This window comes from Jatropha curcas, chromosome 11 (assembly GCF_041381405.1).
Source record: "Jatropha curcas cultivar XTBG-Jc1 chromosome 11, XTBG_Jcur_1.0, whole genome shotgun sequence".
Classification (NCBI taxonomy): Eukaryota; Viridiplantae; Streptophyta; class Magnoliopsida; order Malpighiales; family Euphorbiaceae; genus Jatropha; species Jatropha curcas.
The window spans coordinates 11237469-11298416 of record NC_143161.1 but is presented as its reverse complement, the minus strand read 5'-3'; the positions used below and the strand labels follow the sequence as shown (position 1 = coordinate 11298416).

General features: G+C 33.6%; 2 protein-coding genes, 2 non-coding genes and 2 pseudogenes across 4 annotated transcripts; 1 reads left to right on the top strand and 5 right to left on the bottom strand.

The window, feature by feature from the left end:
• Nucleotides 1–257: 257 nt before the first annotated feature.
• LOC105636772 (uncharacterized) lies at nt 258–21378 on the bottom strand. Its single transcript, XR_016318699.1, has 4 exons — nt 21190–21378; nt 1813–1974; nt 577–1590; nt 258–530 (listed from the first exon to the last, which is right to left on the bottom strand). It is a non-coding gene; the product is annotated as an uncharacterized LOC105636772 (transcript).
• On the bottom strand, nt 5805–5911 carry LOC149492571 (small nucleolar RNA R71). Its single transcript, XR_016319049.1, has one exon. It is a non-coding gene; the product is annotated as a small nucleolar RNA R71 (small nucleolar RNA).
• A 4490-nt stretch (nt 21379–25868) lies between the features above and the next one.
• On the bottom strand, nt 25869–28470 carry LOC105636357 (hypothetical protein). Its single transcript, XM_012219618.4, has one exon. It carries the CDS (start codon nt 28386–28388, stop codon nt 26094–26096), a length of 2295 nt encoding a protein of 764 aa, XP_012075008.1. The 5' UTR covers nt 28389–28470; the 3' UTR covers nt 25869–26093.
• Nucleotides 28471–41662: 13192 nt separating this feature from the next.
• LOC119371459 (transcription factor MAMYB pseudogene) lies at nt 41663–47943 on the bottom strand (annotated as a pseudogene).
• On the bottom strand, nt 45510–46303 carry LOC149492570 (uncharacterized; annotated as a pseudogene).
• On the top strand, nt 47071–50369 carry LOC105636366 (pentatricopeptide (PPR) repeat-containing protein). Its single transcript, XM_012219625.4, has one exon. The coding sequence runs from the start codon at nt 48011–48013 to the stop codon at nt 50231–50233; it is 2223 nt and encodes a 740-aa protein (XP_012075015.1). The 5' UTR covers nt 47071–48010; the 3' UTR covers nt 50234–50369.
• Nucleotides 50370–60948: the final 10579 nt, after the last annotated feature.

Below are 60948 nucleotides of genomic sequence, written 5' to 3'. Positions count from 1 at the left end.
CAGGGTTCATATGAAGTCCAACATAGCGAGTGATTTAAATATTATAGCGACCGATGTTTCCCTACCTAGCTAGCGACAAATTGCATGATTAATCTCTAAAATAAAAATGCTTGTTGGATAAATCACAAAATTTATGGACATGATTGAAAAGAATTAATAAACTCCATGTTGCTCTAACTATATTTTCTTGTCAATTAATGTACCAAAAAGAAAATCTTTTGGCAAGCTTATCAATATTTAAGCATAAAAGCAAAAACTTACACAAATTCTGATGTTGGAACAATAAGTCCAAAATGATCAAACAATATCCAAACAAAAGTAATAAGCTCTCCACCTTTAGTTAATTGTTGTAAATGGTTAGTTGGCCTACAATGACAAGCAGCATAACACAACATTTCCATCCACACCTTACTTACTAATTCCCATTTCTTGTGCTCCAACTCCGTGAGCTCTTCGGCCAACAGAGTTCCAATTTTTACTATGGACCTCTCTATATCCCTGAAAATCAAGAAGGCATTCACACGCTTTCTTTAATTCATTCCATCTCAACTCTTTGGTTTTACATAATTTTTCAACCTCAGCATAAACTTCTTGAATGCTTATTTCATTAACACCCACCGCGACCGCCATCAAACTAGGTTTCATAGTCAAAAGATAGAATAAATAATCTGATAAGATCTTACTAAATTCCTTATGCCCATCACTTTTTGGATTTGAATTATTCTCATCATCATCCGTATTATACAAGACCTCCGTAGCAATGTGCCATAACAAAATGCTTCGATCAAAAGCAACATCTTTAACATAATACATTAAGCTATGGTCCTCGTCTCCGAGATCATGTCTGATAATCAATTCTCCTCTAGCCGAACGTATCTGTTCAGAAGCTTCTTTCCTTTTCACCTCATTGAAAATGAATTTCCAAAGCTCCTTAGTAAGTGGCTCACTCGAAACATATACTATCTCATCTACGAAATCCTTAAGGCCGACGAAAACTATGACTTTATCAATATATGAAAATTGAAACATTCTTTGGATAAAATTGCCACATAAGCGATGGTTATTGCTGACATGGATTCTCGTTGGACTCCCTTGCAGGCCATATCTTATCAAATTATGACAGGAAACCCTGTTAGACGACCTGCGAAAAATTATTGAACACCACTGCTGCCTCTTGATATTAAGCAATTTGCGGAAAATCCTGAACCTCAGATCATTGAATAAAGCAGTGAGAGATCTCGAGTCATGATATGATGATCTAAGATGAACTGCTCTCCAATCAGAGAAAATAGTCATGAAGATTGCTATTAAATCCAACCCAATAGCACCAAATAGTAAAGCATACGTTAAATCAACATCAAAGCTATTGAAATTATCCTTATTAACATTAAAATGAAATACTGCAAGAGCCGAAACAACTGAAGTAAAGGAAATATAACGGAAATATCCCCATTTAGACTTCATAACAAGTGCCTTCGTAAACAAAACATCATAAAAGAAATTAAGCTCGATCCCAATTACTCTTAAAGCATCTTCTTCAGACATTTCCCTAAAGGAATATCGGGTTATGCGTACTAACTGAACAGCTACCTGCAAATCAAAAATTATTGGCTTCGAATATTCATACAAAAGATAAGCATTTTGCGCCGCTTCTAACTGATTTTCTGAAGAAACCTTTAAAGTTAATCAATTCACTTCGGCATCAGACAAAGAGCTTCGAAATCTATCCATACAGGAAAGATACAAAGAACCAGTGCGTTCCAAATATTTAATAATCCCAGCAATAAACAGTAGAAGTGTTGGAATCATTACCTTATTTTCTGGAAGTGTTTGGACAAAAACGTAATCTGTGGCTAATGCTTGGAAAATGAAAGCAAGCAAATGCCTAAGTCAAAGCTCATTATCTTCTAGAGAGAATGCAGTTATGGTGTCGGGTCCACAGAGATGAAGTAAAAGGAAAGGAGCCCAGAAACCCTATAGATCACTGTTGTTTAAGCTCGTTTGGCTGCTGGAGATTAATCCTATGGTGAAATTGGCGGTTGCGTCAGCCGGTAAATAAGCAAACCATATTGTGATGGTCATGAGCTTCGATGAAGTGCGTTTTCTAAAAGAAGCAAATGGTATGAGAAAGGTTTGCAATAGCAGGCTCAATATAGTACCTGCTATTATATTCCAGTGATTCCACAATTCATCCACTCTTTCTGGAAACGGATTGACCATTTTTTAGCTAATTTTTCTTTTCCTACTTGATTTTGGTTTCAGAATAAAGTCGCTGATGGGTGCAAATGTTCAATATATACAGGGTTTGATACGCTTTTTCTAAGTCTTTCTTTTTCTTTTTCTTTTTTTCTTGACTTTTTCCCATTGTTTTTGGTTCGTAACTAATTTTATAATTAATTAATATTATAATACAATAATTTCAAATGTTCAATTTATAATATGTTTTTTTAATGGGTATATTAAATTAATAGTCTGTTAGATTTTAAAAAATTTTTTAAAATTTCAATGGTATTCTATTTAGATTTTTTTGGAATCTATTAAAATTTTGTGGTATTCAATTTAGAATCTTATAAAATCCATAAAAATTTGATGATAGTAAATTATGACCTTTTAAAAGTCCATACAAATTTGGTGATACTTAAAAAAGTTGCTAATTTGAAAGAATTTTATAAAATTATTGATTTCATTAGATTTTAGAGTGCTAATTTGGAAAGATTTTATAACATTAGTGATTTCATTAGATTTTAGAGTGTTAAGTATGAATAAAAGAGTCATTCACAAATCCATTATCTAATCCAAAAATTTCAAAAACCTTTTAAAATCTAATGGAGTCTTAATCCAATACATCTCTTAAATAAGCATGGAAACAGGTGGATACCGCGAATTTTAAACTACCTGTATAAGTATCCGTTTAAATTTTAATACTCGTATCCGTTAAACCCATTTAAATACTCATTTAAGCACCCATTTAAAATAGGTAGAGTAACCATAAATCTTGACCATCCAAATTCAAATTTATTTAAAATATATTTTTTATTAATAATGGATAAAATACTCGCAGATACCCATTACCGAACTAGTTTAATATAGGGTTAATAGGTAGCGAATATCCAAGTATCTAAACCCGTACCTTATCCGTATCCATTATGGATAGTAATTTTCCTATTTATATCCGATCCAAACATATTTATAACTATATATATTAAGCGAAGCGGTATCCTGAAATATCCATACCACTTCCATCCTTATCCTTAAGGTGTAAAATAATATATTAATTATTTATTAATTTTGAATTAATTCATGTAAAATTTTTAGAAATCATAACAAATTTTTTAATCCCGTCAAACTAAACAATTCTTTTAAAATTTAACTCAATCCTGAAAATACACTCGAAAGCCTTTTTTTCTTTTTTACTTGGACTTTCGCCATTGCTTTTGCTTCGTAACTAATTTTATAATTGATTAGTGTAAATTTTATAGTGTTTCTAATATAGTTTTTATTAGAATTTTAGTAAGTTTTTACTTCTTTAATTTAATTTTAAATCACTTTTAGTATAATTGTGTTTAAAAGCTTCCTTGGTCTTTAATCCACTTGATCTAAGAGAAAATTGCAGAAATTTGGCGCAGAAAAGAACTTTAGAATGCAAGGCACTCAGCTTCTAGCACGCCCAGCCTGTGCTAGAAGCCAAGTAAACCAAAGGAGAGACAGAAGAGAGCACGGCCAGGGTTTGTCAAAAGGCACGGCCGTGCTACAATGGGACCAGGGCGTGTCAAGCATAGCACGCCCATGGCAACTCTAGACAGACTTCCAGAGAAGAGCATGCCCTGCCTGTGCTCTGTAGCACGCCCGTGCCTCAGTACTTCACTAGCCCGTGCTACCTAGCACGCCCCGTGCTTCACTAGCCAGACCTCCAGACTACAGCATGCCCAGCCCGTGCCATGAAGCACGCCCGTGCTGCCCAGGCGGAACCAGCGTGAATTTAACACGCAAATCAAGCCTTTCTCACATGGGCCGACTTCAGGGAGTTTCCTAAACACACTAAACAAGACCTGGACCTATTCTTGAAGAAAAAGGAGTCCTAATCAAGAAGAAATCAAGAGCCTAAACAGTTATGATCTCCTATAAAGGATTTTGTGCTAAATAAGGATTCTATTTTCCAAAAAGGAGTCAGACTTGCCTTCAGGATCTCTATATAAAGGGAGGAACTTCTCATAGTAAGGGAGATCTGGGTTTTTTGTGCAACACTTTACATAATTCTCTTCTTCTCAAAGATTTCAAGCTTCAAATAAATGTGCTAAGATTCAAGGAAGCCATCAACATAGTTGTGATACAGTTTTTATTCTAAACTCTTCATCTTGTTTCTTTCTTTATTATTGTCTTTAAATATAATGAATGATTCAAGTATGATTGAGCTTAATTTAATTACTATGTCTAGCTAAACTTTTATACTAGGGATTTGATGTAATTTAATTCGATTCCAGCTTATAATATTAGATTTATTTTTCTTTGTTCTTGTTATAACTTATTATTGTGCTTAAAGCTTCCAAGCAGAAAAATTCTCCTGGATTGAATTATTTCAATAATCACATTCGGGAGAAGGGTTATTGATATGAACAAGGTAATAATTTACTTGAGAATAATAACTTAATGTGGAAACTATATGGTTTGACTCAAGGGGGCTTTCATAAGTTAATAAAGTATTAAGTTGTGAATTCATAAAACAACCATAAAACCTAATGATCTGATTCATGTTTAATTTCACTATTAAGATAGGTGATTAAATTGGATTAGAATAGCTAACAATAAATCGGGAGAGCTTGTTAGTAACCTTAGGGTTGTTTTCTCCTACTTGAACAATTAAACTTGATTAATGAACTAATAGAATAAACTGGATAGAATTAAATGAAATCAAATTCCCTAGTAGCTTAATCCCCTAATTTCTTTTCACCTAAATTTTGTGTTTGATCTCTTTTCCTTTGAATTTTATTTACTTTACAGCGAATTCCTTTTATCATTGTCTAAATAATAATAGGTTAACATAATTTTGGTAATTGATAATCAATCCCTGTGGATACGATACTTTCTTACACTATATTACTTGTTGCGATTTCGTACACTTGCGAAAACCGCTGTCAAGTTTTTGGCGCCGTTGCCGGGGATTGGCGTATCAATATCAATACAAATTACCCTGTTATTAATTTAGACACTCTTTCGTTTTTATTTAATTTTCTTTTAAGTGCTGTTCCAGGTGTTTCATGCAAAGAAGATCAAGGACGACTGAACCTCTAGTCTTTGACCCAGAAATTGAAAGAACTTTTCGTAGGCACAACGCTGCAAGAAAAGCAAGAGAAATAAAACTTGAACAACAAGCAGACATGGCCAACGAAAACGAAAACAGAAATGAAAACGTAGTTGGACCACCACTTCAACATCCGATCCGTACCTTAAGGGATTATACAACACCTAATCTGAATGGGACAACCTCAAGTATTACAAGACCAAGGGTAGAAGCTAATAACTTTGAGATTAAACCTGCAATTATCCAAATGCTCTCTACCTCGATCCAATATGGAGGTTTGCCTAGTGAAGATCCTAATGCTCACATCACCAATTTTTTGGAAATTTGTGACACATTCAAACAAAATGGTGTTTCTGAAGATGCAATCAAGTTGAGGCTTTTTCCTTTTACTCTTAGGGATAAAGCTAGATCATGGTTACAATCGTGTCCCGCTGGAAGTTTTACAACATGGGATGAATTAGCTCAAAAATTCCTAGCTAAATTCTTCCCATCCTCAAAAACCACCAAGCTGCGTAATGAGATAATGACATTTGCTCATCATGATCAAGAGAGCTTGTACGAAGCTTGGGAAAGATTCAAGGACTTGCTAAGGAAGTGCCCGCATCACAGTTTGCCCAAGTGGCTACAGGTACAAACTTTTTATAATGCATTATCTCCTAATATTAAAATCACTTTAGATGCAGCTGCAGGTGGATCCTTTGAAAAGAAAGGTATTGATGAAGCATATGAGTTGATAGAGGAGATGGCAAGCAACAGCCATTACCAAAACAATACCGAAAGGAGAAGAACCGCAGGAGTCTATGAAATAGACGCCATTACAGCACTCAATGCCAAGGTAGATAACATGGTAAGGAAATTGGACATGTTAACCACTAATCCTGTGAATTCGATTATGCAAGTGTGTGATAGGTGCAATGGACAACATGGAATTGGGGAATGCATCATGGACTCCTTAAATCCGCAGACTTTGGAGCAAGTGAACTATGTGATGAATCAAGGAAGAAAGAATTACCCTTATTCAAATTCATATGATAACAGGTTAAGGAATCATCCTAACCTCTCTTATGGTAATCCTAACAATGCCTTGAATGCACCCCCAGGGTTCCACCCTCTAGAAAAGAAATCTCATGATGACCTCCTCACTGCCCTCTCCAAATCACACATGGAATTCATGAATGAAACCAGGGAGAACCATAAAATCTAGCAAGCTGCAATCAGGAATTTGGAGATTCAGTTAGGGCAGTTCGCAAACATGATGGCATCTCGACCTCAAGGTACGTTACCTAGCAATACTGAAAAGAATCCAAAAGAACAAGTGCAGGCTATCACCTTGAGGAGTGGCAAACAATTAGATGAACCACTGAGGAAAGAAAAGGAGGAAAAAGAACAATCAAAAATGCCTATCATTGATTTAGAGGAAAAAGAAAAGGTAAAACCCTATGTTCCCCCTGTTCCCTTTCCACAAAGATTAAAGAAAGCACAAGATGACAAGAGCTTCCTCAAGTTTCTGGATGTGTTTAAGAAGCTTCAAATTAATATTCCTTTTGCTGAAGCTCTTGCTTAAATGCCTAGCTATGCTAAATTCCTAAAAGATATCTTGAGCAAGAAACGAAAAATTGATGATCAAGAAACAGTGATGTTAACTGAGGAGTGCAGTGCAATTATCCAAAACAAACTGCCTCCAAAGTTAAAAGATCCAGGAAGTTTTTCTATCCCTTGTAACATTGGTAATCTTGACTTTGAAAAGGCTTTGGCAGATTTAGGTGCTAGCATTAATCTTATGTCCTATGAAGTTTTTAAGATGCTAGGTATGGGAGAGCTCAAACCAACAAGGATGTCTTTGCAATTAGCAGATCGTTCAATTAAATATCCTAGAGGGATTGTAGAAGACGTGCTTGTAAAGGTAGGTACATTCATCTTTCCTGTTGATTTTGTTATTCTTGATATTGATGAAGACAGGGAAGGATCTCTAATCCTTGGAAGACCTTTTCTTGCAACTGCAAGAGCATTGATAGATGTCTATGAGGGTAAGTTGACTCTTAGAGTTGGACAGGAAGAGATTGTATTTGATGTACTTAAATCTTGTAAACTCCCTATGGATCATGGAGACTGTTTTAGAATTGACGTAGTCGATGAATGTGTGGAGACCACTTTGCATGTTGAAAATAATGCTAATGAGTCAAGCGTCTTGAATGAAAAAGAAAAGGAACTTCCTAAGCATGAACTGAAACAACTTCCACCTCATTTAAAACATGCATTTCTAGGTGAGAACCATTCTTTTCCTGTTATTATTTCTTTTCACTTAACGCTTGATCAAGAGGAAAGGTTGTTGCAGGTTTTACAAAGGCACAAGAAAGCATTAGGATGGTCTATCTCAGATCTACAAGGAATAAGCCCAAGTGTGTGCATGCATAAAATCTTGATGGAAGAAAACTACAAACCTTCAATCGAGCACCAAAGGCGACTGAATCCTAACATGAAGGAGGTAGTTAAGGCTGAAATTATTAAACTCTTAGATGCCGGCATCATTTATCCAATTTCAGACAGTAATTGGGTAAGTCCTGTCCAAGTTGTTCCAAAGAAGGGAGGTATGACTGTTATTTCTAATGAAAACAATGAATTAATCCCCACAAGAACAGTCACAGGTTGGCGTGTGTGTATAGATTATAGAAAATTAATTAAAGCAACACGCAAAGATCACTTTCCCCTTCCCTTTATTGATCAAATGCTTGAAAGGCTTGCAGGATATCCTTTTTATTGTTTCTTAGATGGCTATTCAGGGTACTTCCAAATACCTATAGCCCCTGAAGACCAAGAGAAAACTACATTCACTTGTCCTTATGGCACTTTTGCCTATAGGAGAATGCCTTTTGGGCTATGCAATGCCCCTGCAACCTTTCAAAGGTGCATGATGTCCATCTTTTCTGATATGGTGGAAAAATTTATTGAAATATTCATGGATGATTTTTCTGTGTTTGGTTCTTCCTTCGATGCATGCCTTCATAATTTATCTTTAGTGATGCAATGATGTGAAGATACTAACCTTGTGTTAAATTGGGAAAAATGTCACTTCATGGTTAGTGAAGGTATTGTCCTAGGGCATAAAATCTCTCAAAAGGGGATTGAAGTAGACAAGGCAAAAATTGAGGTAATTGAAAAACTACCTCCCCCTAACACAGTGAAGGGCATAAGAAGTTTTCTTGGGCATGCAGGGTTTTACAGGAGATTCATAAAGGATTTCTCAAAAATTACTAAACCTCTTTGCAATCTACTAGTTAAAGATGTTCCTTTTGAATTTGACAAAGATTGTTTAGATGCTTTTAACAGGTTAAAGAAGGAGTTGATCTCAGCCCCGATCATCACCACACCAGATTGGACTTTACCCTTTGAAAGCATGTGTGATGCTAGTGATCATGCTGTAGGAGCTGTTCTTGGACAAAGAAAAGACAGGAAGTTGCATGTTATCTATTATGCAAGTCGCACATTGAATGATGCACAATTAAATTATGCAACTACGGAAAAGGAACTGCTAGCTATTGTTTTTGCTTTTGACAAATTCAGGGCATATCTAATTGGAGCTAAAACAATAGTCTACACAGATCACTCCGCCATCAAATACTTGCTGGAAAAGAAAGATGCAAAGCCAAGACTCATTCATTGGGTACTTCTATTGCAAGAGTTTGACCTAGAAATTCGCGACAAAAAGGGGACCGAGAACCTCGTTGCTGACCATCTTTCCAGGCTTGAATTGGGGGAAGAAGACACAAGCGAGCTACAAATCAATGAAAGCTTTCCTCATGAGCAACTTCTTCTAGTGGCAAATGCTCAAACCCCCTGGTACGCTGACATTGTTAATTATCTTGTTTGCAAAATTCCTCCTCCCAATTTTTCTTACCAACAAAGAAAAAAAATTTTTCATGATATCAAATTCTACTATTGGGAGGAGCCATTTTTGTTCAAGTATTGTAGTGATCAGCTCTTCAGGAGATGTATACCGGAAACTGAAATAGAAAGTGTCCTTAAATTCTGCCATTCAATGGAATGTGGAGGCCACTTTGGAGCAAACAAGACAGCTGCGCGTATACTAGAAAGTGGTTTGTATTGGCCTAATCTTTTTAAAGATGCTTATAACTATGTTCATCTTTGTGATCGTTGTCAAAGGTTAGGTAACATTTTGAAGAGACATGAAATGCCCCTGAACAGCATCCTTGAAGTCGAAATCTTCGATGTATGGGGTCTGGACTTTATGGGACCTTTTCCACCATCATATTCAAATCAATACATTCTAGTGGCGGTGGATTATGTGTCAAAGTGGGCAGAAGCTGTTGCTCTTCCAAATAACGATGCCAAAAGTGTGATGAGCTTCATCAAGAAAAACATTTTTACAAGGCATGGAACTCCCAGGGCGATAATCACGGACGGAGGTAAGCATTTTTGTAATAGATATTTAGACTCCCTTCTTGCAAAATATGGTGTCACTCATCGTGTAGGTACCCCATATCATCCTCAAACCAGTGGACAAGTAGAGGTCACTAACAGAGAAATCAAAAAGATCCTCGAAACCACTGTTGGACAATCGAGAAAGGATTGGTCCAAAAAGCTAGACGATGCTCTATGGGCCTACAGAACGGCATTCAAAACGCCTATAGGTATGTCTCCATATCGCATGGTGTATGGTAAGGCTTGTCATCTTCCTGTAGAGTTAGAACATAAGGCGTTTTGGGCCATTCAATTTTTTAACTTTAATGCAAAGGAGGTTGGTCAAAAGCGATTGCTACAGCTAAACATGATGGATGAAATGCGCCTTCACGCTTATGAAAATGCCAAAATATACAAAGATCGCACTAAACAATGGCATGATAAACGCATTATCATGAGGTAACTAAAGGTAGGCCAGCAGGTGTTGCTCTATAACTCTAGACTTCGGTTATTTCCTGGTAAGTTGCGCTCTAGATGGTCTGGACCATTCACAATCAAGGAAATCTTTCCTCATGGCGCGATTGAAATAGTGGATGGTAAGTCGAATCGAAGTTTCAAGGTAAATGCTCAACGTTTGAGAAGCTATTATAATGAAACCTTTGAACCCATCAAGACTACAATTGGTCTTGCTTAGCCTAAATTAAGATAAGTGCGTTGAACTTAAACGACGTTAAACAAAAGTGCTCACGGGAGACACCCATCTATTTTTATTAAATTTTCGTCCAATTATTTATTTTTATTCCCTATTTTATTTGTCAAAATCCCAAATTTTCTCCATAAGTGTTCTTTTGTTTAGTTAAGAGTTTTTGTAGGAAAAAGTGGAAATCCAGAACCAAGCACGCCCTAGCCGTGCTAAGTGGCACGCCCAAGTCGCGCTACGAAGCAAGTCTCAACAAAGAAAAACGCCAAGTCGCGAGCGCGACATTCACAAGCGCGAGCGCGACAATTAGAAAAGAGAGTCAGAAGATTTGCAAGAAAAACTCGCGAGCACACCATTCATATACACGGGAGCGAGCTGCAGTCGCGAGCGCGACATTCATATGCTCGGGCGCGACAAGCAGATCTGAGTGTCAGAAGCAATTGGACCAGAAGACGCGAGAAGACGCGAGCGCGATATTCATATGCGCGGGCGCGAGAAAGCACCTTTGAGAGGCAGAAAGTTTGCCAGCAAAATACGCGAGCGCGACTTTCATATGCGCGAGCGCGAAAAGAACTTGAGAGGCAGAGAAGAGCACGCCCGTGCCAGGTACGCCACTTTTGTTGTTTTGCAGGTCAGAGGGGAGCACGCCCAGGCCGTGCTCATCAGCACGGCCGTGCCACGATCAGACCAACTCATTTATTGGCGCCCCTATTTAAAGAGCACACCTCCAAACCTTCTCTTTTCCATCTCGCACGCCTTAGTCGTCAACTCCTTTCTCTCAAACTTTCTCTTTTCTTCTCCCTTTTCTCTCAAATCAAACACTCTCCACCCAAAATTTTCACATAATCAACTCCAACAATGCCTCCTAGATACAAACGTAGCAGACCCGCATCATTCGTTGCTGCTCGGAAGCGTTCGACTACGCGATCCTCCACGGCTCCTCAACCTCCTTCACCTCCTGAAATTCCATTCGAATTTGCCTCATCCGATCAACAAGAAAGGTACTTCCGGTGTCAGTCCATCGTTCCAAGGCACAGCCAACATGTCGAACGATGAAGTCCTTGCAAGAATGATGTCTCGGATGGACCTCTTTGACACGCGCCTTAAATGTATGGAAACGATGATCGCAGATCGTTTCCAGTCCATCGAGATTATGAACGGCAGTCTTGATTCTCGGATGGACACCATGCAAGGCCAACTCCAGACCATCCTCCAGCTTCTGCAGCCACCTCCACCACCAGAGAATTGACGGATTTCTCACTTTTCTTTGTTTTATTTTTGTTTATTTGTTCTAATACATTGTCTTGGTTGCTTTCACTTTAGTTTATTTGTTATTTGAATTTTTATAACTTTTTAGTAGTTTGTTTTGTTCTTAATGTTTAGTTGCTCTTTTAGCTAAGACTCTTCCCACACCCGTTCTATTGTATTGTTCAATACAATGATTGGTAAGATTTCTTCTTCTCTCTTACTGCTTTCCTTCTAGTAATGCAATAAGTTTGGGGAATTTATGCACATTGGGGACAATGTGATTGATTGAATTGGGGGAAGGGAATTTTGACAAAAATTTTTGTTTTTGTTTAACATTTTTGGAATGATTACAAGTAAGCTTGAAAGTTCTCATGTCTAGTAATGAGTGTTAAATATAGTCGATTCTAAATTCTAGCATATTTAAGTTTTGAATTTGAATTTTTGACTCAATCATGTTCATTGATCTAAACTATTTGTTTCTAGACTTTTAAAACACTGATTTTTATGAAAGTTATAATATAAATGTGTGTTTTACTCTAAAGTATTTTAAACCTTGGCATTCCTAGAACAAAAATTAGAACTTCCTTCGAGGCGAGAAATTTAAATGTTTACATCTTGAAAGAGATGATTTAGGCAATTTTTGTTGACACCTATATAGCCTAAACTACCTAAACAAAAATATATGACCTTTGAAACCCACTTTGAAGCTTTAAACCGTACAATTTTCTTCTTCACCATAAATAAACCAGGCCATTAAAGCCAAATTCAAATCTCTTACCCTAAGTACAAAGGATTGTATGATTAAAAGATTCGACTTTTAATTAGAATATAGCAACAAAGAGGGAGAATTCATCAATCAATACTAGCAAATAAAGAAAAGAGGAAAGAATCAAGAAAGACGCACATGCAAAGCAATCAAAAGAATGCAAGAAGAATGGTAAAGCAAGTAAGAATAGTGCCAAAATATTAAGAAAAGACCTTGCACAAGATGCCTCTAGCTAGTAAGAAAGCTTCAAAACCAACACTCCCTAGAACTAGTAAAAGTTTAATTAAAATAGAATCTTGAATATTATACATCCTTTTGTACTCTTTGACTACCCTTTTATCCTTTCTTTTGATTAAGCAAAATTTGCACCCAGAAAGCCCCATTACAACCCAAAATAAAGACCTTTTGATCTTTTAATTGTATGCATTTAAATCGTGGAGAAAGAATGACTAATTCTGCATATGGGAAAGCCACTGTTGCACTATCAATTGTCTTGTTTTTGAAAGGTTGAAAATTCTTTAAATAATTCATGTCCTATTTATCATAAATTGAATAAATATTAGTGTTGACAATCTCTTTAAACTTGTATTTTACTCAATGAATGTGTTTTATTCAAAAATAAAAGTCAAACTTAAGTATGATTAGCATGGAGAACGATTGAGTTTATTCACTTGTTTACTAATCATGATATCATGAAAGATTATGGAAATCATCTCCAACCATGTTAAACTAGTGTCGTCAAATTATTTTTCCTTTAGTTTTGTTGCTTAAGGACAAGCAATGGTTTAAGTTTGGGGAATTTTGATAAGTGTAAATTTTATAGTGTTTCTAATATAGTTTTTATTAGAATTTTAGTAAGTTTTTACTTCTTTAATTTAATTTTAAATCACTTTTAGTATAATTGTGTTTAAAAGCTTCCTTGGTCTTTAATCCGCTTGATCTAAGAGAAAATTGCAGAAATTTGGCGCAGAAAATAACTTTAGAATGCAAGGCACTCAGCTTCTAGCACGCCCAGCCCGTGCTGGAAGGCACGCCCGTGCTAGAAGCCAAGTAAACCAAAGGAGAGACAGAAGAGAGCACGGCCAGGGTGTGTCAAAAGGCACGGCCGTGCTACAATGGGACCAGGGCGTGTCAAGCATAGCACGCCCATGGCAACTCTAGACAGACTTCCAGAGAAGAGCACGCCCTGCCTGTGCTCTGTAGCACGCCCGTGCCTCAGTACTTCACTAGCCCGTGCTACCTAGCACGCCCCGTGCTTCACTAGCCAGACCTCCAGACTACAGCATGCCCAGCCCGTGCCATGAAGCACGCCCGTGCTGCCCAGGCGGAACCAGCGTGAATTTAACACGCAATCAAGCCTTTCTCACATGGGCCGACTTCAGGGAGTTTCCTAAACACACTAAACAAGACCTGGACCTATTCTTGAAGAAAAAGGAGTCCTAATCAAGAAGAAATCAAGAGCCTAAACAGTTATGATCTCCTATAAAGGATTTTGTGCTAAATAAGGATTCTATTTTCCAAAAAGGAGTCAGACTTGCCTTCAGGATCTCTATATAAAGGGAGGAACTTCTCATAGTAAGGGAGATCTGGGTTTTTTGTGCAACACTTTACATAATTCTCTTCTTCTCAAAGATTTCAAGCTTCAAATAAATGTGCTAAGATTCAAGGAAGCCATCAACATAGTTGTGATACAGTTTTTATTCTAAACTCTTCATCTTGTTTCTTTCTTTATTATTGTCTTTAAAGATAATGAATGATTCAAGTATGATTGAGCTTAATTTAATTACTATGTCTAGCTAAACTTTTATACTAGGGATTTGATGTAATTTAATTCGATTCCAGCTTATAATATTAGATTTATTTTTCTTTGTTCTTGTTATAACTTATTATTGTGCTTAAGGCTTCCAGGCAAAAAAATTCCCCTGGATTGAATTATTTCAATAATCACATTTGGGAGAAGGGTTATTGATATGAACAAGGTAATAATTTACTTGAGAATAATAACTTGATGTGGAAACTATATGGTTTGACTCAAGGGGGGCTTTCATAAGTTAATAAAGTATTAAGTTGTGAATTCATAAAACAACCATAAAACCTAATGATCTGATTCATGTTTAATTTCACTATTAAGATAGGTGATTAAATTGGATTAGAATAGCTAACAATAAATCGGGAGAGCTTGTTAGTAACCGTAGGGTTGTTTTCTCCTACTTGAACAATTAAACTTGATTAATGAACTAATAGAATAAACTGGATAGAATTAAATGAAATCAAATTCCCTAGTAGCTTAATCCCCTGATTTCTTTTCACCTAAATTTTGTGTTTGATCTCTTTTCCTTTGAATTTTATTTACTTTACAGCGAATTCCTTTTATCATCGTCTAAATAATAATAGGTTAACATAATTTTGGTAATTGATAATCAATCCCTGTGGATACGATACTTTCTTACTCTATATTACTTGTTGCGATTTCGTACACTTGCGAAAACCGCTGTCAATAATTAGTTAATGTTATAATATAATAATTATAATATAAGGAAGTTTGACTTTATTATAGTTTAAACTAATTAATTAATATTAACTAATATTACAATATAATAATTTGATTCTTTCCATTACATAACATTAGGGGTGGCCACGGTTCCGGTTCCAAAAAAATTTGAACCGGAACCGAACCCAAAATTTTCGGTTCCAGTTCCGGTTTGGAACCGAACGGTTCCAATTCCGGTTCCGGTACTGTTTCAAAACCGACGGTTCCGATCGGTTTTCCGACCGGTTTTCCGGCAAATCGCAAATTTTAAATTTTGAAGACCGGTTTTCAAAATTTAATAAATTTGTGAAAGTTATTTGTAAAAAAAATACACCTAAAAAATTAAAAAATGTTTCAATTAAATTTATTTTTTTAAAGACTTGAACTTAATTAATTTTTTTAAAAAAAGTCTTCAACTGAATTTATTTTTTGTTTAAAAAAGTTTGAACATAAGTTTAAAAAAAAAAAAAAGGGCTTGAACTTAATTTTTTTTTTAAAAAAAAAAAATTAAGTTGCCTACGTATCCCCTTGAAACTAGCCGTTATGTAGCCGTTTATGGTTGTTGGAAGGAGTAATTAAGAGATTTCACAACAAAATTTAAAAAAAAAAAAACTGACAGTTTCTAACGGCTAGAACCGCCGATTCTAACCGGCCGGAGAACCGGCAGTTCCATCCGGTTCTGACCGATTTCTGGAATCGCCGATTTGCGGTTCCAACAAAACTGAAACTGAAATCGAACCGAAAATCTCCGGTTCCGGTTATGGTTCGGGACCGGTTCGAACCACCGGCTCCAGTTCCTGGAACTGTAATATGGCCACCCCTACATAACATGTCATGATCGTGGAATTTTTTTTTACTTTCTTTGGGCCCACACCTCGATCGTGGATGTTTCCTGTAACAAAATGTGCATCATCCTTACTGTCTCGTTGACTTTTACGCTCTCACACACGCGCGCGGTTTCGTAAGTGAGTTAATTAATTCAAGAGAATAATTCTGGTTCTATACTTCTATTTCTAAAAAATCTATTTCAGAGAGCCGTTTCCTTTTTCTTATTGATATGTAAACCATTGGTATTCAACCGGTCGCTATTACTAAATATCTCCTAATCTCGGCTTGAAGCTTAATCACACTTAAGGTAAATTCTTTGTTTCCTTTTTTCAGATATTAATGCCATACGCTATTACCAAATATCACCTAATTCTAGTTTGAAACTTAATCACAGTTCAGGCAAACTATTCACCCATTTTTTGCAGTGTTAATGCCAGATGCCATTACCAAAGATCACGTAATCCCGGCTCGGAGCTTAATCAAAATAAGGCAAACTCTTCGCTCCCTTCTTGCAGGTGTATTTAGTAGAGATTGAACCGAGAGCTCTTTCCACATGTCCAACATACGTTGCCAACTGAGTCAGAACTCATAAGTAGAGTTGTTTTCTTTTTATTTGTTTTAATTAATACAATGCCAAACCTTTAATTTTTCTCTGAACTTTTTTGAATAGTTACAATTTCACTCTAAATTGACTTTTTACATCCTGTGCATCCTGAACTTATCACCCTAGTTGCAATTGCACCCTAAAAATGAATTACAAAATGCTAAACTTGTCAATTTGTTACAATTGCACCCTAAAAGTAAACTAAGGTTGGAATTTTGATTAAAATAGTGTAAAAGAATGAACTTCATATCCAAGTATTTAAATAATAAATAATAAAATCAAACCCAAGTATTCATATAATAACTAAATAAAATTAAGATTGAATATTTGATTTTAAAATTGAATCAATTTTAAGATGCAAAAATAATGAGTTGGATATTAATTCAAATTAAAGTGTAATTGCAACTAGTTGATAAGTTCAGGGTGTCTACCGTATAAAGGTTGATTTAGAGTGAAATTGTAACTAATCAAAAAGTTCGGAGTGAAATTGAAGGTTAGACCTTAATACAACGCTCTAAGTTTTAAAAAGAATTCAAAACTATCGTATCTTTAAGGCCTAATCTATAAAAATTCCTCAACTATTCGACTTGTTATAGAATTATCTTAAATCGACCTTTGTACTCTAGTATTCCATTTTGAAACTTAAATATATTTGCATCCTAAAACCATATTAGGGTTAGAGATGCGAACAAAAAATTATTATAATGAGAGCCACATTGGAACGTTGGATTAAATTAGCCCAAATAGCTAGAACTCACCGTATTGAAACTAATAAATTAACTCACCCTTCTCTCTCTCTCTCTCTCTCTCTCAACCTTTTTTTTAAAGCAACCCAAAACTGATATAAGCTCAAAATGTATCCCATCAAAATAGTATTAATAATTGAGGTTCATTTTCAAAACAATAAAAAAAGAAAGGGAAAGGGAAAAAAAAAAAAAGATAAAGCAGGTGTGCAATATTGATAGTACCTTGCTTTCATCCTTAGTTTAAGTAGAAGCCTCAAAATAAGTGAGTGAAACAAAAAAAAAAAAAAAAAAAAAATCAGCTGCCAATTTGATCATCACCCACTCTTTTTCATCACCAATCAAATGCCCATTGAAAATTTAACCCAAACAACATATAATCGCAAGCACCACACTAAAGAGATAAAAAATTAAGAAAACCCCAAATTGATTCTTATTGTTTACCATGTTGATTGTTGAAGGATATGAATTTTGTAGATGATTAAAAATGGAGATGAAGAGAAAATGAAGAAGATGATTGATGATTAAGGTAGAAGGTTCGAAAATGGAGATCTCAAATGTTGATGTTCATGTAGGAGAGAAAGTTCAATTTAAATTAGAGAAAATGTTAGTAACCATGGGAATTGAAAACGATTTAGTGTAGATGAGAGAGAGAAAGGGAAAGAGGTTCAGCTATGGGTTAGATTAGCTTCTGTTCTTCATACATTAATTGATAATGGTGGATTCAGAGATAAAGGAGATGTTGATCTAGTGGAGGGAGAAAAGAATGATGATTTTGAGTTTCATTAAAAATGGTGCGCTTAGTGTGTGACTAAGCTCGAGTTAAATTAACTAAGGTCAGATGGTGGGACCACTTTAATATTTTTATTTAAATTTCTAACCCTAATATAATTTTAGAGTGTAAGTACTTCTAACTTTTAAAATGGAGGTGACTAGGTATAGGGGTGTGAGTCTAGCATTCCTACCCATGCTACCATACCATGGTAACCCTATGGACAAAGTAAGGCTATTGGAGATGAGAATAGCATGTTGGATGGTATTTGGACTAAGAATATGAGAGAGGCGACCCGGCATAATGCTCTCCGCCACCCGGGGGCTAGTATGTGAGACCGAGCCCTAGTGAGTTAGGATGCGGGCATCATGTTCTATCAAAAGGGGTTGATGTCTCCATAGAGCTCTCCATGGACACTATAGAGCCAAAAGCCTATAGTGCACATCTCTCTGCAAGTGAAGGTTTAGGTATAGGGAGTTCTATGTTGCCCAGGTTGCCCTAAGGCCTTGAGCTCATATACGGTTGTGCAAGACCCTTATATATATATATATTGCAAGATGAGTCCTATAGTCAGATATTATACAAAGAGCCTCGAAATTTGCATGGCTGGCCTAGATTATGAGCTAAGTCTAGGCGGCACACGGGTGCAAAGGCTACGACGTTTTGGTATCAGAGCAAGATGGCTGGTTGTTGCTAGAGATGGTTGGCTGTTATTAAAGACTTGTGTGCAAGTAATGTTGGCTAAGACGTACATTCCGGATTAATGGTAATAGAGGCGTGTAAGTGATGCGGGTTATGATGGCAGTATCTAATAGTTGGCATCATTTTGTTCTGAGTAGTATGCTCCTTGGGCACAATAGTAAGAGGCGGTGTCAAGTAGCAGGAATGGATACTGAAATGCGAGTTTTCAATAAATCTCAATGTGAATGCATAGCATGCTTAGAGTAAAGGGGCAGTATGCATAGTTGAGGTGAAGATGCGATGACAAGGACTTAGCTTATGCGGATACCACAAATGAAAAAATAGAGAGTAAGTTATGGGTAAACTAATGAAAAAATAGAGAGTAAGTTATGGGTAAACTTTGTATGCAAAATTCAAGTGACTGCACACAAGAAGTTGACATGGCATGGTTAAGACGAGTATTGTCGGCTAAGTGTGGCCTAGGTAGAGTTGATTGATCTTGATAAAAGGCATAATGGTGAGAGGCACAATTCGAGATGAAGCATCATCGATGGATATCTAGTGATTGCATATTTGTGCAGAAAATAAGAGTATAAAGTAAGTTGAATAGAGTATATATAGTGAACATGGAGCAGGGGGGAGGCATGTGCTTGGAACTGACTTAAGCAAGCAACTTAATGCGCATAGAGGCACTCAATAAGAAGCAGTGGGTGCGAGAGTCCGCCCTAGATGCAGAGATGATCACTTCATGTTATAGTTGCCTATATGAGGTGGAAGTATGGAAAATCAGTGGAATATTTTAGGAAGACTTACAAAGCATGTTAGAGATTGCTTGTTGAACATTCGATAAGACTTGTTCCTGCCCTTGGAGATAGAGAGCACAGAACACCGAATGAGTCGGTTGTTGGAAATGTGATTGTTATGGGGAGAGCTTGCCAAGGGAGTTAGAAGCTGCTTACAAATGCTTTACTGAGATGTGTTTATGCTCGACGGAAGGAATACCATACTGCAGTTGGTATTTCAGGCCGTGAACAATGCTGAGAAAGTTAAGCTCAGCGGAAGGAATATCAGGCTGTAGTTGATATTTCAGGCTATGGGCAATGCTAAAATAAAAATTTTTAAAACTCGATGGAAGGGCTTAAATGATGAGTAGAGATATTTATGTTTTGCCTCGAATGAGCTGAGATACTTGTGTTTGGTTGTGTTGTGCTTGCAGGACCATCTGGTCAAGAGTAGCGTGTGAGACAATTCCCCATGGGACTATACGAGCAAAAGTGAGATGATAAAAGAAGTCATATTCTTATCGTGTATGGGAAGCGAAGAGGGCTTGAGGTGTCACTATCAAATAACGTTTTCTTATATTTTCATGGAGTGCTATAGGCCCTAGCAAGTTAAGCTTGTATAATGGGGGTAATAGCCATGAAAAAAAAAATGATTTTATATATAGCTTGTGCACCAATACAGCATGAGGCTACCAAAACATAAGTCGAGATGAAGTTGTGGCGAGCGAGGTGATAAGAGAAAAGAGCAAAATGCAAGCATCAAAATGGAAATCGAGTCGGGTTTGGTGTATCATAAGGGATTTACTTTTATTAATTCTTACTAATTGGATCAATTGCTATACTATTGTTACATTACTACAGTTACACTATATAAATAAAAAAAGAGAAGGAAAGAAATGTGTGTGTCTACATATGCGCTATAGTTCCTTGTTTTGATAGGTACAATGCATAGAAAGACAACCGCAAATCAACAATGACTCTAAAAGAGGAAGTTGCAGTCCATCAAAATTAGATCGAATGCAAATCGACAAGGGGTTCAAATGATGGCACACTCTAGAATAACAAGATGTTCAAATTATCACATAACTCTAGAAGGACAAGCCCAGAATAAAGAGAACCAAGATGGGTACTGTGTTGCGTGCAGATGGGTAAGAAAATTATATGTGTAAACTGTATCACTTCTTACCTTGATGTGTTATTTCATTTGTGCTTATTGCTGCTAATGTAATGAAATATGAATATGCATTAAGAAAATGGCTCACCAATTCTATCTCATATATTTCTATCTTGTGGCTGCTTTGGGTTTTGTTGGTTGTATTTTGCGAGGTACATATAACAATGCCATGAAGTAGCATGAAGCATATAGCCACTCAAGTAGTAATGGGCACTTGGATGCTAATATACACGATGCAGAAACAAATCAGTTAATGAAGGGACTATCCCATTGTAAGAAAAGGTAGATCAGATAACAACTAGGCAAAGGAGAAATGTATAGATACTTTAAGCACACTACCCTAATCGACAAGGACGTCGATTGTTTGAGTGGGGAAGAGTACATATGGGGATCCTATCTGGCTAAAAGGGGGAGGAATGGTGTAAATGTAGAGAATGTAATAATATAAAGTATAATCCTCTATATAGGAAGGTGGAAGATTGGGTAGATAATGATAATATAGAGTAAATAAGAGAAGGGATGTTATATAAAGTATGACCGGTGGGATATTGATGACATGTAGTTCCAAAGTGGAAGAATATTGTTCCCAAAAGAAGAATAAAGAAGAAGAGAAGTAATGTCAAAATACTACACAAATTTTCACATTAGTTCTCCATGAGGCAGCGCAATAAGCAGATGCATAGAACCTTTTCATTGGAAAGCTGAGAACAATGATGATTGTAGATGAGAAGCACAGAGTTGGTGCAGCATGATCGATGAGGTCATCAATCTGTTTAAGTGGGGGAGAAGATAGGGGTGTGAGTCCAGCATCCCTACCCATGGTGCCAACCATGGTAACCCTATTGACAAAGTAAGACTATTGGAGATGATAATAGCATATTGGATGATATTTGGACCAAGAATATGAGAGGGGAGACCCAGCGTAATGTTCTCCGTCGCCCCAGGGCTGGTATGGGAGACCGAGCCCTAGTGAGCTAGGATGCGGGCATCATTTTCTATCAAGAGGGGATGATGTCTCCATAGAAAATGCATCTCTCCATAAGTGAAGGTTTCGGCATAGGCAGTTCTATGCTACCTAGGTTGCCCTAAGGCCTTGAGCTCATATACAGTTGTACGAGACCCTTATATATATTGCAAGATGAGTCCTATAGTCGACTATTATGCAAAAACCCTCGGAATATACATGACTGGCCTAGATTATGAGCTAAGTCTAGGCGCCACACGAGTGCCAAAGGTTACAACGTTCTAGCACCATGACACCAAGACACAAAGATTGATTTAAAATAATTATACAATAAGTCGGAAAGTTAAAGGGTATTTTTATAGGTTATCTTATCTTTAAAACCCAATACAGTTTTTTGATACTTGCTATTACAGATCGAAAATTTTGCTCAACTTTTTATATTTTCAATACATTTTTGAATGATGGAGTTTGATTTTATTAAAGCTATAAATATTTTAACCATTCAAAATTAGATATTTAATTTTATTTATATTAAATATGAAGATTATTGTACTATATTGAATTTTTGTTTTCTGAACTTCAATTTAAATGAAAATATGAAGTGTGTATATATCATTATATATTTTTGTAATTTTTATTATTTTCTATTATTTAATTAAATAACCAAAAAAATTGATTTCGTATGAGATAACCATTTAGATACTTTAGTTAGACATTGAAATAATATTCAAAAGATAATTGAATTTCATAAGAATAGAAGTTTACATTTAATGTGAGGGATATATAGAGAAAAATTATAATCCAAACTTATAAATAATTATCGCAAGACCAATTTTCTTAATCGGTTTTTATTCAAGAGATCATTTATCATGGTCTTAGCCAGACAAGGAAAAGTTTATATAATATTACTCCGTTTTATACTACTTGTCATATTTGAGAAAATAATTTGTTCCAAAATACTTGTACATTTGTGATCTCAAAAAGTAATAAATTCTTTTTTTCATTTTTACCCTTTGTATATGACCAATAACTAATATTACATTAAGGGTAATATAGTAAATTTACTCAAAATTTATTGCAACTTAAACAAATTCAATGGTTTTCTTAAGAAACATGAAATTCCAAATGTGAAAAGTATTATGAAACAGAGGTAGTATAAAGTGGATAATACATGGACTATTTGTGATTATGTCTACCATGACTCAGTGTTTGCATTCAGTTCCTTTGTTAAAAAGTCAATAAATATATTTATTCTTTTTATATCAATAATAAAAGGAAAAATTACAATATGATTCTGTGGTTTGCGAAATACAACTAGTCTGTCCCTGCTTTTTAGGAAATAAACTAAAATTTTGTTATAGTTTATTTTCATCAGATTATAAGGTCGTTCTGTCCAAATGCTGCATATTTTTATTAAGTATCTTATGAAATAACAAACACATCTCTTTTATTTTTAAAAACACAAAGACAGATTAGTTGTATTTTGTAAACTATAGAGACTACATTTTAATTTTTTCGTTATAATATTTTAGTATCTTTCCTTGGACTTCTGTTTTTCTTGTTGATGTAACGGAAAAGATGCAAAAATTGGACAAAAGAACTTAATAGTGTAACGGAAGTAAAACATCTGAATAATTAGTATACTTTAAAAAAAAAAATAGAGATGAACTAGTTGTATTTATAAGTAAGAATTAAAAAAAAACATGACTATAGGAAAATAAAAACTTCAAATTTTTTAATTCATTAACAAATTAAATGTTTTAGTTTTCTGTTTTAAAAGGAAAATCTACTTTTTTTTAGAATAATTAATACAAATTAAAAAATAATTAATTTGAAATCAATACACTAAAAACTAATAAAAAAAATTTTATATGAATTTTTCTTTCATAGATCTCATGAAGAGAAAAGGGAAATATATTATAGAATAGAAATAACATAATAACTATCCATTGATATTTAGGTTAGAAATAATTGACTATCATTTTAGTTGAAAAATAACTAACTTCAAAAAGAATTTGTTTATAAATTTCCTCAAAAATTCTTATAAATTAAAAAATTTAGCCCTCTGAATATTTTTAAACCAACAAAAAAAAAAGTAAGTAATAAGAAGAAAAAAAAAGAAAAAAATCTAGCCCCATCATATGTAGACATAGGCAAGAGAACAAAAATTTAAGGATCAACCAAAATTATTTTGAAAGCACAAAATACAGTCGTATGCATAAAATTTTTTCTTAAAAATTAAAAAATAAAAATACAAAATACAAATCGTATTTATAATAAATAAATGAATACAATCTCTATGTATGAATCTCCTATTATAAAGAAGATTATACTCTTGATTTTTTTTTTTATCATTGCGAACACAGTTCAAAGGTCGAAACAACTCGACGTTGGATCAGTGTAAAATAAATCTTTGAGAATACGACTGAACGGTTAAATACACCCTCGTTCAAGGCCTGCATCATTATACTGTGACAACAAGTCAACTCTTCAAATAGCTGCTAATCCTACCTATCATGAGCCTACTGAACATACAGAAATTGACCGTGGTCTGTGAGAGAGAAACTTCAAGCAGGAATTATCAAATTACTCCCAGGATCTTCTCATGCTCTATCAGCTAATATTTTTACAAAACCTTTGGCTGCTCCACTTCACAAACACTTCTTTCTCAAGCAATATGCAGTAATAGAAGTGCAGTGAAATGAAGATGTTAACTTTAAACAACATAGAAATTTAGCTTCTTTCTTTTTTCTGTAATGTAAATGTTAATAGTATATCTTCCTTTTTAAAATAAATAAATTGTTTCTCTTTTGAGAATCAATTATTGCATTATTTTGCTTTCCATTTTTTTTTTTTTTGACAATAATTTGTTTTTATTTCACATTTTTAAGCTTGCTGACAAGTTGTTTGATAAAATGTGGCAAAGACATCTCGTCTCAAATTGTTTTTTAAAATTATTAAGGTTTGGTTGTCATTTGTTGCGGGTACCAAATTACCTCGATTTGATAAGTCTTTAGTCTATATTTGGTTTGATGCAATACAGTACAACGTAATAAAAAATGTAATGCAACGAAAAATATAATGGAATGTAATTAAAATTCTATTACTATGTTCGATAATGTAATTCAGAAAATTTATGGAATGTAATCACCATTCAATTTTTATATTTGATTGTAAACATGTAATGTAATTAGCACACCACCACTACCATCACCATCACCACCACATTATTATTACTAAAAAAAAAGAAACATTGAAATCAAAAGTTATTCATTATATCAAGCTATTGAAGACTATTCGGACCTATAAACCATTTGGACTAAAAAATTAAATAAAAGTCAAGCTGGAAAAAAATGGAAGTAAAAAAGTAAAAGTTAAAGTCATTGAATTTTTTTTTTTTTTTTACACAATTGTATATATTTTTATTGAATAAATTAAATTATAATATAAAATTATGGTATTTTGATCGTTTCCGTGACTTTTCATTTTATTATTCCTATTCCCATAACAATATAGAAGAATAATTAATAATGATACGGTGGTGGTAGTGGAGTAATAGTAGTGGTGGGGTGGTGATTGGAGTGATTGCTGTGATGGAGTGATGGTGGTTAAGAATGGGTATGAGCTCTGAAAAATGTAATAAACATTATATAGATTTTTTGATGTAATACCACAGAAAATGGGGCTGTGGACGCAGTGAAAGCAAGTCAATCCCACAGAAAATGTAGATAAATACTATTTCTAAGAATCGAGTTCTCATAATGTCACTAACCTTTCTTCTAGACATGGATTGTTTAAGAGCTCCTTTTGTTTTTGATAACTTTGAATGAAGTACCAGTGTCCTACATTATTTTCTCTTGCCAGTTGCCACATTACAATCACTATTTTCTTTCTTAATATATTACTCCAAACAAATAGATCTCTCGTGATTTTTTTACCATTTGACCACTGATTGCTTTACATCACCACAAAGCCTTTCTCACAACACAAGAAACAAGGAGTCCATGTGATGAATGTTAACAATGGAGCACATGTAATGAAAGTTAACAAGGAATCCGTTATACTCAAATGATTTGGAAGTTCAGAATCTTTTAAATATCAATGCAATTAGCAACTCGAATAGATATAATCCAATTTGTTTCCTGCAGATCCCCTTCTACAATCACTGTATTCATCCATATGCATGAAATGAAGGATTAACAAAGAAACATGCATCCTCAAAAACTTTTGTAATTTACTACTAATTCCATATTCGCCTTCTCGGATCCTATTTTCTGTAGGAAAAAAATATTCATTGTTCTGTTTATTTGAAAAACTGCATATTAGGAGCATTCTAGTCAAGATAATTCATTCACTACTGCACTGGAAATTCTGATAAGTTAATTAAAGAACTCAGAAATAGAAAGTACAAGTCTATCTAATTAGTATAACATATTTGGATCAGTTTGAATACAGATAACTACGACAAATTCCAGATTGAATACAAATGCTGATGCTTCCCTAAAACCAGTAATGGAAAATGGAAATTAAGAGAAGTCAAAAACCCACACAAACTAAATCATCAAACCAACATCTTGGTGAAGCTACTTGCCCACAATTAATTTTGCTCTTGCATGACCTTCATTGATTTGGAACTGATCCCCCAATCCAAAATGAGCCATTAATAGCCAAACCAAAGTAAGCAGCTCTCCACCTTTACTTATTTGCTGAGCATGAGCATTTGCTCTGCAATGACTTGCAGCATATGACAACAATTCCACCCACACCTTACTCAATATCTCCCATTTTTTCTCCTTCAGCTTTTTCAGCTCTTTAGCCAACATACTCCCATCAAATAATACTGACTTGCTTCTGTCTCCTTTGACAGCAATAGGCTTAACCTCAGTATCCACATCAAGAATGCTTTGACATGCATTCTTTTCATCGTTGGATCTTAAATCCTTCCTTTTAAAGAATCGGTCAGCCTCAGCACAAGTATCTCGAAATCTTATTTTACCAATACCCGCCACAGCTGCCATGATAGTGGGTTGCATAATCAAAAGATATAACATGTAATCTGACAAGATCTTACTGAATTCTCTATGACTGTAACTCTTCAAAGTATCTTTATCAGTGCTGTACAAGAGCTCAGTAGCAATATGCCACAACAAAAGGCTTTGATCATAAGCAACATCTGAAACATAAGGCATTAAGCCATTGTATTTATCAGAAACATTATCCTGGAGAACCCAATCACCTCTAGCTGAACATATCCTCTTGGCCATTTCAGGATCATCTGCAAAAAGAGATTTCTTCTGCAACTCACTAAAAATGAATTCCCAAAGCTCTTTAGTGAATGGTTCTCTTGAAACATACGTTATCTCATCTACAAAGTCCTTGAGGCCCATGAAATCAATAATTTTATCTTTGAGATTAACAAATTTCTCTATTGGTTTATCCACGTGTATTATTTGAATAATCTTCTCAGTTCGATTAGCCAAGGATTCATGAAAATCTTGAATAACAGCACTACAGCAAATCCGCTTCTTGATTCTGCAAATCCTGGTTGGCCTTCCTTTGAGGCAATATCTTATCAAATTATGGCCTGCGACATAGCCAGACCATCGACGAAAGAAAATGGGGGTAATGAGAACTGTAAATTTGACATTAGGCTCTATCTCATATGCACACCACTTTGACCTTTTGATAACTAGGAATTTGCGGAATATCACCACTGCCAAATTGTTGAAGAAGGCAGTGACATATTCCCAACAAGACTCAGATATAATATCTGATGTTTTAAGAGCGGCTGCTCTCCAATCCGACAAAAGAGCCATGATCAAAGAAATAGTATCCAATCCAATAGCACCAAACAACAGAGCATATGTAACTCCAACATCAAAACCATTAAATTTATCCTTCTTAACACTAAAATGAAACACAGCTAGAGCTGAAACAACTGAACTAAATGCAACAGTGCGAAAAAAATATCCCCATTTAGACTGAACAACAACAACTTTAGTAAACAAAACTTCATAAATAAAATTCAACTCTGCCTCAATTACTCTCAAAGCATCTTCAGCAGATACATTATTAAAGAATTCTCTACTATCATTTCTCTCTTTAAAGCTAAAGATAAGATCAACAACTAAACCCCTGAAAATTTTAAAGAACCCAAAAGCTTTTTGCACAACTTCTAATTGATCATCCAATTTTATAGATTTAGCAGTAATCCGCGAGGCATTATTTCCTTTTTCAGGCTCTGGTATCATAATTATCTGGGTTGGAAGTTTGGCTTGTTTTTTTGAAGCATATTCCTCCATTAACTTAGCATAATTAGGACCAGGGTCAGGTTCTTTAAGCATAGAATCACGAAATCTATCCATACTAGCAAGATACAAAGAACGGGTACGCTCCAGATACTTAATAATTCCAGCAAGAAATAGTAGAAACGTAGGAACCATTACCTTATTCTGTCCATTTCCAAGTGTCTGCACAAACACATAACCAGTAGCTACAGCTTGGAAAACAAGAGCAAGCATATGCCTCAGCCAAAGCTCATTATCTTCAAGAGAAAATGCAGTAATGGTATCGGGCCCACCAAGATGAAGCAAGAGGAATGGGGCCCAGAAAGCCAAGAGATCATCGTTTTCAGATGGGGATTTTGAATCAGAGCTGCTTTGGCTATTGGAGATAAGTCCCACGGCGAAGTTAGCCGTGGCGTCGGCCAGTAAATAGCCGGACCATATCATCATTATTATGAGCTTTCTTGATGTGCGTTTCCTGAAAGGAGCGAAGAATATGAGAAGGGTTTGCAAGAGTAGACTGAACATAATAGCTCCTCTGATATTCCAATGATCCCATATCTTCTTTACTCGTTCTGGGATTGGATCGACCATCTTCTAGCTATGTATTGTTCGTTTGTTGGGTGGAATCAGTACATTTGTCTGATCTAGGCTTGTGCTTGCTTGGCTAGTCAACTACTGGCACTGGTCTTTCTTTAGTTTTTCCCCTGGGTGGGGACAACCCAATTAAGTCCCTTAATTTTTCACTTTCGATCATTGAATCCCTTATCGAATCCCCAAACTTTTTCTTTGGACCAATTGAGTCCTCTTTAAGATGGGGCCTAATAAAATGAAATGTATTTTTTAAAAATATTGATTATAGAATATGGGATATGAATTCAAAATAAATTTCATATAACCGTTGTAAACTTTTATTTTAAAATTTTTAACTATATTTAAAATTAAATTAAATATAAATTTTTTTTTTAATGAAAGACAATCCTACTACGCATAATATTGTTATTCTTTAGTTGAAAAATTCATATATTATAACAACTAGTGTTAGAACCTGCGCAATACGCGGATAAATATTAAATGATGATATAATATTTTATAACATCATTCAAAAATAATAAAATTATGTAATAAAATAATAAATTTTATCTTATTGACATTTGCTGAAAATTTACAATACTAAAATATATCTTCTTAAGTATCTTATTAAGTCTTTCATAAGGTATATAATAGCAAAAGTTATACATGGTATGACCTACATCAAATTATGTATACATACTATTAATATATTTTTTAATAGTGATAATAATTTTGAGAATTTAACTAATTATATTGAAAATTTTTTATTTTATATTTATAAATGATTGTTTATTTATTTGAAATATTAATATTAATTATTTAGTGTACTGTGTACTAAGCGTATGGATGTTCTACATTTTTTAAAAATTATTGTATTCTGTATATTCTCTTATCTCGTGTCTGTACAATCAAGCTCCTGATATATGAAACTACTCCATATACTAAGCTAATCAACCAAGGTTTTTTCTCATTATTAATAAAAAATAATGTGTTTTTTTTTTTAAATTTGTTTTCTGTCATTGAAATAAGAAATTAAGTATTTTTTATGTTCATGATTTGTTATAAATTATTGTTTATTTATTTAAAATATTAATATATTACTTATTTAGTGTAGTGTGTTCTAAGTGTGTGGATATCCCACTTTTTAAAAAATTATCGTATCTCGTGTCCCGTGTCCGTGCAACCTAGCTTCTGACATATGAGACTACTCCATACACTAAGCTAATCAACCACATTTTTTTTATTACCAATAAAAATGAAGTGTTTTTTAAATTTATTTTTGTCATTGAAATAAAAAATTAAGTACTTTTTAATTTTATATTTATGATTTATTATAAATGATTATTTATTTATTTGAAATATTAATTTTTTTTTTAGTATTGGGGGAGGGAAATTCAATCCTGAATATATTAAAAGACTATATATGTACTTACCACTAGACTATGCCTTGATGCATATTTATTTGAAATATTAATGTATTACTTATTTAGTGTATTATGTTCTAAATATGTGGATATCCTACCTTTTTTAAAAATTATCGTATATTGTATGTTCCAATCTATATTTTTAAATTTTTTATATTGTTTATTTAATATTAATATTTTATTTATTCACACTTTTTTAAGCCTGTGGATTACTTATTAATTGTTTTGTAAGAAAAAATAATTTATATATTTATTAATTATTTTGTAAAAAGAAATAAATTTATATTAATATATATGCTATAGATAATCTTTTTTATAGATATTATCTTGATAAAGAGATTATTTGAAAATATAAAATAACTGATCTTACAATTAAATTCAATTGTAGTTATTCTATAATCTAAAATAATGCTAAATAGCAAATTGTGCTACTTACATGCAAACTATCCTGTTTTTATATATTATATAAGTTCGCTTTTGGACGGTTAGTTTATTATTGTATTTGGAAGTATAGGATTTACAATTTTGTAATTTATTATTTTTTAGACTGATTTGAAATGTGTTTGGGTATATGGGCTTAGAATATTTTCTTTTTTATTGGATATTGATTTATTATTTTATAGTTTATTTACTTTGGATTTTTTCTTCCTTAACTATATGTCTAAGTTCGAGCTTTAAGTATTGAATCCTTTTAAACATTGGGAGAGAGTTTTTTGCCTCTTTTGTGAGCTTGTGCAGTGTGATTTCAGATTAGTTGGCTTGTAGGCTTCGGATCCAGATGGTTTAAAAAAAAAAGAGAAAAAAAAATATACAGTGAACATTGAGATCAAACTAGTCAGTTTGATTTACTTTTTTCGGTTTGAATGGTTTCTGCTCAGCACTATCCGCTACAAACGCACGAACAGAGAAAAATGAACCAGACATTGAAATGTGCTGACGAAACTATTAGATCAAGGTTGGTGCTAATCAAAAAGTATTTATATGTTCTAATTTTTTAATAGTAGTCGATATCGTTGTTGCTATCAAAACTTATAATGGTCTGACATAGTGGTCTTTGTTTATGGTTCCCTTAAGCATGTGATTTTAACTTGGCATACCAATGATAAGTGCATATATAACCTAGCAATAGATCTCGCTTTGACTCCCTCTCCTCCAATATTCAAAAAAAAAAAAAAAAAAAAAAAAAACACTTGGCAGAATTGGATATTTGGCATTGATGGTGAGGTACTATTATTTTACTCTAGGCAATTCACGAGTAGCTAGTCCTCACTATCCCCTGCCCTGCAATAAGTTAGGAAGAAATTCTCAGAAGGTCTCTAGCCTTCCAAAAGAGAAAGCCCCAAGCATAGTAAGATATGTAGTGAAAACTAGTATGAATTATGAAACATGCAGATGGACAATACCCTCTTATAGGCACTAATATTTTTTTTTTTTTTTTTTTTTTTGAAAAGAAAATACTTCATTAAGATAATAATCGAAGAGACAATAAACAGTTTTGGTATAACATCCATGAAGGTAGAAGGCTCTTGCAAGGGAGTGAGCTTCCACGTTGGCTTGTCCCGAATCCAACGAATTCTAATATCATTTTAATGACTGAGAATCAATCTACAGTCTTGTACAAAATAAATCAACATCTGAAAAATCCATAGAAAATGAATTCAATGCATAAACTAATTGCTGGTTGTCCGAAAAGATAACACCTGCTCCATTCAAATTCACTTCTGCCCATTCTAATATCCTCCTCAATGCCAAAGCTTCAACCGCGGTTGCATTTAAATGGGTATTGAAATGGCCTGATATAGCTCGAATAAAACAGCCCTTATGGTCCTCAAAGGTTGCACCAAATCCAAAAAATGAGAGTTAAACATTTTAAAAAATGACCAATGATAGCATTTTACATTATTTAAGAAACTAAAATTTCCCTAAACTTTTCTATGCAAGTCAATGAACAAACATGAAGTCTTGTAGACTTTTCCAAATTCATCATTCCTGAAATTGAATGCAGCCTCAAAAAAATACAAAGCTGAACTTTTCACCCAGCAAAAAGGCAAACGGTGCAATGTCTTGTGTTTGATATAAAAGATTTCAAACAGGAGCCTAATACCTGACAGATACATTTAGTGAGCCTAAATGCAGTTTAATGCAATATTAACCCAATGCACTAGAAATGCATTTGATTTTGTTACATTCTAGCTTACCAAATGTAACCCATTATTGATCCTCCAATAACATGATGCAAAATGGTGAATTTATTAGAAGAATGCTATTTTCATTGAAGATAAAGCATTCTAGTCCAATTTGAGGATAATTTAAAATTCAACCAGCAAATACAGTCAGTGCACTAATAGTGGCAGAGCGGATTAAAATGGAACAGTGGCAAGCAATTGCATGTATAACTATGCAAATTAAAATGGAAGCTCATTGTTTTTATGCTTTCCCTTATTATTGCAATTTTCAGGCTCAAAAACTTGATAGTGATTTTTGCAAGTGTACAAAATCGCAACAAGTAATATATAATGAGTAGAGTATCGTTAACTCGAGGATTGTATACCAAGTACCAAAATTATGTTAACCTACTATTATTTAAACGGCAATTTAGGAAAATTATTTTAAGAAACTAAATTCAACAAATAAAAGATAATAAAAATAAATCAAGCAAGCAATTTTTGATTAAAAGAAATCAAGGATTAAAAACTACTAGGAATTTTGACTTCACTTAATTCTATCCAATTTATTTTATTAGTTCATTAATCAATTTTAATTGTTCAAGTAGGGAAAACAACCCTAAAATCACTAACAAGCTCTCCCGATGTATTGTTAGCTATGTTAACCCGGTTTAATTACCTATCTTCCAATAGTGCAATCAAATATGAATTAAATCATTAAGTTTTATAGTTTGTTTATGAATTCATAATCTAAGGTTGTTAACTTATGAAAACCCTCCATGAGTCAAACCATATAGCTTCCGCATCAAGTTATTATTCTCATGTAATTTATTACCTTTTTCATATCAAAACCCTTTCTCCCGATAGTAATTAATGAAATAAATCAATCCAGGAGAAAAACTCTGCCTGGAGGCATTAAATTCAATAATAAATTATATTTTGAACAAAGAAAAACAAATCTAATATTATGAATTGGAAAAGAAATTAAGCTACATCCAATCCATAGTATAAGAGTTTAGTCCAACATAGTAATTAAATAAAACTCAATTAAACTTGATAATAATTCCATAATCAATGTGAATAATGAAAAGTAAAAACAAGATTTAGAGTTTAGAGATAAAAACTAGTCAAATAACGTGGATGACTTCCTTGAATCTTGATACAATTCTTGATCACTTGAGGTATTAAAGAGAGAAAAATAGTAGACTTTCTGAAATATCTTCGTGTTCGTTTAGGAAAGTGAATCTTTATTGAGTAAGAAATCTTTTGGAAATAAAAAACTGTTAGGCTTTGTATTTCTTCCCGATTAGGACTCTCATAGCGTCTAAATAAGATTTAAACTTTATTGGCACATCAAAAAAGCATCTCATGCGGGTCCATGCAAGCGGTGTGAGCTGAAATTGACATTCTCAAGCCAATGCGAAATCTGGTCTTCAGCATGGGCGTGCTATCTAGCACAGCTTGGGTATAGTCTTTTCTGCATTTTTGGCTGGTTTTCTATAAAAAGTCCTACAAAATTCCTCAAGATCAAGTGAAATATGTTTAAGGAAACTTTGAATAAAAACATAAATAAAACTAAATAAAAACTAATTAAAGTAATTAAAAATATTAAAAATCCTAATAAAAACTATATTAAAAATACTATAAAAATAACACCTATTAAAATTCTCCAAACTTAAACCATTGCTTGTCCTCAAGCAACAAAACCAAAAACAAAAGAAAAACACAAGCTAAACAAACTGACAAAGCTTAGCTTAATATGGTTGGAGATAATTATTCACAATTTCAAAAATATCAAAAATTATTAACATAAGAATAAATCAAGTGTTTCCTATGCTAATTATATTCTAACAAAAATTCAATTCTCAACAAAACACATTCCTTAATTTAAACATAAGTTAATAAGATTTTCAACACCAATAATTATTCAACCTATGGCAAATCAAACATGAATTTTTTCACAAAATTTATTTAACCTTCAAATAAGATTTTTAATAATATAAATTCAACATTCCCATAGGCAAAATTAGTCGTTCCTTCTCCACAATCGAAATGCACACAATTAAAAATTTAGTAAGTTATAATGGGTTTTAGGGGTATAATTTAGCTAAACAAGGGAAATGATAAAAGGATAGACAAAAAGCACAAAGAATGCATAATCTCAAGATTTTCATTACATCAAAACAAATTTTTATTTGTAAAGAGAGATTAACTTGAAGTTCTTCACTAGCTTAAAATTGGAGATACTTTGGCAAGGTCTTTTCATACTACTTTGATAATTTCTTCCTTGCTTCAATTCCCCAAACTTGATTTCTTGATTGATTGCTTCTTTTATGGGGTGTTTCTCTTTGACTTTTCTAATTGCTTCATTTGCTAGTGTTCATGAGAATTTTTCCCTTTTATTGCTATGTTTTAATAAAATCAAATCCTTCAATTATACATTATTGTACTTAGGGAAATAATTTAAATTGGTTTAATGTCTATGTTTAAAAATGGTAAATGAGAAAAATTTTGGTTATAAGCTTCAAATTGGTTGCAAAGGTCATAATTTAACTTAGATGGCCTAGGCTAAATATGGAGTTCAACGAAGAATGCCTAAATCATCTCTTTCTAAGTGTGAGCATTTAAAATTTTGTCTCAAAGGGAATTCTACTTTGTTCTAGGAATGCTAAGGTTAAATAAATTTTTGTGTAAAACATACCTATATACCATAAAATTCATAAAAATCAGTGTTCACGACCTTAAAAACAAATGGTTAAATCAAAACATCATATTAAGTCAAAAATTTAAATTAAAGCTCAAATATATTAGACTAGAAAAACAACTAAATTTATCACAAGTTACTAAATTATGATAATTTTCAAGCTTGCTCACAATTATTCCAACCATATTAAGCTAATGAAACAAATAAAACTTAAAATTTTAACTAATATTTTCCTTCCCCCAACTTAATCTAGCATATTGTCTTCAATGTGTACAAAAATAAGATCACTTCCCCAAACTTATCATATATGATCAAAACAAGGTGCAAAAGCAAAAATAAAAATAGAGTTGAGAACATCTTACCACCATTATATTGAAAAATGCAATAAAATTCAAGGAAGCAAAGCGCATTAGATCCAAATGCTAAATTCTAAAAATGAAAAGGAACTAAAGTAATATAAAAAATAAAAAAATTAATAGTAAAAATAAATAAAAAATAAAAATAAAAATTAATAGGAAAAAAATAAATTAATAAAAAATAATTATAATAATAATCTAAATAATAGAAAAGAAAAATAGAAACCGAGGATGATTGCCAAAATGAAAAGAATAACAAAAAAAAATCTGCAGCATGGCCTGGGGGTGCTGGGTAGCACGCCCTGGAGGTGCTAGAGCCTGAATCTTGTGTAATTTTTCTCTGGAGACAGCACAGGGGTGCTGGCTAGCACGCCCTGGGGGTGCTAGAGCCTGACTCTGGGCGTAATTTTCTTTGGAGACAGCACGGGGGTGCTGGCTAGCATGCTCTGCCCGTGCTAGAGCCTGACTCTAGCACTTTCAATCAGTTTTTAAGCCTCTTTAATCCTTTTTGACCTGCAACATCAGTGTAAAACATCAAAATAAAAGAAAATAATGGTTTAAAGATGGGAAAAAAATGAAAAAATATAAATAAAAAAATATAGGAAAAGAAAGATGGGTTGCCTCCTATTAGCGTTTTATTTAAAGTCTTTAAACTCGACTTTTGAGAAGTTTATCAAATAACAACTTGCACCCATAGTATGTATTGTGTAATATCACACATGGGTCTTGGTTGAAAATGCCCTCAAGACTGGCTAGTTTGAGAAAATTTATACCCATCTTATAAACAACATCTCGCTTTGAATGATGAAATTGAGAAAAGAACCGTATTAGAACATGGAGAACATAATTTATTAAAGGTGGTTTCATTGGAAAGAAAGAATCTTCGGCTGGTGTATGTATAAAGACCATTGATGAGCTCAAATCAATAGTCTCAATTATTCCTTCATCCACCAATATTGCTTGCTGCTCGTCTTCATTTAAACTCTCACCAAATGTCCCTTCCAGCAGTACATCACCTTTTTCATGGTCATTAATAATCATGTCTGGAAATAAGAAAGTGAGATTTAATTCATCTTCAAAAGAGTTGCATTCTTCACATGTAGGCTTTACTTCTTCTAAAGGTGTAATTTCCCATGAAGTTTCCTCATAATTTACCTTGCATTCATCATCTTGATATCCATTAGTTGCCATGGTTATTAATTCCGCTGCTTGTACCTCCAAATTCTTTATTGCCATTTGTTGGATCTTAAAAATCTCATGAGTTTCTTTCATAAATTCCATGTGAGATTTAGTAAGGGCAATAATCAAATTCTCTAAATTCTTCTGCTTTTCTTCTTTATACTCAAAATTTGGAGCGTAAACCCTGTAGTGAAGGATCTCAATGCGAACGATAGTCAAAATCTGTCATATCATTTAACATGTAATGTACGTCCCCATAGCTACTTTTCGGAAGGTGGAATACTGGTTGCTGAAAATCCATTATCTACCCAACTTCTTGTTTCTTCATCTAATCCACAGTAGAATATGTAAGTGGGATATTTATTTGTAAAATTATGATAAGAAAATCTCTCTAGCAATTCATTAAATCTTGTCCAAGTGGCATAAAATAACTTTGAATGTTGTTGAATAAAACTTGCGACTACTTGTTGATGAAACATCTCAAAATACTTCCCAAGAAAATAATGAAAGTAAAAATTAATAAAAACAAAGAAAAAAACTACAAATAATATAAAAAAATATTTCAATTAACAAAAAAAATTAAAATAAAAAATGTATAAATTAATAATAGGTTAATTGGTATTGATATTGGTAAAGCCAATCCCCAGCAACGGCGCTAAAAACTTGACAGTGATTTTCGCAAGTGTACGAAATTGCAACAAGTAATATATAATGAGTAGAGTATCATTCCCTCGAGGATTGTATATCAAGTACCAAAATTATGTTAACCTACTATTATTTAAATGGCAATTTAGGGAAATTATTTTAAGAAACTAAATTCAACAAATAAAAGATAATAAAAAGAAATCAAGCAAGCAATTTTTGATTAAAAGAAATCAATGATTAAAAACTACTAGGAATTTTGACTTCACTTAATTCTATCCAATTTGTTTTATCAGTTCATTAATCAATTTTAATTGTTCAAGTAAGGAAAACAACCCTAAAATCACTAACAAGCTCTCTCGATGTATTGTTAGCTATTTTAACCTGATCTAATTACCTATCTTCCAATAGTGCAATTAAACATGAATTAAATCATTAAGTTTTATGGTTTGTTTATGAATTCATAACCTAAGGTTGTTAACTTATGAAAACCCTCCATGAGTCAAACCATATAGCTTCTGCATCAAGTTATTATTCTCATATAATTTATTACCTTTTTCATGTCAAAAATCCTTCTCCTGATAGTGATTAATGAAATAAATCAATCCAGGGGAGAAATTCTGCCTGAAGCCATTAAGTTCAATAATGAATTATATTTTGAACAAAGAAAAACAAATCTAATATTATAAATTGGAAAAGAAATTAAGCTACATCCAATCCATAGTATAAGAGTTTAGTTCGACATAGTAATTAAATAAAACTTAATTAAACTTGATAATAATTCCATAATCAATGTGAATAATGAAAATTAAAAACAAGATTTAGAGTTTAGAGATAAAAACTAGTCAAATAACGTGGATGACTTCCTTGAATCTTGACACAATTTTTGATCACTTGAGGTCTTAAAGAGAGAAAAATAATAGAACAAAAGATTATAGAACCAGCGAGATGGAATATACAATGAATCGATTTTCCTTGACTATGGCTAGTCTTCCTATTTATATAGACTCTCTGGAATATCTTCGTGTTCGTTTAGGAAAATGAATCTTTATTGAGTAAGAAATCTTTTGAAAATAGGAAACTGTTAGGCTTTGTATTTATTTCCAATTAGGACTCTCCTAGCATCTAAATAGGATTTAAACTTGATTCGCACATCAGAAAAGCATCTCATGCGGGTCCATGCAAGCGGTATGGGTTGAAACTGACATTCTCGGCCCAATGCGAAATCTGGTCTTTGGGCGTACTATCTGCCACGGCTTGGGTACAGTCTTTTCTGCATTTTGGCTGGTTTTCTATAAAAACTCCTACAAAATTCCTCAAGATCAAGTGATATATGATTCAAGGAAGCTTTGAACAAAAACATGAATTAAACTTAATAAAAACTAATTAAAGTAATTAAAAATACTAAAAATCCTAATAAAAACTATATTAAAAATACTATAAAAATAACACCTATCAATCTCTATTAGCTAACTGATCCCCAACTTTGAACCCCTCTAGGCCAATACCCTCTCTTGCATTATCATACCAAGAAGTTGAGTTTCAATTAAATCCATTAATGTGCAACAAATTGACAAGGTAAACAACAGTCTGGCAAATATTCATTTAGGCAGCCAAAATGTTTTTGGTCTAAGATTAAATTGTTGAATCGGAAGGTAATAAGAATGGAATTGAAGCGCAGAAATTCACATAATGGTTTGGAAACTCGCAGTTAACCAATAAAGAAAGGCAACCAATAAAGAAACTGTAGTTGTGCCTAACACTACCTACCTCTGCAAAGTAGCAGTATGATATGCATGACATGAATGAAATTAGCACAACATTTTGATACAAACCCACCTTTGAAAACCTTCCAATCCACGTAATTCCTTCCTCTGTTAAGGAATTACGTGGATTCTTAGGGCTCACTGGATATTACAGGAAATTTGTGCAGAATTATGGGCTGATAGCTAGGCCCCTCACTGCTCTTACAAAAAAGAATGCCTTCCATTGGAACCCAATAGCCGACTCTGCATTTTTTACTCTTAAAAGGGCCCTCACATCTGTTCTTGTTCTTCGACTTCTAGATTTTTCCTCCCCATTTACAGTAGAGTGTGACACCTCCTCTAAGGGAGTGGGAGCGATTTTGCTACAGGATGATCACCCTATTACTTATTTTAGCAAAGGGTTATCTTATTCCAGCCGCCTCAAATCTGCTTATGATAGAGAACTTTTGGCTTTGGTTCTAGCTTTACAAAAGTGAAAACATTACTTGATGGGCAACCACTTTTATGTTCGTACAGATCATAGAAGTTTAAAATATCTCTTGGAGCAGCGCCTTTCCACCAATGAACAACAGAGATTGCTTCTGAAACTCTTACCTTTTGACTTTTCTATTGTTTATAAAGTAGGTAAAGAAAATATTGGCGATGATGCACTCTCACGTCGCCCACACCATGTTGACTTTTTGGCACTTGCAATTCCTATCTCGCTCAATTTCTCCAATTGGGCCCAAGGATTACAAGACGATGAATATACCCGAGATTTACCAGCTGCCCTCCAAACAGATCCGGCTTCCTATCCAGATTTTCATGTGACCAATTCTAAGCTTTTTTACAAAACTCGTTTGGTCATCCCAAATGATATGGCTTTACGACAGAAACTTTTAGCTGAAGCTCATGACACTTCAACAGCAGGCCACGGCGGGTATTTGAAGACCTTGAAACATCTCAGTTCTACCTTTTACTGGCCAAATCTCAAGCAAGATGTCAAAGCCTATGTGCAGAATTGTCTCATCTGTCAGAAGGCTAAGTACCAAGCTTTGGCACCCGCAGGTCTATTACAACCCCTACTGATTCTAGCCAAAATTTGGGAGGACATCTTAATGGACTTTATTTCTGGTCTTCCTAAATCTGGTGGCTTTGACACAATTTTAGTGGTAGTTGATAGGTTGAGTAAGTATTCTCACTTCATCCCTCTTGCTCACCCATTCACTACCAAGTCGGTTGCTGAAATCTTTTGCAGGGAGATTGTGCGCCTCCATGGCCTTCCATGTTCCATCATATCAGATCGAGATGTCATCTTCCTTAGCACTTTTTGGCAGGAGCTCTTTCGCCTCAGTCAGATTAAGCTTCGGGTTAGTACTGCTTACCACCCTCAAACAGATGGATAAACTGAGGTGGTGAGCCATTGCTTGGAAACTTATCTGAGGTGCTTCACCTTGGCGCAACCCCGTTCATAGAGCAAATTCCTCTTTTAGGCAGAATATTCCTTCAACACAGGATTTCACACTTCAGCTGGCACCTTACCTTTTCGAATTGTTTATGGAAGAGAACCCCCTATGCTAACTCCTTTTGTACGTGGTGAAACTCACATCGCTGATTTGGAAGCACAACTCTTAGAACGTGATGTCATGCTTCAAATCCTCAAAGACAATTTGCAAAAAGCCCAGACACGTATGAAACAACAAGCAGATGCTCATCGCAGGGAGTTATCCTTTAAAGTAGGTGACTATGTCCTTTTGAAACTTCAGCCGTACCGCCAACAGTCCCTTACTCGCCGACGCTATGCCAAGTTGTCTCCTAGGTTCTTTGGACCTTATAAAATCATCAAGCGAGTTGGTTCAGTAGCGTATGAGCTTGAGCTCCCATCCGATGCTAAGGTTCATCCTGTTTTTCACATTTCATTGCTTCGACCTGCACTTGGCCACCATATTCTGACTACACCAGCGCCGCTGCTAGTAAATGACAATTGGGAACTGGAATTAACACCTGCAAAAGTCCTAGACCACCGCTGGTTGCATCGTTCAGGCACTTCAACTTTGGAACTCCTCATTCAGTGGGAAAAACATCCAGTAGAAGAAGCAAGTTGGGAGGAGTACGACCTTTTGGTTGACCAGTTCCCTCAATTTCGCCTTGAGGACAAGTCGAGGTTTCAACGGGGGAGTACTGATACAAACCCGCCTCTGAAAACTTATTCAAGAAAAAAATTTAACTCCTCAAGTGCTTTGCACATGGGTTTTGAGCGTTTGGAAGAAGTCAAAACTGTTGGAGAAGATGGAATTAATCAGTTGCTGGAATTTCTCAGAGTATAGAAACTGCTTCACATGCCTGATTTTTCTGCTGCAGTTATCACTTATCCACTTCCCCACTTTCCCAATTATTTAGGATTTGATTTGCTTTCTGTCAGTATTTATATTTCATTTTCTTGTTCTTTATTGATATTATTATTGAAGTATTAATCAGAGTTGTAAGGAGTCTGGTCCTCTCCATACGGACTAAGCAAATAAAGCTTTCCCTTTTCTCCATAAAATTTCTTTCTTTTCTTTTTATTTTCTACTGCTGCTATCACATTTACATCACACTTTAATTTTAAATGAAAAGAGAACTAAGCACCTATCTTAATTCAAACCTTATGCCTAATATAAACTCATTTTAATTGTTTCCAAGAAGAAGAGCAGGGAATCAAAAATCTTTAGTTGCCTGACATTTTATAGTAAAAAGTTTTAAGATCCTCAATTTGGCGACTACAAACAAATGATGATAAAACATACATGGAGGCTAAACTTTCATCAACCATAAACTCGTAAATAATCAATAAGCATGAAAGATGACAGAACCACACCGCTTTCCTCAACCAAGACACTGCAATTAACCAAATAGCCATTCAATTTTATTATAACAAGTTTCCACAGATAATAGAGAAAATTATGTATGAACAAAAATGTAGTATAGTCAGCAACTTTTCTCGTGTCAAAAGATCGTGGAAAAACTAGAGTAAAGACAGATATTAAATCACCTAGCTATTGCCTCTCAAATGCTGCCTCATGGTCAAAATTCAGTTGCAATCAAACTTCAAAAAATTTAAGCTGACTCTCGGCACCAGCTTTCGAACTCGGAAAATCCCTTTTCAATTTAGCAACTCTTTTCCTACAAGCTGCCATTGACTTCCCAGGAACTTCAGCTGCAATTTTCTCCCACCTCATTGCCACATCCTTGGGAAATGCTTTTAAAGCATTTAGTAATGCAATGTCATCTCCTGCACTCCATGGCACTCCACCAATATCTTCGTTATCTTTCTTATTTTCAACACTCTCTTTTCCACCAATCTTAGCTTGAACTTTTGTTTCCAATGGTTTCCTATTCTTTTAAAACTTCGCATAGGAATCATTATCATCTAATTTGTTCTCCCCCATTTCTTTTGCCATCTTTATTACACTCTCTACTTTATGCTTCCCATTAAAAGCCTCCGCAATAGAAAGAAAATAGGATTTGTGTTTTTTTTTTAAAGAAGAAAAAGCAGCCACTGTTGTATTTTTAATTCAAATTCAACTCATAATTCATGAACATACACAACTCCTCTTATATAGAGGTACAAAATAGACTAAGTCTAAACTAAATCCCAAGAATAACGAAGATAATCAACTGTGAATCACAAGCCAGATTATGTGGCTGTGTTAGCTACCAAACTAGTCAAAGAAAGAGCTAAACATGGACTTCTAACAACTAAATACACCCAACAGTAGAATAGGAAAATATTAACTAACTTTATCTCTCCAAAATACACCTTATAACTCCATATTTTCCTCAAGAGGTCCTTGTAAGAGGGACTAATCACATAATGACACCTTATTACTCCTATGATCTTTAACACCCCCCTCAAACTTTGCCGGGGCAGGAGGCAGAGTTTGCTGTGAAACATAGCTATGGCAGATTTTGGTATTGGTTTGGTGAAGATGTCAGCAACCTATTGATCTGTTGGAACATATTTAGTAACTAGAAGACCACGTGCAACCCGTTCTCTAACAAAGTGGTATTCCAACTCTATATGCTTACTCCTGGCATGAAACACTGGATTCACAGTGAGATAAAGAGCACTCAAGTTATCACAGTAAAGTATAGGCGACACAGTCATGGGAATCGAAAAATCTTGAAGCAAATATGTAAGCCAAGTGAGCTCAGCAGCTGTATGAGCCATTGCTCTGTATTCAGCTTCGGTACTGGAACGAGAGACAGTGTGTTGCTTCTTGGCACACCACGAGATTAAATTGCAACCAAGGAACGTACAGTACCCTGTGGTCGAGCGCCTGGTAATTGGACATCCAGCCCAATCGGCATCGGCAAACCCCTGCAAAAATAATGAAGAATTGGAAGTTAAATGTAATCCTAGACTCAGAGTTCCTTTCACATACCGAAGAATGCGATGAACAAACTTCATGTGCACCACCATCGGGTCCTGCATATATTGAGAAACAAAATTCACATTGTATGCAAGATCAGGACGGGTTAATGTTAAATATTGCAACGTGCCAACAATACTGCGATATAAGTGAGGATCAACAGGAGCAGCAGGACTTGTAACATTTGGTTTTATTTCCAAAGGTGTGGCCATCGGTTTACTGTCAAGCATTCCAAACCGATCAAGCAAAGTTAAAGCATAATGTGTTTGATTTAGCAACAACCCATCTTCTGTTTGTGTAATTTCAATACCCAAAAAATGATGCAATAGGCCTAGATCTTTCATAGCAAATTCCCTACACAACAACTGAATAAACGAATCAATTAATGTTGGAGAAGACCCTGTTAGAAGCATATCATCAACGTAAATCAACAAGGCTAATGTGCCTTGCAATGAATGAAAAATAAAAAGCGAAGGGTCAGCTAAACTGCAGAGAAAACCAAAAGAAACTAAAAAACTACTTAGCCTGTCAAACCATGCACGTGGGGCTTGTTTTAAGCCGTACAGCGCCCTCTTCAGTTTACACACATATGAAGAATATTGCAAATCTACCATACCTAGCGGCTGATCCATATAAAGATCCTCAGAAATATGACCATGTAAGAAAGCATTTTTAACATCAAGTTGTCGAACTTGCCACCGTCGAACCAAAGCAATTGAAAGAACAAGTCGAATGGTTCCTGGTTTAACAACTGGAGAAAAAGTTTCTGTAAAATCTTGACCATCAACTTGATGATATCCTTTTGCGACTAACCGTGGTTTTAATCGATCAAGGGAACCATCGGATTTAAGCTTCGCCTTGAATACCCATTTTGACCCTATCACATTCATGTCATGCGTCCTAGGAACCAAAGTCCAAGTCTCATTTTTGTGAAGAGCAGATAATTCCTCCTCCATAGCTTTCTTCCATCCAGAATGTGCCAAAGCTTGTTTGACAGTACGTGGTTCCTTAGGAATTGAGGAATCCATGGTTGTGACAAGAGCATACCTAGGGTTTTGGTTTAACAATACCAGATTGAGATCGAGTTGTCATAGAATGGCGATTTGGAGCAAGAACAGGTGCAAGAGAAGTAGAATCTGTTGCTAATTCAGCAATTGGAATATCTGAAGTGGGATCTGGCGTTGGCAAAGGGAGATCAGTTTCCTGCATTTCTAAATGTTGCGATGTGAAATTAGCGGATGATGATGGCGAATGAATAGGGGAATATGGTGTGATGGGTATCGGTGACGAATGATGTGGGAATGGTAAAGAAGCAGTCGAAGAATGTTGAACAAAGACTGGTGTGGCAGATTGTGGCAGAGAAATTGGGACATGTAAATGGGAAGCTGGTTCAGTCGTGGAGAAAGGGATCGTGGCTGTCGAAATCGTATTAGGTTGGGCTTGATTGAAAAGAGAAGGAATTGGAATTAAAGATAATGACTAGGTAGAATCCTGCATAGCAGATGACACAGTAGCAGAAGCTGGTATCCATGAATCAAACACTTGTGTAACATGTACTGGTGTACAAATATTAGTTGCTGATTTGTATGGAAAACACTCTTCATCGAATACCACGTGTCTCGACATAATATATTTACGATTTTTCATATCGTAACACTTGTAACCTTTATATTTGTCACTGTATCCTGTAAAAACACAAAGAGTAGATTTTGGATCAAATTTATTTTTCTTGGTGTCCCAAATATATGGGAAACACTTACATCGAAAAACACGTAACATGGAATAATCTGGATGCTTTTTATGTAACTTAAAAAATGGTGAATCAAATGAAATGGATGATGAGGGTAAACGATTAATTAAGAAAACTGCAGTAGTAAAAGCATCAACCCAAAAAGATAACGGAACACGGCTATGAAACAACATTGACATTCCTAGCTCACGTATTATGCAATGTCGACGTTCAACTATACCAGCTTGTTCTGGTGTATATGAAGAAATATGATGAATTATTCCAGTTTGTAGAAAATGAGTAGCCAAAGCAGAATTAACAAATTCTCCCCCTCCATCTGATTGAAAAATTTTGATAACAGCATTATATTGACGTTGAACATAGTTTTCAAAAGCAATAAAAGCCGAATAAAAATCAGATTTCGCACGTAATGGAATTATCCAAGTGTATTTGGTGTAATCATCGACAAGACAAGCATAAAACATAAATTTTCCAATAGATAACACAGGAGCTGGTCCCCATAAGTCACAATGTATTTTTTCAAAAGCAGTAGTAGTAGAATTAACACTTCTTTTAAAAGGAAATTTGCTGAGTTTCCCAACCTGGCAACTATCACACACTTGATTTATTTTTAAAGGGCCATTAACAGCAATTAGGCCTTTATTATGCAAACAATTTAAAGTAGAAATTTGTGGATGTCCAAGGCGTTGGTGCCAAACATCAGCACTACAAGACTTGAAACGAAATGAAAAATTAGCTTCAGGACGATTAGAAATTGTATACAAATCACCCTTCTTTGGTCCCTACATGATTAACGCGCCTGTCTTCCGTTCCTTCACAATAAAAGAATCATTAGTAAACTCACAATTTACAGGAAACTGTGAAGTTAATTTACTTACCGATAACAAATTCTTTTTTAAATCAGGAACATACAAAACCTCAAACAATGGCAACAAATGATTATTTTTTCGAACTTCAGAACTACCAATACCAGCTATAGGGATGGAAGAACCATCACCTATAATAACCGAATCACTACTTGCATAAGTATGTAAATTAGACACCATACCTTCACTTCCAGTCATGTGATTCGTAGCTGCAATGTCAGACATCCAATCATGGTCTGTAACAATATTATCAAGTGTCAAGGCTGCCAAAGCTTGAGGAAGAACACCAGATTGAGACGCAGATGAAGGAATCCACCAACAAATTTTTGTGATATGTCCTGTTTTGTTGCAAAACTGACAGGTCTCATCTCGATAAAGCTCACGTTCTGCAGCTGTTATACGTCTCTTCCCTGGTGGTGGAGGTCGTTGCTGCTGACCTGAAGAATTTGTTTGATTCTGCGCCTGAAACCCACGACCTGCAGAAGTAAAATTTGAGTGAGAATTTTTTGAATCTAAAGACGAGTTTGATCCAGCAATCTGCCGATTTTTTTGCTGTTGAGTATAGAACGCCAGATGAGGCGTATGAACTGCTCAAGGTGAAATTGCAGAATTTGCAAACCAAGTTCGTCGTTGATCATGATTTTGGAGTTGTGAAATCAATTTTGAATAAGTTGGTCTTGGTGGTTTGAGCATTGTGGTAGTAAAGGTCTCATATTGTGGACCAAGACTTGTGAGTAGGCTATAAATTTTTTCTTTTTCTTGAATTGGACGGCCAATAGCAGCCAAACTGTCACAAATATTTTTGAATTGACGAATGTGATTACCAATGCTGACGCTGTCATCTTTGCGAAGATAGATCAATTGTTGATGGAGTGTAAACTCCCTTTCTTAAGACTCCTGTGCATATGAGTCTTTTAAGGCATCCCAGGCAGCAAAGGCCGTATCGAGCCCAATTACAAGCCCTAGAGATTCTTCATAGAGTGTGCCGATTATCCACCCTCGAAGAAGACGATCTGCTTGCTGCCAAGCAGCGAAATTCTGAAGTGATTGCTCTGTTGCTTTGTCTGATCCTGCCGGATTCATTAGTGGTTCTTCTGTGAGATGATTTAAGAGATCTTGACTCTCGGCAAGTCCTAGTACTTGCTCACGCCATAGAAGGTAATTTGTTTGGGTGAGTTTCAAAGTGACGAAATTGCCGACATTTTAGTGACAAAGATGAGAAAGCCATGAGCAAAATGATGTTCAGGCTCTGATACCAAGAAAGAAAATAAGATTTGTGTTTTTTTTTTTTTTCAAGAAGAAAAAGCAGCCACTGTTGTATTTTTAATTCAGATTCAACTCATAATTCATGAACATACACGGCTTCTCTTATATAGACGTACAAAATAGACTAAGTCTAAACTAAATCCGAAGAATAACGAAGATAATCAACTGTGAATCACAAATCAGATTATGTGGCTGTGTTAGCTACCAAACTAGTCAAAGAAAGAGCTAAACATGGACTTCTAACGACTAAATACACCCAACAGTAGAATAGGAAAATATTAACTAAATACACCTTATAACTCCATATTTTATTCAACAGGTCCTTGTAAGAGGGACCGATCACATAACGACACCTTATTACTCCTATTACTCCTATGATCTTTAACAGCAATCACCTCCCAGCTCCTTGACTTCCCTACAGGATTCTTTACCATTTGTTTCTTCAATATATGTAAATCCTCTTCGCTCCACTCCGTGTCTCCCTCATTTGCAATAAACCCATTTGTAACATTTCCTGAAACTTCATCTCTTTTGTCTTTAATTGATAACCCATTTGTTTTTTCTTCACCTTGAATTGGACCAATCACAGTTTCCTCAGATCTGATCGCTTTTGATCTCCTCTTGGGCACTCTCTTTTCAGTGGAAATTTCAGGTTCTTCGTCATGTGTCTCGACGATTGGACCTTGACCGACTGAGATGTCACCACCAGTGACGTTAGATGGTGCAAAAGGGCCAATGAAGAAGGAGATGGAGACCCAAAAGAGGAGAGATTTAAAGGTTTCAGTTTGGAGATAAAGAATCGAAAAAATCAATAAAACGGAAGAGAAGATAACTGCAATGAAGACTAGCGGTTTGTTAAGCGATTCTTGTTGAGATTGCTGATCCGCGAGTGAAGATGGGATTGGCCGAGATTGAAAGACGAATCTGGTTCTAGCGTCCTCATCGAGAAACTCTATTGTCGGATGCTTTACAGTTGCTAGGGAGGGAGCAGAAGACCAAGAAACAGAAAATTGCCTAATTTTTCTTTCTTTCCTTTTTTTTACTAAAAAATACACGTATGCAATTATAAGGGAACATCAACCCTTTAACTTGACTGGTGACACTTTAACCGTTTATCATTTTAAAAAACTGTTAATGCCCGCTTTTTCTTTCAGAGTAATTGAATTCTCCCTTCAACGAATTTCACTAAAAGATGCTCGTTTTTTTATATCCAAAATCACATTTTCGACAACTTATTACCCAAAACTCACATTTAATGACTACCAACTCCTCAATCGCTTATCACAGGGTAGACTACGTGATGCACATAACACGCTCAACAAAATGCCTGAGAGAAGTTCTCATAGCCGTATTGTTTATTGGACTTCTTTGGTTACTAAATACTCAAAAAGTGGTTTCATTGATGAAGCTCGAGCCCTCTTTGACATGATGCCTGAGAGAAACGTTGTCAGTTATAATGCAATGTTATCAGGATTTTTGCAATGTGGGAGGCTAAGTGAGGGAATGAGGTTATTTGAAGAGATGCCAGAGAGGAATGTTGTTTCTTGGACTTGTATGCTTTGTGGCTTGGCAGATGCAGGAAGGATTTGTGAGGCGAGAAGATTGTTCGAGGAGATGCCGAAGAGGAATGTCGTTTCATGGAATGCAATGATTGTTGTTTTGACTAAAAATGGAGATTTGGAGGATGCAAGGTTGGTTTTTGATAGGATGCCAGTCAAGAATGTGGTTTCTTGGAATGCAATGATTGCAGGGTACAAGGAGAATGGTAAAATGGAAGAAGCAAGGGCTTTGTTTGATGAGATGGAGGATAGGAATGTGGTTACTTGGACAAGTATGATAGCAGGTTATTGTAGGGTAGGTGAGGTAGAGGAAGGGTATTTTTTCTTTCAGAGGACTCCTGCGAGAAATGTTGTTACTTGGACAGCCATGATTAGTGGGTTTACTTGGAATGGATTTTATGAAGATGCATTGCTGCTTCTTCTTGAGATGAAGCGGAGCTCTGGCATAATACCAAATACAGAGACTTTTATTTCACTTATTTATTCTTGTGCTGGCATAGGATTCCATCGTCTTGGCAAGCAGTTACATGCTCAGGTTATAATAAACAGGTTTGAGTATGGTGATTATGATGGTCGGTTATCGGAGAGCCTTATTTACATGTACTCTTCATTTGGCTTCATGGATTTTGCACATTTTATATTTAACAAGAACTCAAATCATTATGTTGTTCAGTCTTGTAACTGCATGATTAATGGTTATATTCGGATTGGCCAACTGCAGAAGGCTCAGAATTTGTTCGACACTGTACCTATTCGAGACAAGATCACCTGGACTTCAATGATTGATGGATATTTCAGTATTGGAAATGTATCCGAAGCATGCCATCTGTTCCAGAACATGCCTGAAAAAGATTCAGTTGCATGGACAGTAATGATTTCAGGACATGTCCAAAATGAACTTTTTGCTGAAGCTACTAATTTGTTTACAGAGATGCAGGCTCATGGATTTAGTCCTTTAAGTTCTACATATGCTATTCTTTTTGGAGCTACAGGTGCATTGGCATGTCTTGATCAAGGGAGGCAATTGCATGCAATGCTGATAAAAACATTATCAGCTACTGACTTGATTCTAGATAATTCTCTGATTTCAATGTATGCAAAATGTGGGGAGATACATGATGCATATAAAATATTCTCGCACATGATTTCTCATGACCTGATTTCTTGGAATTCTATGATCATGGGATTTTCACACCATGGGCTAGCGACTGAAGCACTAAATGTTTTTGAAGCCATGTTGGAATCTGGAACTCATCCAAATTCTGTAACCTTTCTAGGTGTTCTATCAGCATGTAGCCATGCAGGATTACTGAGTAAAGGATGGGAGTTATTTAATGCAATGAATAATGTTTACGTAATTCAACCAGGTTTGGAGCATTACATTTGTATGATTGATCTTTTGGGCCGAGCAGGGAAAGTGAAAGAGGCAGAAGAATTCATTTTGGGATTACCTGTTGAAACAAATCATGCTATTTGGGGTGCATTGCTTGGTTTATGCAGTTTTAGTGAAAAAAATGCTGGCATAGCTAAACGAGCCGCTGCGCAACTCCTTGAGCTAGATCCACTAAATGCACCTGCACATGTAGTTCTCTGCAATATGTATGCAGCAAGTGGCAACCATATCGAGGAGCAAAAATTGAGGAAGAAGATGGGTATGAAAGGTGTGAGGAAGGTCCCTGGATGCAGTTGGATAGTGCTAAATGGAAGAATTCATGTCTTTTTGTCAGGAGATAAATTAGACCCACAGGCAACTGAACTGCTATCATTCCTGTTTCAGTTTGGTGATGGAGCATATTAGGTATAAAATTTTCATGGTTCATTGAGAATGGGATTTTATTTTATAATATCTTCACAATTTTTTTTTTTTAAAAGGCATAATATCAATAGTTGCCATGAACAATGAAGACATAAGTACCGTGCTAAGCTTTTTCAAATGCGAGCTTGGTTCATTTATTAAAGTAGCCTAAAAATCAAGTTTAAATTTAGTTCATTTAGAAACCGAACTTGAATCTAGCCGAGCTTTTATCGAATCAAGTATTGATTGGTTCATTTATAGCCCTGTAACCGTAGCTTAATAAGGAATTGATGGAATTTCGTCAATTAAATTGGTTGATAGCAAGTGTATTGTAGTTCCAAATGCTAAAAGCTCAACTGATCATCACCGTTGAAAATGTGAAATCAAAACTGCTAATTTTGTCCGCCTAAAACTGCAATTACACAAGCAGAATATATACTGCCCTTCTCTTTGCCCCATACGCATTTTAGCAACCATTCAAAGGGTGTAAGAATAATAAACACAAATTTAACAAACAAAAAATTATTTTCTCAAAAAAAAAAAAAAAAAAGGATTGGCATTATAGATGTGGTATGAACCGGACTAAAGATTGAACTGGCTTATAACTAGATCGCGGTTGAACCAAGAACCGGATCAACTTGGTTCAACCGGTTCTTGTCATTTTTTATTTTCATAAGTATTTATAAAAACTAATTGTAAATAACTTGATAGAAAAAAAAGTAATAATATTCTAAATATATAATTTTTTTCAAACCATTTATCATCAACTATCAACAATAATAATAAATTAGTTATGTCAATATATTAATATTATTTAATATATCAAATAAATATTATATCTTTAATTAATTATTTTTATTATATATTTTTTATTTTATATATATATATATATATATATATATATATATTTTTGTGTGTGTGTGTGTGTGTGTGTGTGTGTGTGTTTGTGTTTGTGTTTGTGTTTTAGTAACGACGAAAGAGAAAATCAACCTTAATTTAATATCTAAGTTGTATGCATATCTATCGCTAAATTATATTTGTACTTACATTACTCAAACGTGCATGCTATACATATTTTTATCTTATAATTAATAATTAAAAACTCATAATAATAATTAATTATTAAATTTTAATAATTTTATTTTATTATTAATCATTTTATTTTTAATAATTGAGATAATATATTTACTTTTTTTATTAATTAATCATTTCATATTTTCAAAACATCATTTAGAAAAAAAGAAACAAAATATAACAACAATAAGTTAGTTGACCCATTTGCAAGTAAGAAAAATAATCTATATATATATATATATATATATATAGTTTTTTTTAATTCTTTTCTCAAGATATAAACCATTTCTAAACTATTAAATTTTTAAAATTTGAACTTTAAAACTTTTTGAGTTTTTTTTTTTATCTCTATCTATATACTTATATTTATTTTTAAATATTCTTATGCCATAATTTTCTTTCACAATGGCTTTTTTGTTTTACTTTTTTTGTTGCCTCTTTCAATTATTTTACTTTCAATTTTTTTGTATTTTGATTGTGTTATGTTTATTTATTTTTTTATTTTTGATATATATGTTATTATTTTTTTTTCATATTTTAAATAGTATTATGACAATATTAACTCTCTAGATATATCACCATCTTTTTAAACTGAGGAAATTAACTCTTTAATCTCTTTTTTCATTCCTTTTCTTTTTCTATTTGTGGAAGGAACTTTTTATGGATTTCTCTTTTTTTTTTTTTTTTATTTGTAGGTTATGTTTCTTTGTATTTGAAAATCCAATAGGAGAACACACAAACTCAATATTAATTATTTACGTTGTACTTTTTCACAAAATAATATTTTATCTTCTTAATTTTCATATTTTCGAGTATAGTATTTTTAAAGATTTTGATATTTTGGGTTATTATTTATCACTCTCATATAATTATTGTTTATTATTGAGAAATATAAGCATTCTTTCATTAAAAAAAAAAAAAAAAGATAAGTATAAGCTTCTCTATTCTTTTTAAGAAATTACGGAAATTTTTTTTTTTTTTACTATTTAACTAGACACTGTGGTTATATATATAATTAAAACATAAAAATTAGGTCTTTAAAAATTTTAAAAAATTTCAAATTCAAATTTTTTAATTAAAAATACAGATATAATAGTTAAGACTTTGTTTTGTATAAAACTTTCTATTTTTAATCTATTTAAGTTCTATATATTAAATTAAACTAAAATAACTTTTTATTTGAAATTGTTATATTTAATATTTAATATTTTAATTTTTCTATATTTTCTATGTTTTGCATTAATTAAATTATAAATGATATTTATCTATATATTATCCATATTAAATTATTTGAATCTTAAAAATTTTGTAGAACTCTCTACGCTAATATATGGTGTTTAAATTGTTTAAATTATCTATATAAAATTACCTAAACATGATATTAAATTTTATAATTATTTAAATTATTACAATCTCTATAATATGCCAATTTAACAATGCAACCTACGGAAAAATAGATATTTTAATAATATATTAAATACAATTTATAAAATATAATATACAACAATAAAACAATCAACCCACGCAATACACGGGCCTTCAACTAGTTAAAGCCTAGATAATAAACTAAAGCCCGTGTGTTCTTGAAAATTTTGACAGCTCTTTATCTTTTCTACGTCGGAAGCATTTAGGTTTTTCAAGTACCACATTAGTAACTAGTGAGCTGCTAATCTTAAATATCCTCTTCCCTTTTCATATAAATAACACATTAAAAGAATAACAAACAAAAAAAAAAAAATTATCAAAACTCGCACAAAAAAAAAAAAGAAATAGAAAAAGAGAAGGTCAAAAGACTCAACAATCTTTCATCTTCATCTTCTATTTTAGAGTGAGGATGAAAGAAAAAAGAGTGAGAGATAGTTGCTAACATTAAGCAATGACAAAGAGCAAAAAATAAGAGAGGAATTTGGTTTTTTATTCAAAATGACATTAAAATGGCATAAAATTGGTTCACTCCAAGTCATCCGGCTTTCGGTCTTTTCGATTGGATTCAGTTTTTTAATCATCCGATTTTAAGCATCAAATCAGACCAAACCAGGCATCAGTTCCTAAGTTAACCGGTTTAACCGGCTAGTCCGGTTTGATTTTCAAAACATTAGAACCAGCTAATACGCTCAGAACATTTTACACTTGGATAATTCCTGGTAATATTTTCATCATCGAAAGAGAAAAATACTAGATTCACGAAAAGCCCAAGAATCAAACAGCTTATATATGTATATGCAATCCATGTCATCCAAGAAGAGAATAAAGTTTCCTTTTGATTCAAAGGAATCTAAATCTCTGGCCAGAAAAGATAGAGATGAACTCCTTTTTCAAATAGTAATTGGTCACAAGTTACCATTATTACTACTGTGATCCATCTAGTAAACCTTAAATTTTCTTGCTTGGTAATAATTAATATTATTGAGATGTGTTGTGACATATGCCATTGTGAGTCTCGTATACCAACTTGTAGAAGAGCTTAATTCTAACATGAAAAAAAGGAGATAAATTTCCTTAATTTTAGGAGAGTTAATATTAACTTGGAGCAAAGATATTTTATATTTTGCTACTGTAAAAGCAATCTCTATTAAAGCAAATTATAAGAATAACGTGGAGATAGAGAGTTGAGAGAGGAGAGTTATTATGCTGAGAATATGAAGAAAAAGAAAAAGAAGAAAAAATAAAATTGTCTTTTTAACGTAAACTCTATATTTCTTTGTAAATTTCTATTGTCTTTAGTTATTTAGTGTTTATACTTTTTTTTTTTGTTCTCCTCTCGATCTCCACTTTTCAACATGGTATTAGAGCTTTAATGGTCTAGGCTAGCTTCCGGCAGGCTTGGTTTGATCCTCAATATGTAAGGAGATGTGAGATTATGTTACATAATAGGTCAGTGAAATGCGTTGGTTCGTCTTGATACACTGGAGGTTCCATATCTGCAGCTGAGATTACTGAGAAATTGGTGAGTTGACTCCACTTAAAGAATTATAGCTTCATTCTTAAATGATTCAAAAATATTTATGGTGTTATGAATTGCATTACAGGCGAATAAGTTGGGTCGTGAGCCTACCCCGATGGAGGTCATCACCTACACATACACGAAGAATTATAACGAGGTCACATTCATTGATAAGCGTGCAAAGCTTGTTAGAGAAAGTTTAGAATTCTTCACTTGTACATAATATTTGCACTTTTTACATTTTTCTGATATTGTTTACTATCTTCATTTTCAGGATGGTTATACTACTTGAAAAGAGCAAGCGACTTCATCTCAGGCTCAGCTGATGAGCAACCTACCATCAATGAGTTCCAGTTCTATTTTAAAGTCGCAGGAGGCGAGAAAAAGAGAAAGGTGTATGACATTGGTTCGCAGTCACCAGTTTTCTACAACCGCTGCCCTGGGACTTTAGCAGGTAAAGCCACACTAGTTCAGCCAAAGGCGCGTCCTGAGGAGAGATCCAGGATCTACGGGCTCAACTTAAAGCAAAGCAGTAGCAAATTACAGAGCTTATGTTGTAGCAGCAACATATGATGGAGATGTATGCTCAAAACTGATCTTCTGCTTTGCCAGCTCCTTTTGCTATAACAGCTCCCTCCGCTCCATTGACTTTTTCTTTTCTGGCATCTCTACCTTCTCTGACTCCTCTAGATCCTATAGTAGTTCTTTCTAATTCTCCATCTCATGTTTTTCGTTCTATAGCTCCACGGTGACTTCTTTTATGTTTTCTATTTATTTTTTAGATTTTATATTCTACCTTGTATTGTAAATTATGAACTATACATTAATGTTCTATTTATTTTAATGACAATTTAGTATTCTGTTCATTAGTTTAAGGTAATTTCATTGAATGGTTTGAATTAATATTATATATTTGCCTTTGGCCTAATGCATAAATTTACCACTAAAATTGACGCGTTTAATCTTGTGGCACCCTTAAGTTTACATGGACCTACCATGCCTCTTAAGTTGTACTTTTAAATATCAACTTTGCACCTGCTCAAGCACACCAAAGAAACTGAAAACTCATGTTGATAATGTGTCAAATAAAAGAAAAAAAATGCCACATTGTCGATGATGTGTCAAATGAAGTAAAAAAAAAAAAACAAGTTGACTATGGTTCATCTTCCTCCCTTTAACTCCATCGCCTTCTCTATTCTAAACTCATTCTTTTCTAAACCCATTCTCTTCTAAACTGGTATCATAAAAATGGCTAGTTTCAAAAAAAAAAAAAAATTAATATGGCTGATTTCAAAAAAAATAAAAAAGAAAGGATTTTTAATATCAAATGGAAAGTAGAGATTGTCTGCATAAAGAATCTCATGCTTGGATGAAGAAGAAGAAAATTTGATTTCATTTACTAAACTCCTCTATCCTTTGTTTATTCTAATTTTCCTTTTCTTATTTTCACTCTTTTTTTTTTTTTTTTTTTGTTTTAAAAGGAAGATACAATTTCTTTCTTTCTTTATTTGTATGATCTGAGTTCAACTTCCACAATTAAATTATTTTATTAATTAATCTTCTTTTATCTCCTTTCAAATGGGTTCTTTCTCTCTCTTTTTTAAAGAAGCGCAAAATTAAAGATACGACTACATACCGAAACTGACAGGCTGATCAAGAGGTATTTCTAGAGTTGGCAATGACGACGATGAGCTTTGATGGGAATGAATCTTTAATTTAGTAAATGAGATCTACTTTAACTGAAAGAAGCTCTTCTTAATGAAAAAGTGGAGGTAGTTATGTAATTTGAAATTTTTGATAATTTTATTTTTCTCATCTCTTAGTTTTGAGCTTTTTGTATAATTTGGTGCTTATGAATAAATTTGTATGCATTTTATTTATTTATTTATTGATATATGAATTTTTTAGTATTTTGGAGCATCATTCTTTTCTTTATTGGGTATGTTTCTGGGGAAATTGGTGTTGTATTTATGAGTTTTCTTTTTTTTTTTTTTCATTCAATTTTATTCAATTTTACACTTTTATCTACGTAGGCAATAATTCAAGCCTTTCACTCTCCGTTTGAGACTCATGCAAGGCGTGCCAACGTGGCTATGTGCAAAGATGATATTGAAAAGTACAACTTAAGGGTCATGACACTACATATTTAAGGGTGCACAAAGTTAAATATGTTAACTTCAGGGGAAAATTTATGCAGTACGCCATATGCCTTTTTTAACAGGGAAAAGTTTTTTATTTTCAAAATTTTAAATTTTTTTCCAAAGATATGATTTAGCAACCAATTAGCGACGAAACAACGACTGCAATTAAAGTTATTGAATAACCTTAGCGACCGAATTAGTGACAGTGTAACAACAGAGTTAGGCGATGGATTAGCGACTAAATAATGATGAAATTTAAGGTTTTATATGAAATCCAAAATAGTGACCACTGTGATTAACTTAACGATCGATCAGTCTGTCACTATAGCGATAGATTACATAATCAGTCATTGAGTTCATAGTGACAAGGTTAAGTGTGATCAATTGAGTCGATCGTTATTTTAGGATTAGCGATAGATTATTCACAGATAACGACTGACTAGGTGGTCGCTAATTAGCATTTTTTGCCTTCAAAGGGACCGACATGTCCATAAAATGCAGAAATCTTTATCTCAAGAAATCGAAAAGTCTCTAAATTGCAGAAATCTTTCATGAAGGGACTTTGGCATGTCCATAAACTGCTGAAATTTGTTTGAAGGGATCAACATTGTCCAAAAACTGCAAAAATATATTTGAAAGGACCTTAGCAAGTTTTAAAACTATTGTAATTTGTGAAATTTGTTGTTTAAAGGCCATAAGCCCTTATTTACATGGAGTCTTGTTATTAAGGAGGAGTTAATTTGAAAGAGTGTTAGAATAGTTGTTGCAAGAAGAGAAAAAGAAAAAGAGCTGAGAAGATCCAATAAATTGAAGAAGACAAAAGAGTTTTTTTTTATGGATATTATGCTTTGTATATTCAAATTTCAACTTGCAAAATTTCAGGTTAGATTGGTAAGGAAAAACTTAAAATTTGCAGCATATGTCAAGGTGGAGAGTTGAGATGTGTCGTGACATATGCTACTGTCAATCTCATATACCAACTTATGGAAGAACTTAATTCTAGAATGAAATTAAGGAGAAAATTTTCCTTAATTTAGGAGAGATAGTATTGACTCAGTGTAAAGATATTTTGTATTTTTGTACTATAAAGCAACTCTTTTAAAGAAAATTATGACAATAATGTGTGAGATAGAGCATTAAGAGAGGAGAGTTTTTATGCTGAGAATATGAAGAAAAAGAAAAAAAAATCTTTTTAACGTAAATTATGTTTTTCTTTGTAAATTTATGTTGTCTTTAGTTGTTTAGTGTTTATATATATATATTTTTATTCTTCTCTTGATTTCCATATTCCAACATATGGTATCAGAGCTTTAATGATGTTAGAGGGTTATGGTTAAAGAAAAAAATTATTTTGAGAAGAAAATTCTTGAAAGAGTTTAGATGAAGAAAAGAAAAACTTTTGTTATATTCATGAGTTGAGTATTCTGCAACCATTTCTTTTCTGCTTCTTCTCTTACATCTATAAGTTGCAAAGTGTCATTTTGTGAATACCTCCTTGCCTTTACTTTTGTTGAGCAAGTTTTTCTTAAAAGACCTAAAAAAGTTTTAAAGGGACCTTAGCAAGTCCTAAAATAGCAAAAAGTTTGTTTGATTACTATTTTATAACAGATGTTTAATTTTATTTTTACGAACATAAGCAGGTCTGTGAACTGCAAAAATTTGAAAGAGACCATCAAGTCTTTAAATTGAAAATTTTGGAAGAGAACATTAAGTCTTTAAACTGAAAATTTTAAAAGAAACAAACAAGTCTCTAAACTAAAAAATTTAAAAGAGACCATGTCTTTAAATTGGAAAAAAGGACCTTGAAGATATCCATAAACTACTGAATTTTCTTTGGAGGGACCAACATGTCCATCAAAAATCTTTATTTCAAGAGAATGAAAAGTGTTTAAACTATAGAAATATTTCATAAAGGGACATTGGAATGTCCATAAAATGCAGAAAATTTGTTTGAAGGGATCGACATTGTCCAAAAACTGTACAAATATCTTTGAAAGAACTTAAAAAGTTTTAAAACTATTGCAATTTGTGAAATTTATTGTTTAAAGGCTACAAGCCTTATTTATATGGAGTCTTGTTGTTAACAAGGAGTTGATTTAAAGGAGGAGAGTTTGAACATTGCTGCAAGAAGAGAAAAAGAAAAGGACATGAGAAGATCCAACAAATTGAAGAAAATGAAAGAATTTTTTTTATGAATATTGTGTTTTATTTTTTTGAATTTCAACCTGTAAAATTTTAGGTTTTATTGTTAAGAAAAAACTTATAGAATTTGCAGCATATGTCAAGGAGGAGTATTAAGATGTATTATGACATATATTGCTGTTATCCTCTTATACCAATTGGTAGAAGAGCTTAATTCTAGCATGAAACAAAAGAGACAAATTTCCTTAATTTTAGGAGAGTTGTATTGATTTAGAGTAAAGGTATTTTGAATTTTGCCACTATAAAAGTAGCCTCGGGTTAATTATAAATTTGATGTCAAAACTTCTTAAAATTTTTTATTTTGGTGTTTAAATGGAAAACGTTTGCAATCAAGTGTCTATACCTATAAAAATTTACAATAAAGTGTCTGAGTCCTATGTGGCTAGCCGAAATAGTGATTAGGACTGCTGGACCCCACACTCCTAATGAGAAACAATTGAGTTGGTACCCAATTAGCATGATTTGCAAATTTAGATTAAATTCATGTGATTGTCACATGTTGCAGGGAAAGAAAATTCTATTTTTGCCCATTTGTTCCATAAATAGAAAGACAGCAAAACGATGTCATAATCTCTTCATTCTCATCTTATTCACTCAATCGTTCCACCAAATCTAGAAACAATCAACCATCATCTTTCCACAGCCACATCATCAATCTTGCTATCATCTCATGATGTTTACAATCAAAAAGGAAAATGAGGTTAGATTGGTTGCTAACACTACAAAACAAGTACCACAAGGGTATATATGAGTCAAATTCAGTTTTTGTTGAACAAAAATGAATAGAATATTTTGAAAGGAAAGATTGTAGCTTTGAATGATGATGATGGATTGAAATAGAAAATTTCAAAGCTCAAAAACAAGGTTAATAGATTTTATCTTTTTCTTAAAAAAGAAATTCTACATCATTTTTTCTCTTTTTTTCAATGGGTTCTTTAGTATTGTTTCATAGTTTGTTTTTTTTTTTTTTAAAGTTTTTAGTTACAAATTTTTGTTTCAGAATCTAAAAATTAATGATGAAGATTGTTGTTTTTTAAACACTTATTTATAGATTTTGATGGATCTTTATTTTTCTCAGAATAGAGAAAACTAAAAACAAACAGCTTCCAAAGTCATTGGCTTGAACTTAATAAAACACACTAGAAATGAGTAAATCGAGTGTTTTCTTCTTTATTTTTTTGGTTTGAATATTAATTTTCTGTAAATTTTTTATTTTTTAAATTTTGTAAGAGAGATGATTGAGATTTGACTAATTTTTTTCTAAAATTTCTTTTGTTCATTGATATATGTTTTGGAGTCGATTAGAAAGAAATTTTTGATAATATTTTTTTAATGATTTGCTTAATGGAAAACTGTGATAAAATTTTTGAATAATTTAGTTTCTTCTTGCAACTTTTAAAATCAAAATCTATGTTCTACACTTTTAAAACAAAGGACGTTATTTTCAACCAAGAGATAGTAGAAAATTTAAACTTTATCATTTGATGATTTCTTTCACGTTTTTTCACATTCGTTCTATGTGGATCACTATCTTTGGTCCCTGTCAATAGATATATGATTGTAAATGTATCCTACACAACCTATGTGTAATTCCGGCATGCCATATAAACTATAGAGATTTAATTAAAAAAAATTTTAGTGGTTAAAACACTTGATTGCAAATGTTTTCCGTTCAAATACCAAAATAGAAAATTTTAAGAAGTTCGAACACTAAATTTATAATTAACCCAAATAGCCTCTATTAAAAAAAATTGTAAGTGTAACATGTGAGATAGAGAGTTGAGAGAGAGCAATTGTTATCCTGAGAATATGAAGAAAAAGAAAAAGAAGAAAAAATCATCTTTTTAATGTAAACTCTGTTTTTCTTTATAAATTTCTATTCTCTTTAGTTTTTTAGCGTTTATGTTTTTTTGATTCTCCTCTCGATCTCCATTTTCCAACAAATATCAAGCACTGTCTCTTTCCCTTTATCGTCAGCAATTGCAAGCTGGGAATGAATTATAATTTTTATTTTTTGTTATTCATTTATATAATAAATTATAATTTAATATAAACTTACATTTTTTTTTTCGGGTGGTTAATATAATAATTAGAAATTTTTTTAATGTACTAATTTTATAGGAGACAACAACAATATAGAAAACCAACAACTAATGTTCAACACTCTTTCAAAAAAAAAAAAAGTGTTGAACATAATGATACCTCTTGCAATATTGCAAAAAGAATGGAGTATTAGAGTGTTGTCTTTAAAGGCCTAAAAATAAAAAATACTTCCAACTTTGCGTCATGTAATAATTACACCCTAAGGCTATGTTTGATTTGATGATACAGTATAATATAATCAAAGATGTAATGCA

What these genes read in the sequence shown, in the direction of transcription:
- LOC105636357 (XM_012219618.4), bottom strand. Translation starts at nt 28,388, where the DNA reads ATGGTCGATCCAATCCCAGAACGAGTAAAGAAGATATGGGATCATTGG.
- LOC105636366 (XM_012219625.4), top strand. Translation starts at nt 48,011, where the DNA reads ATGCCCGCTTTTTCTTTCAGAGTAATTGAATTCTCCCTTCAACGAATT.